The sequence below is a fragment of the Chiloscyllium punctatum genome, chromosome 30, assembly GCF_047496795.1.
Source record: "Chiloscyllium punctatum isolate Juve2018m chromosome 30, sChiPun1.3, whole genome shotgun sequence".
NCBI lineage: Eukaryota > Metazoa > Chordata > Chondrichthyes > Orectolobiformes > Hemiscylliidae > Chiloscyllium > Chiloscyllium punctatum.
In genome coordinates this window covers 35,267,093-35,339,181 of record NC_092768.1, presented here as the reverse complement: position 1 = coordinate 35,339,181, position 72,089 = coordinate 35,267,093, and the positions used below count along the sequence as shown (strand labels likewise).

Here is a 72,089-nt window from a genome sequence, read left to right as displayed (position 1 = left end):
TACGCATGGCAACACCTCCCACCATGTGTCTGGCAGGTACTCATGCGACTCAGCCAATTTTGTCTATCTCATACACTGCAGTCAATGATGTTCTGAGGCATGGTATATTTGTGAAACCAAACAGAGGCTATGGAAATGGATGAATGGGCACTGCACAACAATCAACAGACAGAAGTGTTTCTCCCAGTTGAAGAAGACTTCAATGGTCCAGGACATTTGACCTCGGACCTTCGGGTGACCTTCCTCCAAGGTGGAGTTTGGGGCAGGGAGCAGAAAAAAGTGGCCGAGCAGAGGCTGATAACTAAGTTCAGTACCCATAGGGGGTTCCTCAACCGGTGCCTTTGGATCATGTCACACTACAGGTGACCACCATTGCACTAGACACACACAGACACTCCTGCACATGCAAACGCACACACACACAGCCCTAAACACAGGCACGCACATAGACACACACACACTCCTACAGACACACACTCCCAGACTCACACATGCATCCTCTCACAGATTTAGACCACTTTACACTCACACACAGATACTCACACACACTCTTACATACACACATTGCCACACTCACACATGCACCCTCTCACAGACTTAGACCACTTTACACTCACGCACACACATACACTCTCACATGGGCAATCGCAACCCTCACCCAGATGCGTACACACACACTCCTACAGACACACACACTCTCACACTCACACATGCACCCTCTCACAGACTTCGACCACTTTACACTCACACACGCACATACACTCTCACACGGACAATCGCAACCCCCACCCCAGATGCATACACACACACTCCTACAGACACACACACTCTCACACTCACACATGCACCCTCTCACAGACTTCGACCACTTTACACTCACACACACACATACACTCTCACACGGACAATCGCAACCCCCACCCCAGATGCGTACACACACACTCCTACAGACACACACACTCTCACACTCACACATGCACCCTCCCACAGACTTATACCCCTTTACACTTACATACGCGCACATATACAGTCGCAACCTCCCCACCAGAGACACACACACATTCTTACAGACGCACATACACCTACACTCACACATACATCCTCTCACAGACTTAGACACTTTACACTCATACACACATATACATTATCTCTCACAGACACTCATAACTCCCCATCCCAGACACACACATACATACCCACATGCACAATACATTTAAACTGAGTTTTGAGAAGATTTGTAGCTCAGGTTGAGGTTTTGGATATAGGTTTGCTCACTGAGCTGAAAGGTTCATTTCCAGATGTTTCGTTACCTTACTAGGTAAAATCTTCAGTCGACCCCAGGCGAAGCAATGCTGAAAATTCCTGCTATCCATTTATATGCTTGGGTTTCTTTGGGTTGGTGAGTCATTTCCTGTGGTGATGTTATTTCCTGTGGTGAAGTCACTTTCTGTTCCACTATTCAGGGAGTGGTAGATGGGGTCTAATTCGATGTGTTTGTTGATACAGTTCCGGTTGGAATACCATGATTCTCGGAATTTGTATGGCTTGTCCTAGGATGCATGTATTGTCCCAGTCGAACAGGTGTCCTCCCTCATCTCTATGTGAGCATACTCACGAGAGAGGATCATGTCTTCTTGTGGCTAGTTGGTGTTCGTGCATCCTGGTGGCTAGTTTTCTGCCTGTTTATCCAATGTAGTGTTTGTTACAGTCCTTGCACGGTATTTTGTAAATGACGTTAGTATTGCTCATTGTCTTTATAGGGTCTTTCAATTTCATTCGCTGCTGTTTAGCATGTTGGTGGTTTTGTGGGCTACCATGGTGCCAAGCGGTCTGAATAGTCAGGCAGTCATTTCCGAGATGTCTTTAATGTAGGGGAGAGTGTCTAGGGTTTCTGTACATGTTTTGTCTGCTTGTTTGCGTTTGTTGCTGAGACATTGGTGGACTGTGTTCATTGGGTACCCATTCTTTTTGAATACGCAGTATAGGTGACTTTCCTCTGCTCTGCGTCGTTCCTCTGTGCTGCAGTGTGTGTTGGCTCGTTGAAAATAATATTCTGATGCAGTTTCATTTGTGGGTGTTGGGATGATTGCTTCTGTAGTATAATATTTGGTCTGTACGTGTTGTTTTTCTGTAGACACTGATTTGAATTTCCACATTAGCTGTTCGCTCTACTGTGACATCTAGGAATGGTAGTTTGTTGTTGTTTTCCTCCTCTTTAGTGAAATTATGCTAGTAATGTATTATTGATGGTCTTGAAGGTTTCCTCTAACTTATTTCGTTTAGTGATGACCGTAGTGTCATCCAGGTGGCGGACCCAGAGTTTTGGTTGGATGGTTGGCAGATCTGTTTGCTCAAGTCTCTGCAAAACATCACCTCATGAAATGACATCACCAACCCAAGGAAACCCAAACATCTAATTAAAAAGCCATTTCCAAGAAGATGTTACCGAGTAAGGGAACGAAATGTCTGGAAATGAAAATTGCAGCTCAGCGAGCAACCCTACAGCCAATACACAAACGTTTGTGGGGTGAATTTGTACTTGTAGAGTTACATTGTACTTTGCTCAAAAACTGCATGAATCCATGTAAGACTCTGTTAACTCACTTTTTATATTATAATCCGCCTAAACATTATGGCACAGAAAGGGAACACATGGATGCTAACATCTTCAACATCCTGATATCTTATCTGGTCTGACAACAATTGTTACAGTTAACCTGAGAACGTATTTTTTTAAAATGCTTTGAGATTTAGATATGAAAGAAGTGAAACTATCATAGTCATTCTAACACATGAGAGACTTAACAAACAATCAAGGTATTTTTTCAATGTATAACTTCAGTTACATCACACTGTAAACATTTGCGAGAAATTCTTTGTCTTCCAATTGTGTACTCCACAGCACCTGATGAAGGAGCAGCGTTCCGAAAACTCGTGCTTCCATTTAAACCTGTTGGAAAATAACTTGGTGTTGCGTGATTTTTACTTTGTACAACTCAGTCCAATACAGGCATCTCCAAATCACAATATTAAAGGTAAGCTCCTGGCTGATTAAATATTATGAACAAAAATAAAACGCGTTTATGTTATTTGTAAGAATAGAGGGAGACATTCCAGACCAGACTAAACACATAAGAGACATTAAGCAACATTTACATTAGTTATAAATTTCATTTCTTTCACTGGGTTCAGTGCTGGGATCCCTCCTGTTTGCGATCAACGCATGAATCGTTTCGATTAGAATGTCTGTCGTCTGATTAGGAAGTTTGTAGAATACACAAAATGAGGGAGCTACAAATACTGAGGACGATTGCAGAGAATACAGATATTTAGGAGACTTGGGCAAAGAAAAATCAGATAGATTTACTCTGACGAAATGCGACCTGAATGCATGTTAGAATGTCTAAAGTTGGGCGGTAGTATACGGTAAATTAAGAACTCTTAGAAACATCAACATTCAGAGGGTTCTCGGCATACACGTCCAAAGTTCCCTGGATGTGGCAGCATAAGTGGATAAGTTTCCAGAAGGCATATGGCATACTTTCCTTCATCACTCAAGGCGGAGCTTGTAAAATTTTGCAAGTCATGTTCCAGCTGTAAAGAAATTTAATCGGCCACGATTGGAAAATTTCACATAGCTTTGGTTATTATAAGACCAGAAGAACGTAGAATCTTTGGCGGAGGTGCAGAATAGGTTCATCAGGATGTGTTAAGGATTATATAAGGGTCATTACTAAAGGAGTATTACACTGTCAGAGGAGAGGTATTGGATGTATAATGCACTGTCGTTGGATCTTCAATGACGAACTATTCCACCGTCTGATTATCTGTAAAAATGGAGTACTGCACTGCTGGAGAGTCAGTACGACATTCCCAGATGATCAGAACTGAAATACTGAACTGTTCTTTTTGGTGGGATTAATCAACTGCGATCTGGCTGCAGGCTAACAATGATGCAAACGCTCCCTTGCAATTTTGTTGTTGACGAACAGGGGAGGTACACATTGTACCATGGTCAGTAATTTTCTTTCCATCAGCATCACACAACCTGATAATACGAATATTAACACAATGTTGAGTGAACAATTTTGTTGTGGGCAAATCAGCCATATATGTCCGATATATGGAACAGTGACTGCATTATACAAGTACTTTCCAGGCTAATGTTTGCACGAATAGAAGAATAACTATGAGGTTTGTCAGCAGAAGAACCTTCCAAAAGGGACAGCGAAAGGAGAGTTGAAGAGCAGAATTAAACGCAGAGGGAAAAACAATCGATGCAAAGAAAAAATAGATTGAGAATAAAATGAACAGACTCGATTGTACAAATAAAGTTCGAGAAAATATGAAACACGGGTGAAATGCAAAGTCAAAAGACTCCTCAAAACAGTTAACGGTTTTGATTTTCAAGATCATTTTACATGTCAAAACGATCATGACGATGCAAAAAATACAAGGCAGTGACATTGTTTGAGAGAAAACTCGGGATGTTAATTGATCGCACAGCAGTTAGAACATGAAGCTCCTTATGATGCAGACGGATGGACATGTCTACAATTAATGTACAGGACAGGTAATGAACAGGAAACTAGATTAAATATGTCCGAGAGAAGGGCATCTGCTGGTATGCGGAGTGGTCTATGAATGTGGGCTGAAAATGTGTTCCTGGAAAAGCGCAGCAGGTCAGGCAGTATCCAAAGAACAGGAGAATCGACGTTTCGGGCATGAGCCCTTCTTCAGGAATGAATCTTTCCTGAAGAAGGGCTCAGCCCGAAATGTCGATTCTCCTGCTCTTTGGATGCTGACTGACCTGCTGCGTTTTTCCAGCAACACATGTTCAGCTATGATCTCCAGCATCTGCAGTCCTCACTTTCCCCTGGGCTATGAATGTGCTCGACACGGTCTAAATCCTTCAAAAAAAAGAATGGTTTCCTGGAAGCTATGAAGAGCTTACAGACGAAAGTGATCTTATAGAAGCATTCCCTTTATGGTACAATGCCACCAACAGTCAAGCCCAAACGCACAATGTATTTCTCCCTTAAATTGCTTCTCATGTTTGCAATCTGGTTGGGGGAATGAATGAACTGAAGAAAGCACCTCACAAAAAATTGGTCAATATATTGTGACTTTACCTTCCGTTTACTGGACACCAGTTTGTGCATTGCAAAGAATCAAAGGAATCTTGTGACGTCATCAAGCAGATAAGACAGGCAGTTGCTTGGTTGTTTTCTGACAAAATTAAAGTAGGAAATTAGAAAAAAAAATGCTTTAAAGTTAAATTGTTCTGCAGAAGAAAAGCTAGCCACTAATATCGTGGATTAAAAAAAACTCAAGCATGCATTGATTTGTTATCATAATAACACAAGGTTTCATTCTAAATCATTAATATATCTTTCACTGCAAATGAGGCTTTTATTTTCTACATCCATTCCGAACTTGGTGAAGCGTTAAAAAAAATGAGATAACAGTGCGTTGAGTTTTCAAACAGTGCATATCCATAATTCTCGGTATTTACTTTCTTAAATGGAACCCACTGTCGAATGGAAAATTTGCGCTGAATAGTGTTTATTCAAAAACAAGACTAAAAGAATAAATGAGCAGGAAACGAGCATCACCAGGGACACGATTTTGTAGTTACAGTTTGGCAATTTCATACTGAAGTTTATTGACGATTTAAGTAACGAGCAGAAACCATAGAATGATGCAGCACAACCCAAGATGATTTGCTCTATCATGTCTCTTTTGTCTACTTGAAAAACAGAAGTCCGTTTGGCTCCATTCCCCATGTTTTTGTACATGGTTCAATATGTTCCCCTGGTCTCATGTATAAACATCGATTTAAATACAATGCCCAGCTTTGGCCGAATTTCATTCTTGGCACTAAATTTGAGGACCCTTTTCTGCCGCAAACCTCAGGACATTTAACACTCTGGAACGTCAACTTCAAACTAGCAGACATGTGCTTCTTCCTTTCTCAAGAAAGCTGACTGGTCCGGAAATGTTAACTGATATCTCTCTACAGATGTTGAATTTCTCCAGCAATTTCTGTTTTTGTTTCCATTTGTTCCTTATGTGAATTTTAATCGATGTAATATTATTTATTTAGATATTCACATGTAGTGATTGGGATATTAGGTACTTTTGCAGCACCAGCTTCAGTAAAGAATAGTTACATCATGCCATGCTATTTCAATTCAACTCAGCAATGAGGAAATCCATGAGAAGCAATCATCATCGCCTGTTTATAGCGCTGTCCTCATAAAACATGGCAGCTATGTGATCAGAGAAACGAGGAATTGTCGTTGGTGATAAGCCATCATCATTCTGTCGTTTTTCGTTCATTCATGCAAACCTTTAAATCTCACCTCGGAGCTGCTTAATGGACGTATGGTCCATGTTTTGAGGATCTTTGCAGCATTGCTCTGCGAGCGGAATTGTTGCAGAAGCATCATTTTTACAGGAAAGCACCGGGACAATCCATCATTCTGCGTTTCCAATATGTAATGTTCATTGCTGCCAGTCGCATGCCCGACAAGCGTGCTCAGTGGGACTTTCCCTCTTTGACTGAGATCTCAGGAAAAGTGATCAAAAGGATAACTATAGTATGAATTGACTCAAACTCAGGTTTCTCCCTCCCTCTAGGGTTTAGAGCTCAGAACATGAGCCTCTCTTCTGCCGTGATCTGAGAGCGAATTAGATTGTATCGTACGTGTTTTTTTGTGTGTGTGTGCATGTGAGGACGGGTTATTACGGGTCATCTGTTCTCCAGTAACTCTCCGCTACTCGCTTGAATTGAATATGTTTAAATGATTATTTGCTGCTGATACATAAATTCTAACAACTTAAAATTATTAAATGTTGACGACTCAAAACGTAAGGAAAACATTCGTCATTCGGGCATATTGGACCAATGTAAATAAGCTAACACGCGTGATTAATGTCAAATTGTAATCAATTTAGATTTAATGCCCCGTGAGGTCGCTTTGAATTAAACCCGGGCATTGAGAAGGATCTTCACATTTATAAGAGCCGAATGCTTTGTTTATTCTTTCCTGTAAGCATTCAATGAACGATCTGGAATCAAAATGCTTTATTGATCTTTTTATTTAACTTCAACATTTATGTTTTATCAGCACAAACTACGCATCAGAATCGTATAGCGGAAAATGGAACAGAAGCGAATGAATCTCTCAGTAACCCAGCTGGCTGGCTCGATAGTGGAAAAGGGACTTCTTACAAAACGCTTAAATTGGTCTTCCTTGTGATTGTAACAGGATCATTAAGCTTAGTGACCATAATAGGAAACATTCTGGTCATATGTTCTATTAAAGTCAACAAACAATTACAAACTATTAATAACTGCTTTATTTTCAGCTTAGCCTGCGTTGATCTGATTGTAGGTGTATTCTCCATGAATCTGTACACAATTTACATTGTAATAGGTCACTGGTCCATGGGCCCAATGATGTGTGATTTATGGCTTGCTGTAGATTATCTGGTCAGTAATGCCTCCGGTATGAACCTCCTAGTGATCAGCCTTGACCGCTACTTCTGTGTGACCAAACCGCATAGCTACCCTTTGAGGAGAACAACTAAGAGGGCAATGATAATGATTGCGACTTCTTGGATGTTACCATTTATTATCTTCACTCCTCCCATTCTCGTCTGGCAGCTTATCACAGGGGAACGGAATGTTAGTGATGGCGAGTGCTATGTTCAATTCCTCTCAAATCCTGTTGTTACTTTTGATACTGCGATAGTCGCGTTTATTCTCCCTGTTAATATCATGGTGATCTTGTATGCGCATATATCTCGAGCCAGCAAATGTCGAATAAAAGAGAATAAGAAGGTGTCAGAGTCAAGCAAGGACAGTGTTTGTCACAGTCAAATGAAAAAATTGGATGGCAACAGCATAACCAATGTAGATGACGGTACTCCCCCCTTCCAAGAGCAAAATGATGAAATAACGAATTCTAATTGTGCCCAAGAAAAGGAGCCAGAGTTCTTCAATGAGCCCACTTTTTTCAGTAGGTTCCCATCAAGCCAGATGAAACAAGGAATGATGCAACAGAGAACAAATCTTCCAAGTGAGCAAAGCTGGCTCAGTAAGGAATTTTGCAAACTATTTTGTTTAAAGATAGCCCGCAAATCACAAAACTACAATATCAGTTCAACTAATTCAGGAATAGTACCAACCATCATAAGCGAGAATGGGACAGGCAGAGAAATCAGAGCTGATGATAAAATCAATACCGTGACCAAGACTACTGCTAAGAAGAAGGTCATTACAACCCGAGAAATGAGGGTGACTCAAACTGTCTTCGCAATTCTCCTGGCATTTATTATAACATGGACCCCATGCCATGTTATCATGTTCATTAAATCCTTTTGTTCAGTCTGTGTCCCCAGTCCAGTTTGGATAATTGGATACTGGCTCTGTTACATTAACAGTACTGTCAACCCAGCCTGCTATGCACTCTGTAATAACAATTTCAAGAAAACATTCAAGTATCTTCTCTTGTGTCAGTACAGAAATGTTGGTGCAACAAGATGAATACTTCAAACATGCACTGCTTTGCGAACATAATGGTGACTCTCCTAATATCCATCCACGACTGGCAATGAAGGATGTGTTTTCTTCTGCCAGATTATGGATAAATTAAGCAGTTGTCATGATTAATGTTGGAGGAGCGTTTGATTATGCCCCACTCATATGCGATGCACATTAAAAGAAAAAAAAGTTTGATTATTCACACGAGTTTATGAAGGAACTGAAAGATAAAGTTCTCAGCTTCATTAAACGTGGTATAATAATATCTAGCGAGAAATGCTCATTTCATTTTTAAATCATATCACTCAACGTAAAATACACTATATAGGTTACAGTGTGCAATTTAATAAGGCCAAAGGGCTGAATCAACTCGCATGTTAGCAAATTAATGCGAACAGCAAGAGATTTGATCCCAGCCATTATTGAGGAAGTCTTGGTCTAATCCTCCGCATATAATCTGGTCGTGAACTCAACGCTTTTCAAGCAATAGATACATACCTGTCTTCACGTGGAGAACTGAAGAGGAGGAAAGGGTCGTGTGAGGGAGCCGTGGTTTAATAATGAATTGGAATCCCTTGTTAAAGGGAAGAGGATGGCCTATGTAAAGATGAGGCGTGAAGGTTCATTTGGGGCGATTGAGAGTTATAAGGTAGCCAGGAAGGATCTGAAGAGAGAGCTAAGAGCAGCAAGGAGGGGACGTGAAAAGTCCTTAGTTGTTTGGATTAGGGAAAACCCAAAGGCTTTCTATAGGTGTGTCAGGAATAAAAGAATGACTAGGGTAGGAATAGGTCCAGTCAAGGATAGCAGTGGGAAGTTGTGTGTGGAGGCTGAAGAGATTGGGGAGACACTGAATGATTACTTTTCGTCAGTATTCACTCAGGAACAGGACATTGTTGCCGATGTGAATACTGAGTCACGATTAATTAGAATGGATGGCTTTGAGGTATGCAGGGAAGAGTTGTTGAAAATTCTTGAAAGGGTGAAAATAGGTAAGTCCGCTGGGCCTGATGGCATTTATCCTAGGTTCTCTGGGAAGCAAGGGAGGAGATTGCAGAGCCATTGGCCTTGATTTTTATGTCGTCGTTGTCAACAGGAATAGTGCCAGAAGACTGAAGGATACCAAATGTGGTTCCCTTGTTCAAGAAGTGGAGTAGGGATAACCCTAGTAACTATAGGCCGGGGAGGCTCACTTCTGTTGTGAGCAAAGTCTTAAAGAGAATTGGAAGGGATATGATTTATGAACATCTGGATAGGAATAATGTGATCAAGGATTGTCAGCATGGTTTTGTGAAGGGCAGATCGTGCCTCACAAACCTTATTGAATTCTTTGAGAAGGTGACTAAGGAGGTGGACGAGGGTAAAGCAGTAGATGTGGTGTATATGGATTTTAGTAAGGCGTTTGATAAGGTCCCCCATGGTAGGCTACTGCAAAAAATACGGAGGTATGGCATTGAGGGTGAGTTGGAGGTTTGGATTAGGAATTGGCTGGCTGGAAGAAGACGGAGGGTAGTAGTTGATGGTATAGGTTCATCTTGGAGTGCAGTTACTAGCGGTATTCCACAATGATCTGTTTTGGGACCATTGTTGTTTGTCATTTTTATAAATGACCTGGAGGAGGGGCTAGAAGGTTGGGTGAGCAAGTTTACGGATGACACGAAAGTCGGTGGAGTTGTTGACAGTGAGGAAGGATGTGTCAGGTTACAGCGGGATATAGATAAGCTGCAGAGCTGGGCAGAAAGTTGGCAAATGGAGTTCCATGTGGGTAAGTGTGAGGTGACTCACTTTGGAATGAGTAACAAAAAGATGGGGTACTGGGCTAATGGTCAGATACTTGGTAGTGTGGATGAGCAGAGGGAGCTTGGTGTCCATGTACACAGATCTCTGAAAGTTGCCACCCAGGTAAATAATGCAGTGAAGAAGGCATATGGCGTACTGGCTTTTATTGGTAGAGGAATTGAGTTCCGGAGTCCAGAGGTCATGTTGCAGTTGTATAAGACTCTGGTGCGGCCGCATCTGGAGTATTGTGTGCAGTTTTGGTCGCCATACTATAGGAAGGATCTGGAGGCACTGGAACGGGTCCAGAAGAGGTTTACCAGGATGTTGCCTGGTATGGTAAGAAGATCGTCTGAGGAAAGGCTGAGGCACTTGGGGCTGTTTTCATTGGAGGAAAGAAGGTTTAGGGGTGACTTGATAGAGGTGTACAAGATGATTAGGGGTTTAGATAGGGTTGACCATGATAACCTTTTTCCATGTATGGAGTCAGCTATTACGAGGGGGAATAGCTTTAAATTAAGGGGTGGTAGGTATAGGACAGATATTAGCGGTAGATTCATTACTCAGCGAGTCGTGAGTTCGTGGAATGCCCTGCCAGTAGCAGTGGTGGACTCTCCCTCTTTATGGGCATTTAAACGGGCATTGGATAGGCATATGGAGGATAGTGGACTAGTGTCGGTTAGGTGGGCTTGGATCGGCACTACATCGAGGGCCAAAGGGCCTGTACTGCGCTGTATTTTTCTATGATCTACGTTCTATGTTCTATATGAGGAAAAGAGCTTCACGCAGAGGACTGTGGGTATCTGGAACTTATTGCCTGTAAGGAATGGTAGAGACAGAAACCCTTACAATATTGAAGTTGTGACGATGCTGTTGCATTAACATGTGGATTTTACCGGTTTTTTCTCGAGACAGATTTGAGAAGAGATGAAGAACAATCTATGAGAAGATAAACAAGGTATGAAGCCTTGTTTTTGTTTTTTAACTTCGAACAGTAGAATAAAGTATGTCTTCCTATAAATCTGGCATTATGACTAACTCAATTGCATCTGGAACTGAAAATGTACACGACACCTTACATTTACGTTTAAAATAAGAAAGAATAATGTTTGGACAATCTTTTTAATGTGTTCTCAGGGTGTTTGAGCTGGTCCACAACAAAGAATTTAGATATGCACTTACCATGCCAAGGCATACAAATTTCGGGGTAAGTGCTGGAAATAGGATTGGAATAATAAGGTAGTTCTATTTTATTGGCATGGATCCGATGGGCTGAAGGGCCGTTTTTTTGTGCTGTGGAATTCTATGCTTTCGCTGTGTTCTTCCTTCGTCAGATGAAGTTTGTCAAGTGATTGTGGGCACTTCAACTAACGAAGGGCCACCACTCAGAAAGCTTGTGATTTAAAATAAACTTATTGGATTATAACTGGTGTCATATGTTTTTATGTGTCCAATTTTCTGGCATTGAAAACACCATTTCCAATGTGATCCCTTTTCTCCGCTTCGAATCACAATCTGGAAATGCGGCAATGATCCATTTTCTCATTGTACAATTTTCTGTCTTTTAGCCAGTTCTTAATAAATTACACTATATTACTTTCTATGCCAGGGAGATTAGCATGTAATGTACTATCGTAGATAAAGGATTAGCGAACAGAAGGAAAACTGCGAATGTTGCTGAAGGTTGGTCTACGGAGCGCCGTTAGAGCAACTATAGCAGCTGGCCATTGTTTTCCACTGGATAGCTGCTGCTCGTCCAGAAGGCCATCAACAGCAAGAAGTTGGTTTGAAGTGTGTCAACTTCAACACCAGAAGTATCCAGAATAACGTGGGTGAACTTGCAGTAAGGGTTGGTAATGGGATTTCAATGTTGTGACAATTTCAGAGACATTGATAGAGCAGGGATCGGGATACTTATTGCAGATTCCAGGATTTTGATGTTTCAGTAGGAACAGAGAAAATGGTAAAAGAAGGGGTGGAGAAAAACTGTTAGTCAAGGACATTACGGTAACAGAAAGGACATTTGAGGACTCGTCTACTAAGGATGTATGGACTGAAATTAGAAACAGGAAAGAAGTTACCATGTTGGGTGTTTTCTATAGGCCGCCAAATAGTTCAAGAGATATTGAGGATAAGATAGTAAAGATGATCATCGATAGGAGCGAGTGACAGGGTAGTTTTTTATGGAGAATTTTAATTTTCCAAATATTAACAGGAAATACTATAGCTCAAGTACATTAAAAGGATCAGTTTTTATCCAATGTGTTTCCTGACATTGGAGGGTTTCCTGACACAGAATGTTGACAGGCCCACAAGGGGCGAGGCCACATTAGATTTGTTACACATTAGATTAGAATGAGCCAGATCAGGTGATCAGTTTGAAGCTAGGTGAATACTTTGGTGATAGTGGCCATAATTCAGTTATGTTTACTTTCGTGATGAAGAGGAATAAGTATATACCGCAGTGCAAAAGTTATAGCTGCGGTAAAGGCAATTACGATGTGATTAGACAAGATTTATTATGCATAGGATGGGAAAGAAACTGCAGGGATGAGCACATGTGGAGTTTATTCAAGTACCAGATACTACGGGTCCTTGATAGATATGTACCGGTCAGGCAGAGAGCTAGTTGTCCAGCACAGTAGCCATAATTTACTCAGGACTTTAATTCTTTTGACAAGACAAAGAAGAAGGCTTATGTCAGGATGAGATGTGGTGGGACAGTTAGGGCACTTGAGAGTTACAAGTCAGCCAGGAAAGACTTAAAGAGAGAGATAAGAAGAGACAGGAGGGGACATAAGAAGTTTTTTTTGGCAGATAAGTTTAAGGAAAACCCTAAGGATTTCTATAGGTATATCAGGAATAAGTGAATGACAAGTGTAAGATTAGGGACAAGCAGGCACAGTAGTGGGATACTGTGCATGGAGTCAGAGAAGATAGAGCAAGTGCTAAATGAATACTTTTCATCAGTATTCACAACCGAAAAGGACAATATGGTCGAGGCAAAGATAACGACACAGGCTCATAGACTAGATAAAATGGAGGTGCATAAGGATGAGGTGGTAGCAATTCTGGAAAGCGTAAAGTACCATCCTGAGCACGACGGTATTTACCCTAGCATTCTCTGGGAAGCCAGGGAGCAGATTGCCAAAACTTTGACTTTGACCTTTATCTCGTCATTACCTACAGGAATAGTGCCAGAAGATTGGAGGAAAACAAATGTTGTCCCCTTGTTCAAGAAAGGGAGTAGAGACAATCTTGGAAATTATCGACCTGTGATCCTTACTTCTGTTGTGGGTAAAGTGTTGAAAAGTACTGTAGGAGATAGCATTTATAGTCAAGTGGAAAGGAATATGTTGTTTCGGGATAGTCAACACGGTTCTGTGAAGTGTAGGTCGTGCCTCACAAACCTTATTGAGTTCTTTGAGAAGGTGACCAAACAGGTGAATGATTGTGAAGCAGTTGATGTGGTGTATATGGATTTCAGTAAGGCGTTTGTTTAGGTTCTCTATGGTAGGCAATTGCACAAAATAGGGAGGCACTAGATTATGGGTGATTTAGCGGTTTTGATCAGAACTTGTCTCGCTGAAATAAGACAGAGTGTGGTGGTTGATGCGAAATATTCATCCTGGATATTGGATACTAGTGTAGTTCCCCAAGGATCTGTTTTGGGGCACTTTTGTTTGTCATTTTTATCAATGATCTGGATGAGGGCACAGAAGCACGGGTTAGTAAATTTGTGAATGACACTAATGTCGGTAGAGTGTGGATAGAGAAGAACGATGTTGTAGCTTACAGAGAAACAAAGAAAAACTGCAGAGCTGGGCTGAGAGGTGGCAAATGGAGTTTAATGCTTAAAAGTGTGAAGCAGTAACAGGAATGTAGATTACTAGGCTAGTGGTAAGATTCTTGGTAATTTAGATGTTCTGAGAGATGTCAATGACCATACACATAGATCCTTGGAAGTTGTCACCCAGATTGATCGGGTTGGAAAGAAAGTTCGTCAGTTTTTATTGGTAGATAGATGGAGTTTCAGAATCATGAAATCATGCTGCAGCTGTCCCAACATCTGGCGCAGCCACATTTAGAGTATTGCATACAGTTCTGGTCACCACATTATAGGAAGCATGTGGAAGCTTTGGAAAGGCTTCAGAGGAGATTTGCTGGGATATTGCCTGATATGGAGGGAAGGTCTTATGAGGAAAGGCTGAGGGATTTGAGGCTGTTTTCGTTAGAGAGACGAAGGTTGATAGGTGACCTAATTGAGGCATAGATAAGATAATCAGAGTATTAGATAGGTTGGGCAATGAGAACCTTTTCCTTCGGATGGCAATGGTTAGCATTGGACACATAGCTTTAAATTGGGTGTGATAAGTATAGGACAGATGTCAGAGGAAGTTTCTTTACTCAGAGAGTAGTTGGGGCATGGAATGCACTGCTTTCAACAGTATTGGACTCGTCAGCTTTAAGGACATTAAAATAGTCATTAGATAGGCATATGGATGAGAATGGAATTGTGTAATTTAGATGGGCTTCAGATTGGTTCCACAGGTCGGCGCAACATCGTGGGTTGAATGGCCTGAAGTGCGCTGTAATGTTCTATTTTCTATGCTCTACATTTATCGACGGATTTACAGGCTGAGAATCAAATGGTTTAGTTATAGTTACAGTTTAACATGAATCACCAACATAGTTTTATGCTGGCCTAGAAAATGTATTCTGTAGCATTAGAGAGAGGAAGACTGTGACTGCAGACTTACTAGTTATATTTTTGTCTTTGTTCCCAAATATTCTTTGTCATCGCCAATCGCCAATCGCTACTGATTTAAACGTACATGATTGTTGCAAATGTAATATTGGTCTCAGTGAGCAACTTGTCACCTATGAGAGCTGATGGAAATGTTACCTCAGAAATGTGGGGAGGTTCCATGAAATCAATCCTTGTACATATGTTGGTGGTTCAACAAGAGAATGTGGAAAGCGAAAAACTTCACAAAATGTCGTGAGAGAATTTATTCCTCGCTGTTGCTGAAAGATGAAATCTCGTGCCCCTTATTTTCCAAGACTTGTAGTGTCCTTTGAGCCTCTGAACTACCATATGGGTGACAGCTTTGCACTTAGCGTCTCTCTTTGTGTTAATCTTCAGTCACGATTTCCGTCTTGTTATTGACTTTGAAATCTCAGGTTCCTTTGATAGCATACTCGTAATAGAGGTTTGGCTTCCCACCTATCTCCTTGCAAGGTACATGATGATACTTTGAGCTCAAGGGGTATATTTTACACTTTATGTGTGAACAGAGGTTGAAGCAGATGTGAAGAACGTTGTGTTCCAAGCCAACAAAGTAAACTGCTTGTTAGACATTACTTTTTGTTATAACAACGCAAGCAGCGTCGAAATGTTTTACGAAGTTCCCAGTAAACCAGGATTTTAGTTTATCTTTTAGTACTGAAGGATTTGGACAATGCTCGACATCTCTGACTGCAAAATAAATCCGCCTAAGTTATCTCTCTCTGCTCTTTCTTTCACTCCCAGACTGTTGCAGCATTTGCTGATTTGTCTAAAGAATATCACGTGCTATTTGTGTTAACTAATGGCTATCTGCTGTTGCACACACCTTTGTTTCATTCAAAACTGTGAAACAACCAGTCAGAAGACTGGCTGTCAGTCATGCTTCTTCATTACATTCTCAGTCTGGCGCTTCTATTTGTTGCCATTCTACTGCTTCGTGCTCTCAGTATTAGTCGTGTACTGTTATCCAGCTCAACCTGTAAGAGACTAAGGGGAAATAGAAATGGTGAGACTCCTCGTGAAGTCCTCAGGGAGGTACAAAGTCCCTCATTATGCTTTCTGTTTTCTTGGGGGATTTTCATTCTCTTATGGTCGATCCATGCAGTGGATTCTGCATGGGTTCGAATGCTGTTTTTAGAATCTGAACCTGCATTGGTGCCTTTGATAAGACGATAATTCGGATTCATGCTACAGTTCCTAAGATGCTGCACGTGTATTTGCATTTATGTCATGCCTCAGTCTAAGTTCAGAGAGCAATTTTAAAATGTGGTTCAGTAATCGATTTATTTAAATAAGTCTATTCATTCAATAATGAGAGCTGAAAAATTCCCAGCATTATTAATAACTCACTGAATTCGTTCTCTGAAGTTCGAGATCTAGCTTTGTCTGTGTGACTAGGACACGAAACACAGTTGAATAATTACTACTAGGGAAGTCTTCAAAATATCAGTGAAGCATATTAACAAATTTGAAGAAAGAGAAAACTATTCAAAACTGAAATGGAAAAAAAAAATGATGTGGAACACTTTGTTGGGGAAAACCCCGCATGTAGAAGTAGAATAGCAGCTACAAGTGGTGTTTGGAAAGATATTAAAATAATACTTGAACTAATGACACATCAATCAATATGTGCTCTCATATTAGCAAACCAATCACGCAGTTTTTATGAAGTCAGCAGGTTGTGCAAAGCATACATCATACCCTTTCTTGAAGCACAGTTACACTTTTGGTTGCCATAGCGTATGAGAGTTGAATCCCTATGTGTGGAAACAGGCTTTTCGGCCCAACACGTCCATACCAATCCTCCGAAGAGTAACCCAACCAGACCCAATCCCCTTGACTAACGCACCCATCAATGGGCCAATGCACGTAACCTGTTTTGTGGGGGGAAACGCAGACAGACACAGGGAAACTCCAAACAGAAAGTCGGCTGAGGCTGGCATCAAAGCCAGGTCCCTGGCACTGCGAAACAGTAATGCTAACCACTGTACGACTGTACTGCTCGAAGAGCTATTTGGACAAACACTGTAAAGGGTTAGGAGAGGATTAACAGGTAATTGAACAAAAAAAATGTTGGCATGAACAAAACAGGAAGATATTAAAATAATTGGTCACACATCTCATCAAACAAAAATTTTAAGGTATCCTAACTGGCTATTTAAAGTATGATAAATGTAAATGGATTAGGTATAGTGTTTGTTTTCTTTTTGTGGGGAAAATTACATTTAGAAAGAATCAAAATCAGACAATGCAAGTAATCGACTGTGAAGTCAAAACATTTCTGAATCAAATAGTTCATGATTGAAATCAGGATAAGCTTGCAAAGGGGACAATGGATAATAGAGTTGAAGAGCTGAATGAAATACAGAAAAGGAAACAACGATGGAATGAATAAGTTAAGAAAATACAAGATAAGAGAACAGAGAAAACGTTAGTATACTCTGATGAAATTCTTTAAAACATAATGCTCAGAGGTAAGCTGAAGATTCGTACAAGTCGTAAAACTAATAAAGGTATTGGTGTACAAAATAATTTAACTGGCAAGGGTGATCATAACTGTGTGATAAAAATATCAAGTTGATAAAAAAAACAAGTGATTAAACTTTCTGAAAGCAAATTCAAGATGTTAATTTCTCAATATTTCTCAGTTAGAATGTGAAATTTGTTTATCATGCAGAGTGATGGATATTTGCAGAATTGATACAACAAACAGGAAATTAGATTAAACAGGGAGAATAGAAGAGACTGACATGCTGACGGAGATATGCAAGTGCTAATATAGCTCTGAATACTTCATAAAAATGAATCTTTGCTGTGAGCTAATCAGAAGTTCCTGGCAAATGTGAGCTGGCAAAAAAATTCTCTCTGGAGTCAATAATACCGCCGATAACTGTTCCCAACTCCCTCTTATCTTTTTGTGTTAAAATAACTCGTATGTTTTGATTCTGCCATCTCACAATGTATCAGTCAATGTTATGGCATCCCCTTCCCTTTTTTCAGCGCCAATGTGATCTTGGTAAAGAATCAAAGGTGTCTTTTGATGCCAGCAAGCAGGTGAGACAGCGAGTTTATTTGTTGTATTTTAACGACATGAATGCAGGATAATAAAACAAAACACTTAATCACTTCACTTTGAAGTTGTTTAAAAATTACTGCTAGCAATGTTGTAGAAACAAAACTTAAAGAAAACATGTTGTTTTGTTATCATAATGGAGGTATGTTTCATTTTACGTTTGTTAATTTAGTCTTTCAGTGCCAATGAGGCCTATTTCTTCATGAATTCTGAACTTGCAACAACATCAAGGAATGTGTCGGACAACAGTCAACGTTTCAACACTGAAGGACAAAATTACTGCAGATGCTGGAATCTGCACTGAAAACAAAACAAAATGCTGCAAATCACAATGGGTCAGGCAGTATCCGTGAAGAGAGAGCAAACTAATGTTTTCAGTCTAGCTGACTCTTCATTGGAGCTAACATGCAGTGAGGAGGGGTAGCATTTAACCAATAATGGTCAGGGTCTGGAATGCTAGGGGAGAAAGGGTGCAGTTAATGCAGAGAAAGTGATGAAACTCTGAGAATGGCAGAACAGTGGAGTGTCTAACCGTAAAACTGAAAAAAAACAGCTGGTCCCACTGCAGTAGAGGAGAGAGGAGAGCAGACATGTTAACAGAAAACGCAACCACTAAAGCTAAAATGGAGGAACTTGGAGTGAATTCACCTCACTTGGAGTGAGGTGAAGGCGATGAACTCAATATTAATTCCAGAAAGTTGTATAGTGCCTACTTGGAAGATGAGATATTGGATCTTCAGTGTGCACTCTAATTTACAGAAGCGTTTCAGCATACCACTGACAGCGCAGTAGGCATTCAAGCAGGATGCTGTGTTGAAAAGGTCAGCTATGTGAAGATCGGTGTCATGTTTACACACGGTCTGGAGGTGTCCTGTAACGTGGTCACTAAGTCTGTGTATGGTTTCGCCAATGTACAGTAGGCTACAAGTGATGCAATGGGTGTATTAGACAAGATTGAAAGATCCTGGTGAACTGTTGCTTCACGTGGAAAGAGTTCTTAGGCCCTTGATAGGTGACGGTGGAACAGAAGAAGGGGCAGGTGTTGCAACTACTGTGTTTACATTGGAAGATGTCATAGGAACAGGGAAGGTTAGCGTGGGCGGTCATTGAGTAATGGACTATGGTGTCCTGTAGGGAATGGTCCCTACTACGTGTAGACAGGGTGAGGACAGAGATTTATTTCGTTCTCGCGTTCTGTGGGAGTTGTCTGAAATGGCAGAAGATGATCCTTTGAAAGCGAAGGCTGGTGGAATGAAAAGTGATGAGATGGGTGACTGATCACATTATTGTGAGTGATGCGAAGGGGAAAGGCTGTAAGTGCGGTCATAGGTCGGATTTGATGTGAACCACGTGGGCTAGAAACCACATTTATGGAAAAAGGAAGCCATGTAAGTAGTGTTGTTTTGGTAAATAACATCATCTGAAACGATATAAAATGGATGAAGGAACTGTGGGAGAGGGATGAAATCCTTACAGGACGTGAGATATAAAGACATGTGGTTGAAGTATTTAAGGGTGTCACTGCCTTTACAGTGGATGGCAGTGAACAATTTAATTCTCGAAATGGAGACAGACAGGTCAAGAATGGAAAAGAAGTGTCGGAGATATACCTTGAAAAAAAATTGCAAGAGTGGTGGAAAGTGGGTACAAAATTAAGATTTTTTTCAAGTTCCAGGTGGGAGCATGCATCAGTACCGAAACAGTCGTCCATGTTTTGAAAAGTAATTCTCGGAAGAGGCCAGTATCGATCTGGAACAGGGATTGTTCCACATGCCCCATAAACAAGCTGACGTAACCTGATCCCATGTGGGTGTTTATAAGTCACTCTTTTGACTTTGCAGAAATAAGATGAATTAAAAGAGAAACGAAGCAGTGGTGAGTGATGCTGGATGGTGTAACTTTCGGTCTCTGGTTGACGAAGAAGCTGACAGTGCTCAGACCCTCCTGGTGGGGATTGGAGGAATTGCACAGGTTTTATGAAGAACCAGCAGTTAGATTTATGGAACGAGAATATTACAGAGGACATCCGAGGAATCGAGGATGTAGAGGAGCATTGTCTAGACAAGTGGAGGGAGGGGGCAGTCACAATAGGGGGAAATGCGCTCAGTGGGCAAAGAAAAGGCTGATGAAATAGGTCTGTCGGGTCAGTCTGAATTGTAGATTTTATGAAGCAGATAGAAGCAGGCTGTGCATGGTTAAGTGGTTATAAGGTTGGAGCCAATGGAATGAAGGTCTCTGGACGTAATTATTTCAGTGACAAACCTGACGATAATGGTGTAATGTTAGGAAGTGATATCATGGTCCAGTGGGACGTAGGCAAAAGTGTCCAAGAGTTGGTTTTGGGCCTCTTCAATATAAAGATTAGTGAATCAGAGAAAAATGTAACTAATCTTGCCTGTGGGTTTGATAACTATGTTAAGATTGTCCCCGAAGGTGTGCTGTTTAACAACATCAGAACGGGACAGATTATAATACGTAAGACAAGCAGAGAATTTGAGATGGCTGATGTCACGCAGACAGTTGTTAATGAAAGGATCAAGGGCAGGGAAGCAGCCAGATGAAGACATCAAATCGGTGGATGAATACTAGATGCAGGTGAAGTGATTAGTGTGATGGGGGTTGTTGGACTTACTACTTGGAGAACTGAGTTTGGAGACGGAGGTAATGGAAAAACAATTCCATGTCTTGGCGAGTTCGGAATTCAATAATGTAGGGGTTATAAGGAATATAAACTGATCCATTTGCTGAGGACGGTTCAGCTTCAGAGAGGGAGATGTCAGGAGACACGGTGAAGCAAAGGCAAGGGAATACAATTAGGATGAGAGACATCTGAGGGACAGAAAGAGATGGCAACTGAGGATTCGGAAGGGGAGGGTGTAAAGCAACAGTAAGGAAATGGCTCTCGGTGATGGAGGTGGTGGGGTCTGAGTGACGAAAAGGAGAAGGCAGCACAGGATGGGTGTAGGAGTCCATAAGTTGCAGCAGCGTCCGTGCCTTGGTATCTGAAAAAAAAAGTGAGGAATATATTGCGAGGCGACAGATGACAGGAAAGTTGGAGTGAAACTTTGTCAGGATTTTGAGAGAGAGTGAGTTGATATTGCTCCAGTTTGAAATTGTGTGTGCGCATATGTTGGAGTATATTCTCTGCTGACAGGGAATGTGATGCTAAAAGACAGGGAAAAAATGGAACTGAGTTCACAATCTGAATATTAATTCGAGAAGGTTGTAAGGTTAACCACTCTGAATTTGAGCCGTTCTTCCTTCAGTTGGCCAGAGCATTATTGTAAGTGAAGGATAAAGAAGTGGGCAAACGATCATGATGCAGGACTTTAGCTTTACTCTGTGAATTTTCTGCCACCATTTCCTCTATCCCCTCCCCGCACTCCAGTTGCACAATCTTTTCTCTCCAGTTTGGCAGTTAAACACGCTAATTTACTGTCATTCTGACAATGCAGTCACTTTATCCGCATTATTAGCACCCTTTCCCCACCAGAACTCAAACCCCAACCCCAACCCATAATATTGTATAAATGCTGCCCCTCCACACTTCACATCAGCTCTAATGTAGTGCCATCTGGATTCGAAGCGTAAGCTTGTTCTCTCCCCACAGCTACTGCCTGCCCCGCTTTAATTCTCAATTTTTTTTCTGTGCAAAACCACTTACTAATATAAATTCTGGGGATTTGTTTTTAAATGGAAGTTACTGTTGAATGGAATATTTTTGCCAAATAGTGTTTCCTCAGAAATCAAAATGACTAAATCAAATGTAGAACAGGAATTGAGCACCTGTAGTTCCTCTCATCAATCCGAGTACATAATCTGGTATTTAAGAACATTGGCAATATTTGTTTCAGTCTCGTTGCATCTGTTGAAATCTCTGTGCATGTACCATTGACAACAGACTACAATCATACAGTTCCAATTTACTTGCTCCTATGCTGCAGAATGTCCATTTTCCTTTGAATTTACTGAACTAGCAAGATGTAATTTAGTTTCACTAAGCAGTGGTGAAGTGTTGGAAATGGTCGCTTCAAAAATATGTATAGGCAGCCTTTTAAATTAATGTCTGCATTCAGCTGAACGTTGTCTCTTGAATGGCTAAATGTCAAAAGGGAACGCAATATTGACACTGTGTGGCAAGTTCACACTGACGTCTATTCACGTTTTACAAAGCTGAGAACAGAAATCAAAGAGCGATGTGGTACAAACTAAGGTGATTTACGTTATCATGCCACTGTTGTCTCCTTGAAAAAAACAATGTCAATTTGGACCCATTCACTTTGTTAATGCGTTATTGGAAAAGTTAGCACATTTATAGTACCAGTTCAGTAAAGTCATGCCCAAATAATTTCAATTCTACTCAGGTAATACAATATCAGAGAAATACTTCATTCTTGGCTAGTTTACAGTGGTGTCCTCATAAAACATGATATGGAGGTGCAGGTGTTGGATTGAAGTGGACAAGTTCAGAAATCACATGAGACTAGATTAGAGTTCAACAAGTTTATTTGAAACCACAAGATGAAGTGGATACTTATGACCTCATAAAACATGAAGGGTATATGATCGAAGAAATTACGAAATTGAAACTGGTGATAAAATGTTTTTAATATTACTCTCCCTTTGTGTTCACTTTGTAAAGAAAATAATCTCAATTCAGTCTAGTTAATAATTGGATGGACGATCCTTTTGAAGTTAAGTTGAACACTTGATAAGCAGACACAATTGCTGCAGAAGGGATCACTGTTGCAAGGAAGCACTGAGACAATGCATAATTTTACATATTGCAAGGTGGACTAGCAATGTCTGCTAGTGGTATTGCCTGTATCCGTGCTTATTGGGATATTACCTCATGAACTAAGATGACAACAACAGTGAAGTCATGGATAATACCAACATGAAATGACGTAGTCTTAGATTTCACCCGTCCTCCTAAGACCCAAATTTGGAACATGTGCTTAACATTTGCAAAGGACTGAAATCTTATTGGATTGATGCTGTTTTCTTTTTGTTATTGCTGTGATGAAAGGTTAACACTAGTGCACCGATTCTTCATTTCCATTCCAAAACTCACCTCAAGTTTAAGGGAGTTTTTGTTGTGTTTGATACATGAACTGTAATAACTCAAAGCAATAAAAGAATGCCACGTTTAACAACTGAATATTTGTGGAAAATATATGTAATGCAGGTAGGGAATTTCGAGGAGAAAGTGAGGACTGCAGATGCTGGAGATCACAGCTGAAAATGTGTTGCTGGAAAAGCGCAGCAGGTCAGGCAGCATCCAATGAGCAGGAAAATCGACGTTTCGGGCATGAGCCCTTCTTCAGGGCAATTCGAACCAACGAAAATAAACTAACATATGTATGAAACCATCAATCTATAATCAAGTTACAGGAAATGAATAATGAGGTCATGCATAATTAAACACTCATGCAGAGAAATATGTTAATATTTCGAAGTCTTGAATTATTTGCTTGCTTTCCTCTGTAAAATGCCATTTATTGATCTGAGCTTACAGCCTTTCTTGATTTTTGTTGGCATATTTTCGACATTTATGTCTTGTCAGCGTTAACCCCATACAAAAATCGAGTATTGGAAAACAGAACAGAGACGAACCAATCTCTCAGACACCCCCCAGGCTTGTCGGATACTGGAAGAGTGGGGTATTCTAATACGCTTGAAGTGGTTTTCATTGAGACTGTAACGAAATTATTTCGCCTGGTGAGCATAATTGGAAACATTTTGATCATACTTTCTATAAAAGCAATTACAGACTAATAAAAAGGATTATGTTTTCAGTTCAGCCTGTGCTGATCTGATTGTAGATGTATTCTCCACTAATCTATACACTATTTACGCTGTATTTGGCTATTAGCCTCTGGATTGTACGAGATTTATGGCTTCCTGTTGATTGCATTGTCAATTATACCTCGGCCACAAACCTACTTATGATCCACCTTGACTACTACTTCTGTGTGACCAAACTCCTTAGCTAGTCCTTAAGGAGAACAACAAAGAGGGTGACAATGATGATTGTAACTGCACGGATGTTACCATTTATTGTGTCCCGTCTTCCCATTCTCATCCAGCAGTTCATCACAGGGAAGTAGAACGTTACTGAGGGAGAGTGCGACGTGCAGTTCCTCTCAAAGTCTGTTGTTACTTTTGGCACTGCAATGGTTATCTTCTATCTCCCTTTTCCCTCACGCTAATTTTGTACATGCACATATTTTGTGCCGGCAAGAGAATGAAAAGAGGATAAAAAGACATCAGATTCGAGCAAGGACAACGTTTGCCCATGTCTAGCGGTGGAAAAAAATGATGAAATTGAATAGTAACAGGAGAACTAAAGTTACTGACAGTAATTCTCCCATCAAAAAGCAAAATACTGAAATTACAAATTCTACTTCAGAAAAAGGAAGAAGCAACATTTTTCCAATGCAACAAATTAATTCAGTGGGTTCCCAGTGAAGCAGAAGAAACAAGGAACTATGGGAAGGAGCACCAAACCTCCTAATGAATTAACCAATCTCAGATTGGAAATATGCAAGCACTTTTACTTAACGTCAGTTCACAAAGCTGGATACTACAACAAAGCCATCAAACTAGGAATAGTTCCAAAGATCAGCAGCGAAAATGGGTTTGGTAAACAGTTCAGACCTGCAGATAATATCGATACCAGCCCTACTAAGAAGAAGGTAGCTAATCTCTGGAAGTGAGGGTTATTCAAACCATTTTCAGGATTCTCCTTGCATTTATAATAATGTGTACACATACAGTGTTATTGTGCTCCTTAGATGCTTTAGATCACGATATGGCCCTGAGACAGTTTGGACTATTGGATACTGGCTCTGTTACATTAACTGAATTGTCAATCCAGCCTGTTATATACTCTTTAACAGCAATTTCAAGAAAACTTTCAAGCATGTTCTGTTGTGCCAGTGCAGAAATATCCATGTAACAAGATGAATGTAACAAAAAAAATTACTTTGCGAATATATAGTGATTTTCATACTGTGCACTCACAAATAGCTATAAGGGACATGTCTTTGTGTTCCAGGTACTGGGTCAATTAGGAAAGTATCATATGTAATGTTAAAGGCCAGTTTTATTGCATCCAATTCAAATTAGAAGTACAAAGAAATTTACTGATTATTATGAAGGAACAGGAAGATAAATTTATCAGCTTCATTAATATTATTATAAGAATATTTAGCGTAAAATATTCACTTTTTGTAATATTGCTCGATGGAAATATGCTACCAAGACTGCAGTATGCTGTTTAATGAGGCCGATTGACTGCATCTACTAAACCTCTAGAAGCTTCAAGGCAACAGCAAGGGTTTTGATCCACACAATGGCTTTGCCAGACTCGAATTATACCTTCAAACATCACTCTGATATTGAGTCAAAGCTCATCAAGTAATTGCGAATATCTACTTTTAGGTGGAGAATTGAAAAAGAACAACTTAATAATATAAGATAAGGAATAGCAATTTTAGTTCCTATCTGAAGAAAAAACGTTTCACTCAAGCCATGGTCGGCCTTTGGAAATCAGTGCGTGTAAGGATAGTGGAGGCACAAATTCTGATAGCATTGAGGAAACATCTCGAAGTGTATTGACGATGCCAATGCATACAAGGCTCTGGACCAATTGCTGAAAATTTGATTTAAAGTAACGAGGTGTTTTTATTTAATTACTGCCAGAGATGAGAACTATCAAAGTTTTTTCTCTCTCTGATGTAGATCTCTATAACTCTCTAACTCAAAATGCTGTTTAATGTTTCCAGTTTCCACAAACTGAACAATGTATATGTAGATGGTGTGTACTCTGATATATTGAGTGACAGTTCCTCACGAGCAGTTGAGTTCCTGGTTCATTTTGCTTTTATTTGACAAGATACATTCAAAGAAAGAAAGAACACGTAAATTATTTTAAACTACAGTCTGTTGTCCTGGTCATTTTAAAACCACTTGCTCATCTCGCCAAGGCTGATGTACGTGCAACAAGCTTGTTTATCTAAGAAGTTATGGATCTATATCAGCATTGAAAATATCGCCTGAATCATAGACAAACCTCATTCAGGATTCAGTATTCAGAATGAAAATAAAGTAAGTATTGTACCCATAGCTAAATTATCAAACAATAATAGTTTTGCACCTGGATATGCAGGTATCTGTGAATAGCATTTGATTATTATTTGCATCAATAAAACATTTTACTGGTAATACTCTAGAGATATGAACATGCCTTTCATATTTTTATAGTTGGAAGCAGGACACTAAAAATGAACTATTTTGGTGGATTTTTGTCTCCTTCCTCAAGTAGCTATCATAGCATCAAAGAAAAGAAGAAAAAAAGAACACTGTTGAATGGAGTTCATCTTTCATTGAGTGCTTTCATTCTTGACATGTGCTTCACACTATAATGGAAAACAATTCAACTGTCCAGCACTTCAGTCACCATCATCCCCTCCCTGCTGTGGGTTGGCACCTTAAATAGCAAAAAGCAGCACTTTCCATGTCTGTTACAAAGCTGAAGCCTCACCACACGAACTGCACCAGAAATGGAAGGACAGGGACAGATGAAGCACAAGTTTTCTTCTGCACAGTCACAAGTCCTTACACAACGAAGAGAAGATGTACATTGAGGAGTGGGGCAAGCAACAAATGGGGTTTACGCAGAAAATGTGCTCCTGCAAATCCGTGATCAACCGTGTTTCATTTTTGTGATTCAGTCCCATCATCTTCCTGGGGCATTTGGGAGCTTAGCCAAGACACAGCATCCTGTAACATCCAAAAGAATGACTAAAATTACCTCAGTATGTGAAATGAAACTGTCGAGTCTGGGGTTACCTTTGAAAGGAATAAAGTATGTTCCTAAGTTTCTGCATTCAGATTCCCATCCTTAACTCAAGGGAACTGACAGACAGAGTTAGGTTTCTGCAGGACTATGCTTGTTGGGTTTTGGGCAGCATCCGAGGAGCAGGGAAATCAGCGTTTCAGAAAAAAAACCTCTATTCCTGATGAAGGACTTTTGCCCAAAACATCTATTTCCCTGCTCTTCGAATGATGCCTGAACTGTTGTGCTTTTCCAGCATCAGTCTAATCTAGAATCTGGTTTCCAGCATCAGCTGTCTTTGTTTTCACCTTGTTAGGTTTTGTAAAAAGGATGAAATATTTCTGATCTTGCGGGGCCATGGCTATCATGCCAGTGGGCAGATTCACATCTACTTAAGGAGTATGAGGGTTGGTTTTGATTGAGCGGCTTCTTTGTCAGTTTTGGGCCTGACAGTTTGTCGAATTGCATCCCACACCAAACCTGCTCTATTGAAAGTAACTGACTTTCAGACAGAGGTAGTTGCTTTATCCTTAGGAAGCATTTACAAATAAAAGCTTCCTAAAACTTTAATATCTGTTCCAATAATTTGTCATGAAGTCAGATGAGTAGATGAGGAAACATGATGATGTGAATTGGAATATTTAATAAACAAGTGATATTTGGGATGAAATCCTATTTAAATGGGATGTTTGATTACAACTTTAGCAATATATTCGATTTACATGACATCACCAAAATGCAAAATTAATCTGCATCGTAGAGAAAAGGTAACGTGAAAGACCCCTGAGATGTTGAGCAATGTAACTATAACCATCTAAGATTCCTCAATGATAGACACATTAACCTTTGAAATGCATTTTTGCTTAATTTGTGCTGGTGTTTTGGATTGAAAGTTTCCACTTACCTCCACGTACAAGTGTAATGACGGACTTCAGATCAGGCTGTCTCAAAAATCGAAGCTCGGCACTTTGCTCTAAAGGCAACTTCATATCAATATGTGTCAAATGACCCCAGTGAGAGCCTGAATAGCTACCTCAGCCCAGCGAGGGTCCAGCAGTTCGTGCTCACCGTGGGGATGCAGACAGCTACCCCAGAGACAGGACAGTCAAATGGACAACAGTAACCCCAAAACTGGTGTTAAAGAAGGTTCATTTGCTATCGTATAAAAGGGCACCCACTCAGTAGGTGGGTTCTACTGAAGCCACAGCTAAATAATAAGAGACTGGATGGTTAATAAAGGGAACTGTAAATAGGATAACTGTAAATTCGATTAATTCAATCTGTTCTTTGTAATGTTAAGACATGCAATGTATATACCTATGAACGACATGACAAATTGTACAAGTACCAAAGATTTATTTCTATGAATAAAGTATATTTTTAAATTTTAAAAAATGTTTCATTTATATTTCACTTTCTTCAGGAGCAATTTAGGACTCACGACAGTAACAGCTGAGAGCCTAATGTCACGTGGATTGAATTGAATTGACTGAAAACAAGGACCTGTGATGCTAGGGACAGCAGGAGGAGGCCGGGATAGATAGTCGACACTGCACTTCTGGCTGAAGTTTGCAGCAAGTGTTCTAGGATAATCTTTGTGCTCTCCTCTTCCATCTTTGACGTTATTTGTGGAGATTTCTTCTCGAAGGTAGGTTATTCATTTGTCCACGATATTTTAACGCCTCGAGCTGGCATTCATGAAGACAGAATCAGAGTTAAGATTTTGAATAGGGTATGACCCTTCTTCAGAACTGAAGGAGTGACTTTATGGTAGATTTTATTCTTATACTATGCAGTCGAGTGACATCACAACCTCCTTACTGACTGAAGTCACAAACGTCAAGTGAAGTACCATTTTACTTGTCCTTACTTCCATTCAGTCTGCAGTGCACACATCTCACAATGTGTCTACGTGTACATCAGCAAGACTAAATGGAGAAGAGGGCCTGTGTTGCTTGAAACTTCTGCGTCGTTTTTAGGAATGTTCCTGACATGCCAGCAGCATATAATTTCAATTGGCTGTCTTGCAGGACAGACACAGCAGAAGCGGCAGCACGATAGCCCATATTCAGAGTTCAGTTGTGCTGGGTGACCTCAACATTGGCTCCAGACCCCACGCAGTCGCATGGCTTCAGGTTAAGCATGGGCAAGGAAATTTCTTGATTACGATCTACCATCCTCCCTCAGCTGATGAATCGGTATTCTATCATTTTAAACAACACTTCGAGGAAGTGTGACAGATGATAAGGCAAAAAATATAGTCTGGGTTGGGGATTTCAATGTCCACCACCAAGAGTGGTTCAGCAGAAGTACTCCTAAGCATGCTGGTCAAGTCTGAAAAAACATAGCTGCTAGACTCTCTGTATGGAAGATGGTGAGGGAACCAACTAGAAGGAATAACGTATTTGAACTCGTCCTTATCAATGTACCCGCTGCAGGTGCATCTGTCCTACAGTATTCGTAAGAACGACCACTGCACAGTCCTGTGGAGACCACGTTCTGCATTCTCATTGAGATTAAACCATATCACGCTGTGTAACACGATCACCTTGATGAAGGGGATAGACTGAGAACGGGTCTAGCAACTCAAAACTTGGTATCTAAGAGACGCTATGGCTCATGTAGCAGAAGAATTGTACTCCAGCGCAATCTGCACCCGAACAATGTGGCATAGCTTCCACTGAAACATTGCCATGAGCCAAGGGATCAACCCCTGTTCAATGGAAGTGCAGGAGGGCCAGGTAGCAGCAGGACCAGGTTTACCGAAAGATCAGATGTCAATCTCGTGAAACCAACAAGGAGGACTATGTGCACACCAAACAGCACAAGCAGCAAGTGGTAGACAGGACAAAACGATCCCACAAACAATGGATCGGATCTAACTTGTGTACACCTAGCACATACAGTCGACAATGGTTTTGGAAAATTAAACTCACTGAAGGAGGAGGGTCCACAAATAACCCAGCACTCAATGATGAAAGAGCCCAGCATATCACTGCAAAAGATAAGGCTCCAGCTTTTGAAGCAATCTTCAGCCAGAAATGCTGAGTAAATGATCCACCTCGGCATCTTCCCGGAGCCAGCAGTATTACAGAAACAAGTTTTCAGCCAATTTCATTCACTCCAGGTGATATCAAGAAATAGTTGGAGACATTGGATAGTGCAAAGCCTACGGATGCTTGCAATATTCCAGCAACAGAACTGAAGATGTGTCCTTCAGAACTTGCCGTTCCCCTGACAAGCTGTGCTGAACCATGCATAACATTGCCAATTACCAATTATGTGGAAAATTACTTACGTATGTCTTGAACAAAAAAAGGTGATAGATGCAATTCGGTCAATTACGACTCCATTAGTCTACTCTCGTTCATCAGTAAAATGATGCAAGGTGTCATTAACCGTAGTATTAATCAGTAAATTGCAAGCAATAACTCACTTAATAACGCCCAATTACGTTCTGCCATGGCCAATCAGCTCCTAGCATCATTACAGCCTTAGGTCAAACATGGACAAAGATTTGAATTCCAGAGATGAGGTGAGAGTGACAGCATTTCACATCAAGGCTGCATTCAACTGAGTGTGGCATCGAGGAGATCTAGCAAAACTGGAATCAATGGGTATGAGGAGTAAACGTTCTATTGTTTGGAGTCACACTATACACGTAGGTAGACGGTTATGGTTGTTGCAGATCCGTTATGTCATCTCCAAGGCTTTGCAGGAATTTTGAAGGTTCGTATTCCAAGCCCAACAATCTTCAGTTGCTTCATCGATTACCCTCCGTCCATTACATAGTCAGAATTGACGATGTTTGCCGATGATTGCACATTATTTCAACACCTTTCACAGCTTCTCAGATACTGAACAGACCACTTTCAAATGGGACATAATACGGACAATATCTAGGCTTAGGCTGATAATTGGTAAGTAGCATTCGCAACACACAATGGTAGGCTGTGATCATTACCTATAAGGGACACGCAAACCACTCTCCCTTGACATGAGGAGATGACCAAGCATGTGGATGAGGGTAGAGCAGTGGATGTAGTGTACATGGATTTTAGTAAGGCATTTGATAAGGTTCCCCATGGTAGGCTTATGCGGAAAGTCAGGAGGCATGGGATAGTGGGAAATTTGGCCAGTTGGATAGAGAACTGGCTAACCGGATGAAATCAGAGAGAGGGGTGGTGAATGGTAACTATTCAGTTCGGAGCCCAGTTACAAGTGGAATTCTGCAGGGATCAGTTCTGGGTCCTCTGCTGTTTGTAATTTTTATTAATGATTTGGAAGAGGGAGTCGAAGGGTGGGTCAGTAAATTTGCAGACGATACAAAGATTGGTGGAGTTGTGGATAGTGAGGAGGGCTGTTGGAGGCTGCAAAGGGACTTAGACATGATGCAGAGCTGGGATGAGGAGTGGCAGATGGAGTTCAACCCTATCAATTGTGAGGTTGTCCATTTTGGAAGGACATATAAGAATGCAGAATATAGGGTTAACGGTAGGGCTCTTAGTAAGTGGAGGAGCAGAGGGATCTTTGAAAGTTGCCACTCAGGTGGTTAGAGCTTGTAAGAAAGCCTATGGTGCATTAGCATTCATTAGCAGAGGGATTGAATTCAAGAGTCGTGAGGTGATGTTGCATCTGTACAGGACCTTGGTAAGGCCACATTTGGAGTACTGTGTACAGTTCTGGTCGCCTCATTTTAGGAAAGATGTGGAGGCTTTAGAGAGGGTGCACAGAAGATGTACCAGGATGTTACCTGGAATGGAGAATAGGTCGTATGAGGATAGGTTGAGAGTGCTAGGCCTTTCCTCATTGGAACGGCGAAGGATGAGGGGTGACTTGATAGAGGTTTATAAGATGATCAGGGGACTAGATAGAGTAGACAGTCAGAGACTTTTTCCCGGGTACAACAGAGTGTTACAAGGGTGAAGGGTGAAAGGTATAGGGGGATGTCCGGGGTAGGCTCTTTACCCAGAGAATGGTGAGGGCATGGAATGCACTGTCTGTGGGAGTGGGAGAGTCAGAATCATTGGTGACCTTTAAGCGGCAATTGGATAGGTACTAAGCTAGCAGAAATGTTCGGCACAACATCATGGGCCGAAGGGCCTGTTCTGTGCTGTATTGTTCTATGTTCTATGTTCTATGTTCTATGTCATAATGTTATGGAATGTTCCCCACTTGCCTGAATGAGTGTAGACCCACCCTCACCAAAACGCAAGAAGATTGACACCATCCAAGGCAAAGCAGTCTGCTTGATTGGCACCACATTCACAGACATCCACTCCCTCCACTATCGACACTCACGAGCAGCAGTGAGTACTATTTAAATGATACACTGTGGAAATTCACCAAAGAGTTACAGACTGCACCTTCCAAATAATCCTATTCTTTCTCTTTCCTATCAACAGCAATCTGATTGACGGACTTAAATTTTCATCGCAAAGTTGAGTTGGTGTGCAGAGGGCTTGTGTTTTATTTAGAAAAGTAGAAGTCAACTTCTGCATTCTAAACCGTTGCGCCATTTTTTTAGAACAAAGAACAAAGAAAGAAGAACAAAGAATAAAGAAAATGACAACACAGGAACAGGCTCTTTGGCCCTCAAACCCTGCGCTGATCCAGACCTTCTATCTAAACCTGCGGCCCATTTCGGCTCTCTACCCATTCATGTGTCTGTCTAGATACATCTTAAATGAAGCTCTCATGCCTGCCTTTACCACTTCCGCTGGAAACGCATTCCAGGTACCTACCGCTCTATGTGTAAGGAGCTTTCCACGCATATCTCCCTTAGACGTTTCCCCTCTTACCTTGAACTCCTGACCTCTAGCAATTGAGTCCCTCACTCCAGGAAAAATCATCTTGCTATCCACCTTGTCTATACCTCTTATGATTTTGTAGACCTCAATCCGTTCCCCCCCCACCCCCACCCCCATCTCCACCTTTCGAATGAAAATAATCCTAATGTACTCAACATCTCTTCAAAGGTCGTGCCGACATCCTGGAGAACCTCCTCCTCACCATCTTCAAAACATCCACATCCTTTTGGTCATGTAGTGATCAGAACTGTATTCAGTATTCTAATTGTGACCGAATCAAAGTCTCATACAACCGTAACATAACACGTCAAATATTATTCTCAGGGCCCCATCCAAGGAAGGAAAGCATGCTGCATGCCTTGCTGACCACACTACCGACTTGTGTTGCCACCCTCAGGGTACAATGAACCTGAACAGCCAGATGTATCTGTGCATCAATTTTCCACAGAGCAGTTCAGTTTATCATGTAATTTGCTCTTGTATTGGTTCTTCAAAATACATCAGCTCGCATTTGCCCGGATTGACCACCACCTGACCTTTGCCTGCCCAACTCTGCAACGTATTCTATAATCTATTGCATTTTCTGACAGTCTCCTTCACTATCTGCTGCTCCACCAATTTTATTGTTATTTGCAAACTCGCTAATCAGACCATCTGTACCTTTCTTCAGATCATTTATGTATATCACAAACAACAGTGGTCCCAACATAGATCAATGTGGACACGACTTGCCACAGTTCTCCATTTTTAGAACTCCATTCTACCACTACTGTCTGTCTCCTGCTGTCCATCCAATTCTCTATCTATCTAGCTGAAACGTTTATGGCTTCATAGAACATATAACATAGAAAGGTACAGCCCAGAACGGGCCCCTTGGCCCGTGATGTGGTGCCGAGCATTAATCCTAATATAAAATAAAATAACTTATCCTACACACATCTCAATTCACTGCTATCCATATTCATGTCCAGCAGGCACATAAATATCCCTCGTGATTCTGCTTCCTCCACCACCGCTGGCAACGCATTCACAACTCTGTGTAAAGAACCTTCCTCTGACATTCCTCTAAACGTTTCTCCTTACATCTCAAAACTTTGCCCTCTTGTGCCAATCAATCCTGCCCTAGGGATAAATCTCTGGCTATTGACTCTATCCGTTCCTCTTATTATCTTGTATACCTCGATCAGGTTACTTCTCTTTCTCCTTATCTCCGGAGAGACAAAGGTCCAAGCTTAGTCAGCCTTTCTTCATAAGACAAGCCCTCCAGTCCAGGAAGCATCCTGGTAAACCTTATTCGCACCGTTTCCAAAGCCTCTGCATCTCTCCTATAATAGGGAGACCAGAACTGGACATAATTTTCCAAGTGCAGTCTCACCAGGGACTTTTATAGCTGTAGCAAAACTCGCAACTCTTAAACTCGATCCCACTGTTAATGAAAGCCAAAATACCACATGCTTATAAAAATGACTTATTAAAATAAAACCTTCACTTTCTCCATCAGCGTTTGAAGAACCTTATCAAATGCTGTACTGAAATCGATGCATATGACATCTACAGCTCTTCCGTCAGCAATCAACTTTGCCACGAACTCATAGAATTCTATTAAGTTAGAAAGACATGACCTTCCATACACAAAATCATGTTGACTACCACTGATAAGTCTATTTTCTTCCAAACGTAAATAGATCCTATCCCTCACTATCTTCTCCAGCAGCTTCCTTACCACTGACAACAGGGTCACTTGTCTATAATTACCTGGAATATCCCTGCTACTTATCTGAAACAAAGGGACAATATAAGCAATTTGAAAGTCCTCCGGGACAACATCTAACTTCTGGGATGTTGAAAAGATATCTATTAAGGTCTATTTCCACTCTCACTTCCCTCAATTAGCTGGGAAAGATCCCACCTGGCAATGGGTATCTGTCCATCTTCATGCCTTTTATATACCTAACACTTGCTCCCTCCTTATGCCGACCCAACCTGGAGCAATTAAATATCTACCCCTAACCTCAACATCCATTGTGTCCCTCTCGTCAGTTAAATCTGATGCAAAATACTCATTAAGAATCTCACCCACTTTATATGACTCCATGCATAACTTTCCTCCTTTGTCCTTGAGTGTGTTAACCCTTTATCTCATTATCCTCTTGCTCCTTATATATGAATAAAAGGTTTTGGGATTTTCCTTAACCCTGTTTGCTCAAGATATTTCATGAGTGCAATTAGCCCTCTTAATTCCTCATTTCAAACTGGTCCTATTTTCCTGATATTCCTCAAAAGCTTTGTCTGTTTTCAGTCGCCTAGAACTTAAATGCTTTCTTTTTCCTCTTAGCCAGTCTCACAATTTCACCTGTCATCCATGATTCCCTAATCTTGCCATTTCTACCCGTCACTTTCACAGGAAGATATCTGCCCTGCACTCTAATAAAACTCTCTTTAAAAGCTTCTCACATACCAAATGTGGATTTACCTCCCACTCAACATCTCCAACTCCTGCCGAATTTTGCTCTGGTTGGCCTTACCCCATATTTCGCACTCTTACTTTTGGACCACTCTTCTCTTTGTCCATGGGTGTTCTATAACTTACAGAATTGTGATCAATATTCCTAAAGTAATCCCCTACTGAAATTTCAACTACCTGGCTGGACGCATTCCCCAACACTTGATCCAGTACGCCCCCTTCTCGAGTTAGACCATTTAGATACTGCTCTACAAAACCCCTCTGGCTGTTTCTTACATATTCTGCCCCCTCTTGACCTCTAACACGAAGTGAACCCCAGTCAATGTTGGTAAAATTGAAATTTCCAATCACCACCACCACCCTGTTCGTCCTGCATTTTTTCCATATTCTGTTTACACGTTTGTACCTCTAACTCAGGCTCACTGTTAGGATGACTGTCATATAGCCCTAACATTTTTACCACACCCTTCCTATTTCTGAGCTCTGCCTATATTGCCTCACTAAGGTAAAATACTGGATTAGTGGTGCTGGAAGAGCACAGCAGTTCAGGCAGCATCCAACGAGCAGCGAAATCGACGTTTCGGGCAAAAGCCCTTCATCAGGAATAAAGGCAGTGAGCCTGAAGCGTGGAGAGATAAGCTAGAGGAGGGTGGGGGTGGGGAGAGAGTAGCATAGAGTACAATGGGTGAGTGGGGGAGGAGATAAAGGTGATAGGTCAAGGAGGAGAGGGTGGAGTGGATAGGTGGAAAAGAAGATAGGCAGGTCGGACAAGTCCGGAAAAGTCAAGGAGACAGTTACTGAGCTGGAAGTTTGAAACTAGGATGAGGTGGGGGAAAGGAAAATGAGGAAGCTGTTGAAGTCCACATTGATGCCCTGGGGTTGAAGTGTTCTGAGGTGGAAAATGAGGCATTCTTCCTCCAGGTGTCTGGTGGTGAGGGAGCGGCGGTGAAGGAGGCCCAGGACCTCGATGTCCTTGGCAGAGTGGGAGGGGGAGTTGAAATGTTGGGCCACGGGGCGGTTTGGTTGATTGGTGCGGGTGTCTCGGAGATGTTCCCTAAAGCGCTCTGCTAGGAGGCGCCCAGTCTCCCCAATGTGGAGGAGACCACATCGGGAGCAACGGATACAATAAATGATATTAGTGGATGTGCAGGTGAAACTTTGATGGATTTGGAAGGCTCCTTTAGGGCCTTGGATAGAGGTGAGGGAGGAGGTGCGGGCACAGGTTTTACAGTTCCTGCGGTGGCAGAGGAAAGTGCCAGAATGGGAGGGTGGGTCGTCGGGGGGTGTGGACCTGACCAGGTAGTCACGGAGGGAACGGTCTTTGCAGAAGGTGGAAAGGGGTGGGGAGGGAAATATATCCCTGGTGGTGGGTTCTTTTTGGAGGTGGCGGAAATGTCGGCGGATGATTTGGTTGATGCGAAGGTTTGTAGGGTGGAAGGTGAGCACCAGGGGCGTTCTGTCCTTGTTACGGTTGGAGGGGTGGGGTCTGAGGGCGGAGGTGCGGGATGTGGATGAGATGCGTTGGAGGGCATCTTTCACCACGTGGGAAGGGAAACTATTGCCTCACTGTTCGAGTCTTCCTTAATGCTCTTCTTCAGCACAGCTGTAATATCCTCTCTGACCAGCAATGCAACTCCTTCACTCCTTCTATGTTCCTGTCTATACCGCCTGAACCGTCTATATACTGCGATATTTCATTGCCCATCACACCTTTGTCTGAACATAGTCTCAGTAATAGCAAGAGCATCATACTAGCAGGTACAAAACCAAGCTGTAACTTCATCCGTTTTTGTTAGTAGTCTTATTGCATTAAAATAAATGCATCTCAAATCTCCCTCAGTGTTCATCATCTGCTCCCTGCCGACTCGTCTCCTTAGTCATGTTGACTTCCTCATCTGGTTGCTCACATTCGTTACTTACTAACAACCTCCTCATTTGGTTCTCATCATCCTGCCACATTAGTTTAAACCCTCCCCAACAGAGTTTACAAAAACACCCCATAGACATTGGTTCCACTCCTGCACAAATGAACACCATCCAATAATGGTTACCCTCCTCCAGAACTGGTCCTAATATCCCAAAAATCGGAACCCCGCCTTCCTGCGTGATCTCTCAAGCCACGCATTCATCCTATCTGTTCTTTCATTTCTGAACTGACGAGCAAGTGGCACTGGTAACAATCCTGAGATTACTATCTCTGAGGTCTTTCTTTTTAACTTGGCTCCAACACCCTAAATTTTGCTTGTGGGACCGCAGCCCGGTTTTTACGTTGGTGTCCAAATGCACAATGAAGTATGGCTGGTAACCCTCCCCCTTCAGAATCTCCTGAAGCCAATCTCATAGGTCCCTGACCCGTGACCTGGAAAGCAACATACCATTCGCAAGTCTCGTTTCCTACCACTGAACTGCCTATCTTCTCCCTTATAATTGGATCCCCATATGAGTATAGCACTTCCAATCGTTTTCCCAACCTTCTGTCCAGGTGAGCCGGTCAACCTGGCTACTGCTGCCTTCCCAGGGTGAGCCATCTCCCTTAACAGTATCCAAAACAGTATACCTGTTTTGGAGGAAGATTATAGCAGGGGATACCTGCACTGCCTTCCTGATCTTTCTCTGCCTTTTGTAACCCATTTCCTTTCTCCCTCACCAGTCTTAATCTCAACGTGTTATCTACGACCTCTACAGCATCGCGGATTCTCTAAAACGAGTCTATCTGCAGATTCAGAGCTGTCTTGCTGTCGAACAAGAACTGCAGCTGGCCCCACTTTCTGCACGTGAAGGAGTCAGGGGCATCAAATGGTCCCTGAGCTTCCAAAGTGAGTAAGAGGAACATAACATAGGAAGGAGATCTGCGCAATTATGAAATCAAACAATAGATATGTAAAAAAAGATTTTTTTTACCAATAACACGAGAAATAAGAAATAGATTATCCACACTTTATCAACACGCATAAAGTCTTTTTATTTGCTAGATAGGTCGGGTGGGAGACGCTGCACGTGTAATGTCTCGGGTTCGGCTGCTGCCCAAATATATTAGTTCACTCAATATCTCAGAGCGCAATTCTACCGCTCCCACTTAGCTGTGCTGCCCAAACGAAAAGTACTTTACCTTCCTGACAGCGGCCTGGTCCTAGATCTTACATCTCCCCCTGCTGCTGAAAATGGAGGCCATTGTCTCTCAAGGTAAGTCCCTTTCAATGGAATGTTACCTTCCGGGCAGCCTCCTGGTCCACGCAGTCACCATTTCCCGCCACTGCTAAAAATTGAGGCGATGTTTAGTGTGCATTTTTTTTTAAAGCTGGGACGTCCTTGTATTCAAAACTCTAACGCGGTTCTTCTGAGATCTTAACCCTTATTCTCAAGACTGCATGCCCTCCAACCACCCTTTTGTTTTCATTTGTTGCGCATTTTAAAAACCCTAAAACAAATGTACCCCGAAAGAAGCCTTGAATATTTTAGGACGCCACTTGAGCAATTGTTCACTGTTATGTGTTTCTCTTTTTATCCATTTCCCTGGGGAGTGATGAGATTCTACTCAATTGATTGAACACAACATTTTTGTATCGTGAAGCAAAGTTGATCCGGATGTTGATCAGCATTCTGTATTGTTGTCACATGTTAAAGCATTTTTGTTTTCAATTCTCTATACTATGATAGTGAATTTAAAATGTTCTTAAAATCTGTCAGCGTCCACTGTCTTATTTTCTGCTCTGTTTTAAGTAAACTGTTTCGTCGGCCCATTGATGAAAACAACGATTTTGAAAGTACATGTGAAAACACTGTACAATTTCCCTTCCATTTATTGACAGAGGCTCCGTTTAACTGGAAACAGAACACTACTTTGTTTTCCTTCTTTCAAACTATGCAGCTGCACGCTTTTGATATGACAGACGTAGTCAAAATGAATACTTGACAATGTTTCAGTTACTGTTACATGCTTCACTTGAAGTTTCGATCAATTTATCCAAACATATTTGAATACATTAAAGAGTTAAAATGGCATGATTTGACTTCTATCTGCTTTGTTATACTTTGCTATCTTATGTTAAGAACATCGACACAGTCTTTTATGTTATATTTCTGTTTTCTTTTTCGTACCATTGATCCCATCACATTCTTACAGTTTCAATTTTCCAGTGATATCATAGTACATAGCTTCCGATCCCTATAAATACTGATTATTTGCAGATTGACTAAAGAAAGAAATTGGTGTTGCTGTCAGTGGCATTGAATGACATAGAAATTGGTGAGGTTCCATCGGAACATTTCGTCGTATCTGAGCTTTGAGACATTGAAATTATGACTTAACACATGTTGAGATGAACGAGCTGAAGGATGGTGGGGGTAGATTAGCATCCATGAACTTCGAGCATTGAACGTTCGAAGCATTTATCAGTTGGCTGTTGGGCTGTGGTGTGAGAGAATCGAAGCAGATTCGTTTCATCCAATTTTCATTACATCCACGAGCATGAATCGCAAAATTGCACTTTCGATTGCACAAAAAAGCAAACTCGGTTCCAACCCACAAAATTCCCAGGAATAAATCTCACATAATTTAGGTGAGCATTTTGGATGCCACTAAAATCTGAAAGACACCTTCTCACCAATTGCAAGTTAAATCATGCGTAGATAATGGACCCTATGTGACAATAGAGAATAGACAATGTCATAAATCATATTCACTCATAGAAAACGTCGTTTTTCCTACTTCAAATTAAATTCAAATAAGCTTGTTCATGATTTATCATTTCAAAACTGTTTTTTTTTCTTTTCTTTGACATCATCTGATGAGATTGTACGTGCTCTCGCTGAACCTCAAGAGCAAAACCAGTCCATTCCAGCCCTCAGAGTTTGAACCAACATTCAGAATGGATCCTAGGTGATTCATGTTAGCATTATTGAATTGCACAGCACCGTAGTGACATTAGAATATCAGCTGCTGATTCTTGAATGGACTGAATTATAAATATTCACAGCTTTGTTATTGCTGGTCAGTCTGAGACTGAAGCTGCAAACTGAGTTTTGAAATGTTTCTCAATGAAGGTTCTGCTTTGTTATTAAGTTATCAGTTGAGTGAGCAAAGAGGCGTATTCCGTTCTCCCAATTTTTCTATATTATCATTCCAGACGAAGCACGTTTACATATTAACACTTACGAAGTGCCTTATTTCTCCTCGACTAAATATTGCAATTTCCACACTCCCAATCACCAAGCGTTCCTTCATGGTGAACAGCTAACATTGCAATATAACTTCATCATGGCGTTCCATTCATGGCAAATAGCCAACACTGTCATGCGCATCTTACTTAACTTATTACAAGTGGCCACACAGTACTTGAAAACCTACTCCTCATCTCTGTTATTTCCAAAATCCGGTATCATTTTTCTAAAGTTTCTTTTGTTAAAGACACATGAAATGTAAGATCAGCTTTGTTTTCTACTCCGTTCTCTGAAACCAAAGCCATATCCCAATAATACAGATAGTATAGATTTACATGTGCATTTTTAAATTTGGTATAATCTGTTCTTGCTCATAATGCTGCCTCATGCATATTGAGGAATCTAATTACAGACTGAGTGACCATTCGCAATATACTTCCACTGTTTGCAAGTGTGGCCCCAACTTTAGAAATACTAGGTTGGTTAATTCCCAATGTTGCTCTCAATCTGGCCTTCCTGGCCTTGGCTTGTCCTCGTCTGCCAATCAAGCGAAATGAAAGTTGAAAGAAGAGTAGCAGAGTTTCTGAGTTTGCTACAGTCTGGTCAACTGAATGAATTGCATTCCATTACTTTAGATAAAACCTCTGCATAAATTCTGTCGCCTATATGTTTTTATTTGGTTCATTAATCTTTCTTCTTCCTTCATCCAATGTGTTAATTACTACAGGGATCGATTGTTCTCATCAATGTTTGCATTTTTTGTTGCTTTTCTGAAGTCAACAAGAGATTTGGCATTTGTAATATAAAAAAATTGCCATTTCATCAAACCTGCTTTAGCACCCTTTATAATTAATGTATTTTGTTCTTCAGGGCACCCTTTTGTCTCTTCCACTGCCTTAAAATGATTACATTCTAATCTTTATTCAGTTCTGATTAACGTCATCCTCCTGCAATATTTATTATGTTTCTCTCCACAGAACAAAACGGACCTGCAGACTAATTGCAGCTTGCTCTGCTTTTCACCCTCCTAGACCATTTACCAAAGAATGCATTCTCTAAAGTATCTTAACATTACGCCTCCCTCATGCCTTTCCAGTTAGACAAAGGGCATGGAGACAGCAGGGAAGGAAAATGTTCTTTGCAGGATTTTCACCATTTATGCACAGACAGTAATGCAGTTGAGGTGTGTTACAGGTGTACAGCAGGTGACACCTGGTGGAGGGCAATTAGTATTGTAGTTTTGGAAAACAAGAACCTGTCTCTGTCAGAGATATTTTCTGCTTGTAATAGAAACGTGGCGTGAGATGGGGCTAATAACCGTAACAAAATAGAGTATGCTTAACAGATCACTGAAGTTAGACAAGTCATGCTATGGGACCATCAAGAGTGAATTGATGTTGGTTGCATGGCGTGTTTATACTGGAAATATCAAGGAATTTGCTTTGTGAAGGGTGCACCTGTGTCCAAATGTATGCACTGATCCCAAAACGTGTTGAATCTGAAATGAATTAACTGAACGTATTTGCTCACTGACTGCAATTAATGACTGCCTCCCTGGAATCAATTTGTACTGCTTATTTTTGTCGAAGAAACACTTTTCAATCGGTTATTTAGTTTATATATTTAGTGTCAGCAGATGCATCACTTATTCTCATCAGTGGCTCTACTGAAATGACCAATGGATGATATACAATTTCATCATCAACTTAGGAAACATGTAATATCCTCTCCTCGCTGTCTTTGGTGTTCCTGGTAAATCTACACATCCAGTTATAAAGTTTTATAAACTTTCATTGTTTTAAGCCAGCAAAGCCATTTATTGAATGAACTTTATTCATTCCACCCATCAAGTTATATTAATGTACTTTTATTTTTAATGCTATTGGATTCATTTAGAATGCTGTAGCCCATTTACTTTTCCAATTGCACCCAATTGATATTTTCTCCTTCAGATTCAAAGATTTCAAATTTCCAGCGCACGAATTCTAATTCTGTCTCACATGCATCATGATACAGATGCATATCAACACGTGGAGATACATAGACCTTAGATAATTAGTGATTGATTTCACAGTCATGACTTGGAATGCAGCTCCGGTCATCCATCTCACTTTATGTTATCCCTAACTTCACATCATTGTTTCTTTTCGAGATGGCTTCATTTTATAACAAGCACGAATCACCTCCTAATCGTAATTTCATGTAATCAATAGACTTGCAGTGGACCCCTTTCAAATTGTTGATATGAAATAATTGAACCTAATGGGGTCTGTGGCACGTGAGAGAGTGTCTCACTCAGTCCCACAAACAACTTGCTGTGAAGTCCCCAACTCCACTAATGTTTTCTTGGTCTCTTCACTACTTTTTGACAGGTATAGCTCTTTTTACCCGAAAATTAGGAAAATTTCTGAATCCACTGACTATGACATCATCTTCGACAAACTGCTACCATTCAAGTTTGTGCATCTGCCTTTCCCGCTTGTTTAGGAACATAGGAACATATGAAAACAAGTAGACCATTCAGCCCGACAATTCTGACCTGCCAATAATTAGCCATTTCTGATTGAATGTATCAAGATATTTTTCACTCTAGGCATATAACCCTTTGCAGCATTGCAAAGCAAAACACCATCACACTTTATTCAGTTTGTTCAACACGTATTTAAACTGACGCACTTCCTCAGTGCTCGAGGCAGCAGTTCTCTAAGGTTTCCAATCTCTGAGCAAAAACAAAATTCTCCAGACTTTGGTCATGAAAGACATCGTTATTGTTATGTTATGACACGTAGTTCCCGACTCCTAAGCCAGTGGAACAACCTTGTTTGCATTTTTGATCTCTTTATATGTTTTGCAGTTTTCAATGCCATGACGACACATTCGTCAAAACTCCTATGTCTACAGAACAATTTTGTTGAATCTCTCTGCAGAGGCATGTCCTGATATCCAGACAACATGTCTGGTGAATCTTCATCACATTCCTTCAATGTTAAATATATATTTGAGTAAAGTCGCCAAAACTGCACAGAGTAATCCAGCTGCAGGCTAAACAAGCTCCCGAATAATGAGAGCAACACTTCAGCACATCTGTACTCAGATCCCCTTGTGAGAAAGGCCAACATTCCGTTCACCATTCTAATATGTCAAGACACTTGAATGCATGCCTTCAGAGATTTATTGACAAGCACACAAAGGTTCCTTTGTTAATTTAGAAATGTCTACTTCTCACCATTTATGGAGTACTCTGGACATATGTTCTTCTTGTGAAATTGCATAATCCCAAATATATATGCATGTCAATTGCCGACTTTTTCCGAATCATTATTCCTGTCCACATTTTCTGGAGTGTGTTTTATATGTTCCTCCTTGGATACATCACTGAGTTCCTTAGTGACGTCTGCAATTTAGAAAATTATATTTGGTTTGCACGGCCAAAGAATTGATATATGTTGTGAACAAACATATGTACTGATCCGACTGTGCTTCCAGTAATCACAGTCTGGAAATGTGCAAATGATCCATTTATACTGAGTACTTTTTTTCTCCTGTCTGATAGCCAAAGCTTAATCAATGTCAATACATGTTTCCTAGACCATGACGTTTAACAATTAATTACTGCCATGGATTATGAATCAGCAGAAAACAGAAAGCAGAGAGGGTTTTTGGACATTGGACCATAAACTCGCATTGGAATGACTATAATGGGTTGCTATTCCATTCCACGGGATTGCTGATCAGGAGATGTTGCCGCTCATACTGAAAAGCCATCAGGTGTGTGAATGGACTTACTCACTTATTATCAATTGGTTTGATCACAGTACCACTTTAACATCCAGCACGAAAACATTTTGATGCTGGACTCGAGACTGGATTCTAAGGCAGAGAGAAAGGAACCCTGTCACAATAAGACTTCCATTTTTTTCTTTATCTCAAATATTCATTTTCATTAAGTGATGGTGTTCGTTGGGGAGTTGTCACTGACACCAACAGATTGTATTGTCACACGTGTATTCCAAAATTAATCTCAGTTTAGCAACGAACCACCTGCAAGAGATAATGTAAATGCAGCCTCAGAAAAATGGGGAGTATCGGTGAAATGATTTGCTTCACTTGTGATAAAGTTTGTGCAAGCGATGTGGAATGAGAGAGACTGATCCAAGTATCACGAAGGGAATTCACCCCATCCGTCATTGTGGATGGAATCTATTGTGACCAAGTTTTGCATCTCTAAAATTTGAAGGCATTCTGGTTGCACTTTACAGAAGTTGTCTTTATTTATATCAATTTTCAGGAAGAATTCTAGACTTGTGATTGCCGTTGACGTCTGAAGTGTTGTTTGACAATTTTCTTGAAGTTGAGCTCCCTTACACACTCATCTCCTTGCAAAGAATTTGTTTGTAGACGTGGAACTACCAAAACTACTGAGATATCCACAGTTTAGGTGCCAAAACCGTTCTTGGCATATTTGCTTCAGTCGGTTAGATTAGACTAGATTCTATTGTCATATACCAAGTACAGGAACACGGTGAAAAGAGTAAACAGTCTACAATCTCCTCGCCATCTTAGAGAAACAATGCAACAAGTACACATCCAAGGAAAAGGAACAAAACGAAATGGAATACCACAAGCTGTCTAGGCGACTTCTGGCTCTCCCTCCAATGGTAGAAATTGGTCGGACCATGGAATCTCCACCACCGATAAGAGTCCCGGTTTAGTTGTTACAAATGACTCCCCTCCAATATTGGAGTTGCCACTCTCTACCAATATTTTTCCACCGCCGCCACCATGAATCCTGCATTGGGCCGAGCAATGCTGCCACAGCCTCAGCCACCACATTGGCGCTTCCTGCACCAGACCAAACAAAGTTACCCCCACTGGAACTAAAGTCACCACTCCCTAGCGTCATCTCCCTACAACCGCTTTGTGCCCTACACTGCCACCATTACTCATCCAACCCCCAACCCCCAATGTCTCCTCATTTGAGCTCCCCAAATGAAAGCAAACGGCATCAAGATTAAAAAAGACTAAAGATAAAAAAAGAAAAAGAAGTAAAAACAGAGTTAAAAAGCAGAGAGAGAAAGGAGCACGTGAGCCTCGGGCTCAGTCGCTTTAACGCCGCTACCCTGACATTGTCATTTTGATTATTCAGGCTTCACGATCAATAAGCAATTGGCTGAATGTATTCAACCACTAAAGGTTGCGTACATCAGATTTTTTCAGTTGTTTGTTTTTTTCTCTTCCTATCAGTTCTGACAACGGATCAAACGTGGACACTGGCTTTTTCTGAGTTTGTCAGTCGGAGGCAGTTTCGCTCTCAACGTAGACTAGGTGGCAGAAATTATTGATTGCTTCCAGTGTTGTTTTTCTTTTTCAGGCAAATTATGTGAGTAGAAACGCCATATTGTCCCAAAGCAGAGTTTTCTTCAACTTCAGTGTGTGGAAGAGAAGATTACACACGTCAATCCATGACATCTTGAGGTTTGGTAACTTGTCTTCAGGCTATGCAATTAGTGCAGCATCATCAGCGTGCAGAATATCGCTGACATAAATATGAAAAACTTCTGTTGGCTCTGAAATAAGTTCGTGGAGGAGTTTCCCACCTAATTATCTGTAAATGCACACACCAACTATTTTGATAGTCCTGTGTACTGGTGTAGATCTGAAAATATATCAAAATGGGAACATATGGATATATTGTACTTTTCACAATTAATGAATAGTGACGTTGTTCTTTTTACAAGTGTGAACTATTTTTTCTCATTTATTTCTCTTCCTCACAATTAACATAGTGACTGCTCTGATTCTATCTCGGGGGAATTGTGGTCTCACCAAATGTGTTATCCATTACTTGCTGTCTATGGCTGCTGCGGATACCTTGCTTCTTATTATTGAACTGGTGGACAGATACTTTCCTATTCACTTTCAGAAAATTTTTGTCCCTGAGTACTTCACCGAAATAATTAAAATCCATGACATCATGCTGCATTCAGCCACAGACTGTTGTGTCTGGTTCACTGTCGTGTTCACTTTTGATCAGTTTGTAGCCATTTGTTGCCAAAAGTTTAAACGTAAATATTCCACTGAGAAAATTGCGGCTTTTACCCTGGGATCGGTGGTTTTACTGAACTCTATAAAGAACATCACGTGGTATGTTATGTTAACGGATGATTACCTGCTCGGGTGCAGAGCTTGGTTTTGCTGTGTATCAACAAATGTCGCGGAAACACAGGATAGGTTGACAACCATGCGTCTTCACTGTACTCTTACTCTGGTGTTTCCGTTTGTCGTCATTCTACTGCTTCATGCTCTCATCATTAGACATACATTATTATCCAGAACAGTCTGTCAGAGACCACAGGGAAGCAGCAATAGCGAGTGTCCTTCCCATCCGATAATGGAGAGACACACAAATCCATCACTTTACTTTTTGTTCTATCTGGAAATTTCATTCTCTTATGGTCGACCCATGTGGTGGATTCTGCAAGTGTTGGAATGCTGTTCTTCGAGTCTGAGTCTATATTGGTGCCTTATTTATGGCAAGAATTAGGAGTCATGCTCCAGCTCCTAAGTTGCTGCACACGTACTTAGATTTATGCCATGACTCTCATTAAGTTCAGAAAGAAGTTGAAAAATGTGTTCAATAATCCGTTTACTTAAATTGGTTAATTAATTAAACGATGTGAGCGAGATACTTCCCACCATTAACAGTAATTCTCACTGAATTCATAATCTGAGAACTCTCGATTTTTTTTTTGTGAGTGGCAACAATACAGGTGTCAGAGTGCAATAATTGGAAATAAGGAGGATTTTAAAATATTATAGGGGAATACTTAGAAACTCTAGGAATTGTAAGCTACAATTCAAGAGGAATAAATGTGTTATAAAACTAACTTTTGTTTGAAGGACTAGAACTAACAATAATGCAGCTGCAAATCATGTTAAGCTACAGGAAAAAAACGATTGTGCATTACCATTATACCAATCCAACAAGTGGCCGCAAGTTGACAAACAAAAACAAATGAAACAGCAGTTTTGTTTCTAAGTTGATAATCTTTAACAGTCAGAAGGTTATGATAAACATAAATAGAAAACCTTTTCGAGTATGATTTCAAAAAATGTCTGCAGGCCTGATCGCCAAGTGATCGCTATCAATGTGGTGGAAGCAGTGAAAAGCGTTAGGAGAGGATTAGCAATCCAAAACATGCTAGCGGGCATATTTTAAATTAGAGTAGATACAGTGCTTAAATTTTTGGCAGTGTAAATTACACTTCGGCCCCTTCAAAACCAGCAATGAATTCCAAAACAGCAATCAGAGATTGATAGGAAAACTGATTTCACTGCAAAAGTGGTTGAAGTGAGTATTAGTGTTGTGATTGTAAAGATGAAATAAACATTAAAGGGAGAATGATTAGAAGGGAAGGTCGCTTGAATGTTGAATGAGCGTAACGATGGGTGGATTAATACTGACTGGCCTAGCTAGTGATGCCCACAATCCATAAATCAAATTAGATTTTTTGCATAATGATCTATAATTAGATAAAATGATTCCAGTAGCTATACTACTGATAATCAAGTGCATACACTTTCAAAACAAAACGCACAATAACAAAGGGAAACAATTTCACACAAACAGTGCTCAGGATTTGAAACCCAGAACTTGATATGTTGATTGACTCAAATGCAACTGTCGCCTTCAAACAGGAATATAATAAATAACTGAAGGAAGAACAATTGCCAGAATACTGTAAAACTGTGAGAAAAAGTGAAGGTCGTTCAGCAGATCTTTAAAATATCCAGGATAGAACGGTTGAACCAAAAATCATGCTGCTGTGCTGGATCTTTTTCTTTAATCATTCTGAAGCAAAAAAAAATTCCTTGTTAAACTCATTGTTAATCCGAAATTAGATTAGGAAACAAAATGACAGTTAACCTCCCTAGCATTGAAAGGGATATTGGTGATAACAAATTGGCTAACAGAAATAACTACAAAAACAGTAGTAAGTGGAGTATGTTAGGTCTGACCCACGGGTAAACAGTGATATCCAAATACATGTGGATGCTATGAATTGCGCCTTTTTAATATGTTAATGGCATGCAGTCAGTTGACAGTTTCAACATTCATGACAACAAGCAAAATTAGCCTTCAGGGCAGAGGGGCAGTAACAGTAACTGATAATCAAGGTTAAAAATCACACAACACCAGGTTATAGTCCAACAGGTTTAATTGGAAGCACTAGCTTTCGGAGCGTTGCTCCTTCATCAGGAGCTTGTGGAGTACACAATTGTACGTCACAGAATTTATAGCAAATGTTTACAGTGTGATGAAACTGAGATTATACATTGAAAAATACCGTGATCATTGTTAAGCCTCTCATCTGTTAGAATGACCATGATAGTTTCACTTCTTTCATATGTAAATCACAAAACTTGTTTTTTAAATGTTACATTCTCAGGTTAACTGTAACAATTGGTGTCAGCCCAGATAAGATGTTAAGGTGTTGAAAGTGTTCGACTCCCTGTGTTCCCTGTCTGTGCGATAATGTTTAGACTGATTCTAATCTAAAAAGTGAGTTAACAGAATCTTAAATGGATTCATGCAGTTTTTGAGCAAAGTACAATATAACTCTGCAAGTACAAATTCACCCCACAAACATATGTTTAACGCATATGTTAACGTGTGTGTGTACGCGTGCCTGGGCTGAGGGGTTGTGAGAGTCTGTGAGAGAGTGTATACATGTGTGTGCGTGAGTGTAAAGTGGTCTAAGTCTGTGAGAGGGTGCATGTGTGAGTGCGGGAGTGTGAGAGAGAGAGAGTGTGTGTGTGTGTGTGCGTGTGTATAGTGCATTGGTGGGACATGAACTCAGGATCCCGGTTGAGGCCCTTCCTCTGGGTACTGAAATTAGCTATCAGCCTCTGATCGACCACTTTTCGCTGTTGCCTGTCCCAAAGTCCATGTTGGAGGAAGATCACCTGAACGTCCGAAGTCGAATGGCCTGAATGGCTGAAGTGTTCTCCAACTGGGAGGACACACTCCTGTCTGTTGATTGTTGTGCAGTGCCCATTCATTTGCTGCCGTAGCCTCTGCTCAGTTTCACCAATATGCCATGGCTCAGGGCATCCTTTCCTGCAGAGTATGAGATAGACAACATTGGCTGAATTGCATGATTACCTGCCACGCACATGGTGGGACGTGTTGCCATGTGTAATGTTGGTATCCATGTCCACACTCTGACACGTCTTGCAGTGCCTACTGCGACAGAGTTGTATGGAGTTGGCGAAACAGACAAGGCAACAACACTACACCATTTACATGCACACCAAGAACAGAAAAACTGGAGAAACTTGGCATTCTCGCCAATTATAACGAAGCCCACCCTGGCACCACAGTGGGTAGCATTATCACCGCGGGGAAGTCAGTTATCAACTTATTGAACCATACTTTTCGACTGGAAGAAATTGAAACCCTGAGCAGGGGTCTCAATTTCTGCCCCACCACCAAAATTAACCACTTGGTTCTTGCAGCAGACACAGAGGAATTCAACAGATGAATGAGGCTCCAAGAATTCTTTCAGGCTGCCAGCAGTGATCGCAACGAGGCCACTGACGAACCAGAACAATCATTATAGGGATCTATAGAGGGGCTACCAAAGAAGGAGTCAACTTGAACCCCACCGGAGGGCAGCTGCCCTGTGTTTGACATGTATGCACAAGCCATCAGGAAATATACAATTGCCAGGTTCATCAGCCATACCGTCAAGGTAGAACAAAACATCACAGTTCACAATGCAACGCCATCCATGCTCTCAAAACCAATCACAACATTGTCATCAAACCAGCAGATAAAGGAGGATCCATCATCATTCCGAATAGAACAGATTACTGCAAGGAAGTGTACAGACAACTGAACAATCAGGAACACTACAGACAACTACCAGCTGATCCGACCTGTGAACTAAATACATTGATCAGAACTTTGGATCCAGTCCTTCATAGTTCCCTACGTGCTCTCATCCAACGGACTTCTACTGTAGTTGACTTCTACTACCTTCCAAGGATACACTAAGCCAATGCACCAGGACGTCCCATCGTATCAGGCAATCGGACCCTGTGTGAGAATCTCTCCAGCTATATTGAAGGCATCTTGAAACCCTTGTACAGGGGATCCCCAGCTTCTGTCACGACACTATGACTTTCATACAGAAACTCAGCACCCATAGACCAGTCGAACCGGGAACATTCCTCATCACAATGGACGTTTCAGCACTGTACACTAGCATCCCCCACAATAATGGCATCGTGACAACAGCCACAGTACTCAACACAGACAACTGCCAATCTCAGAACACCATCCTACAAATCATCCGCTTTATCCTCGCTAAATTTGACAACCAGTTCTTCATCCATACACATGGAACAGCCATGGGGACCGAATTTGCACCCCAATATGCCAATATCGTCATGCACAGATTCGAACAAGACTTCTTCTCTTCGCAGGACCTCCAACCAACATTATACACCAGGTACATTGACGGCATCTTCATCCTCTGGGCCCATGGCGAGAAATCACAGATAAAACTACACAGTGATATCAACAAGTTTCATCCCACTGTCAAACTCACCATGGACTGCTCTCTACTATCTGTCTCACTCTTGGACACACGTATCTCCATCAAGGTTTGATACCTCAGCATTACACTCTACCGCAAACCCACAGACAACCTCACAATGCGGCTCTTCTCCAGCTTCCACAAAAATTTATTAAAACAGCCATCCCCTATGGACAAGCCCCACGTTAACACAGTATCTGTTCACATGAGGAGGAATGTGACAGACACCTGAATGCACTCAGGAATGTCCTCATAAGAACGGGGTATGATGTTCCACTCACTGACTGCCAGTTCCAATGTGCCACAGCAAGGAACCGTAATGACCTCCTCAGGATTTGACATTTGCTGCAACCGACAGGATACCCTTTGTTGTCCAGTACTTCCCAGAAGCTGAAAACCTAAGCTATGATCTTCGCCTCCTGCAAAACATTATCAATGAGGATGAGCACCTCGCCAAGACCTACCGCACATCTCCACTGCTTGCCTTTAAACAATCACCAAGCCTCAAACAGATCATTGTTCCTAGCAAAATGCCCGGTATTCAGGACAGCTCCATACAATCCTGTAACAGTAGGCGCTGCAAGACGTGTCAGAGTGTTGACATAGATACCACCATTACGAATGGGGACACCTCCCACCTGGCAGGTACTCATGCGACTCAGCCAATGTGTCTATCTCATACACTGCAGGCAACGATGTTCTGAAGCATGGTGTATTTGTGAAACCGAGAAGAGGCAATGGAAACGGATGAATGAGCACTGCACAACAATCAACAGACAGAAGTGTTCCCTTCCAGTTGGAGAACACTTCAGCGGTCCAGGACATTCGACCTCGGACTTTCGGGTGATCTTTTTCCAAGTTAGACTTTGGGACAGGCAGCAGTGAATAGTGGCCGAGCAGAGGCTGATAGCTAAGTTCTGTACCCATAGGGAGGGCCTCAACAGGGACCTTGAGTTCATGTCACACTGCAGGTGACCACCATTGCCCTATATATACACACACAGGCACTCCGATACACACACACACACACACACACACGAACACAGAGGCACACACACACACACACACACACATACACACACACAGACACGCACACACAGACTCCTGTAGACACACACACTGCCACGCTCACACATGCACTCTCTCACAGACTTTGACTACTTTACACTCACACACACACATATACACTACACTCTGATAAGTTCTTACAACCTCCCCACGCCAGACACGCACACATACTCCTATAGACGCACATACACCCACACTCACACATGCATCCTCTCACAGACTTAGAGACTTTACACTCACACACACATATACACTCTCTCTCACAGGCACTCACAACCACCCACCGCAAACACACACGCACACACACACAAACCCACATGCACACATACATATATACAGAGTTTTGAGAAGATTTGTAGCTCAGGTTGAGGTTTTGGACGAAGGTTTGCTCGCTGAGCTGAAAGGTTTATTTCCAGACGTTTCATTATCTTACTAGGTAACATCTTCAGTGGACCTGATGCGAAGCAATACTGAAAATCCCTGTTTTCCATTTACATGTTTGGGTTTCTTTGTGTTAGTGATGTCATTTCCTGGGGTGATGTTATTTCCTGTGGTGAAATCACTTCCTGTTCCTTTTTTCAGGAGGTGGTAGATGGGGTCTAACTCGATGTGTTTGTTGATAGAGCTCCTGTTGGATTGCTATGCTTCTCGGAATTCTCGTGCATGTCTTTGTTTGGCTTGTCCTAGGATGAATGTATTGCCCGAGTCGAAGTGGTGTCCTTCCTCATCCGGACGTGAGGATGCTAGTGCGAGAGGGTCATGTCTTTTTGTTGCAAGTTGGTGTTCAGGCATCTTGGTGGCTAGTTTTCTGACTGTTTGTCCAATGCAGTGTTTGTTACAGTCCTTGCGCAGTAAATTGTAAATGATGTTAGTTTTGCTCATTGTCTGTATACTGTCTTTCATTTTCATTTGCTGCTGTTTTAGTGTGTTGGTGGGTTTGTGGGCTACCATGATGCCAAGGGGTCTGACTAATCTGGCAGTCATTTCAGAGATGTCTTTGATGTAGGGGAGAGGGGCTTGGGTTTCTGGACGTGTTTTGTCTGCTTGTTTGGGTTTTTTGCTGAGAGATCGATGGACTGTGTTCATTGGATACCCATTCTTTTGAATACATGGTATAGGTGATTTTCCTCTGCTCTGCATCGTTCTTCCGTGCTGCAATGTGTGCGGGCTCTTTGAAATAATGTTCTGAGGCAGCTTCATTTGTTGGTGTTGGGTTGATTGCTTCTGACGTTCAATATTTGGTGTGTATGTGTTGTTTTTCAGTAGAAGCTGGTTTGAAGTTCCCCATTGGCTGTTCGCTCTACTGTGACAGCTAGGAATGGAAGTTTGTTGTTGTTTTCCTCCTCTTTAGTGAATATATGTCAGTGAGGGTATTATTAATGGTCTTGAACGTTTCCTCTAACTTATTTCGTTTAGTGATGACAAAGGTGTCATCCACGTAGCAAACGCAGAGTTTGGGTTGGATGGTTGGCAAAGCTGTTTGCTCAAGTCTCCACATAACATCACCACACGAAACGACATCACCAACCCAAAGAAACCCAAACATCTAAATAGAATGCAGTTACCTGGAAGATGTTACCTAGTAAGGTAACGAAACATCTGGAAATGAACCTTTCAGCTCAGTGAGCAAACCTACATCCAATACATATATGCGTTTGTGGGGTGAATTTGTACTTGCAGTTCCATTGTACTTTGCTCAAAAACTGCATGAATCCATGTCAGACTCTGTTTACTCACTTTTTAGAGTAAAATCCGTCTAAACATTATGGCACAGAAAGGGAACACAGGCAGGCTAACACGTTCAACATCCTAACATCTTATCTCGACTGACACCAGCTGTTACAGTTAATCTGAGAATGTAACTTCTAAAAAATGTTTTGTGGTTTAAATATGAAAGAAGTGAAACTATCATGGTCATTCTAACAGATGAGAGACTTTACAAACAATCAAGGTATTTTTCAATATATAATTTCAATTCCATCACATTGTAAACTTTTGCTATAAATTCTGTCTAACAATTGTGTACTCCACAGCAACTGATGAAGGGGCAGTACTCAGAAAGCTAGTGGTTCCAATTAAACCTGTTGGACGATAACCTGGTGTTGTGTGGTTTTTACTTTGTACAACTCAGTCCAACGCTGGCATGTCCAAATCATGATATTCAAGGTAGCCTCTTTCCTGATTAAATGTTATGAACAAAAATCAAACTCATTTTTTCTTATTTGTAAGAATGGAGGGAGACAGTACAGACCAGTCTAAACTCATAAGAGACATTAAGCAACATTTCCATGAGCTATAAATTTCATTTTTTTTTCACAGGGTTCAGTGTTAGGATCCCTATTGTTTGCGATCAATGCATAAATAGTTTGCATTAGAATGTCTGTCGTCTGAATACACAAAATCAGGGAGCTACAAATACTGAGGACGTTTGCCAGAGGATACAGCTGAATACAGATAGGCAGGAGACTTGGGCAAAGAAAGATAGATTAAGTCTGACCAAATGTGAACTGATGTATTTTAGAATGTCTAGTATTGGACGGTAATACATAGTAAAAAATAATAAAACTCTTTGAAACAATAACATTCAGACGGTTCTTGGCACATACATCCAAAGTTCACTGAATGTGGCAACACAAGTGGATAAGTTTCCAGAAGGCATATGGCATACTTTCCTTCATCACTCAAGGCGTAGACTATAAAATTTTGCAAGACATGTTCCAGCTGTAAAGAAATTTAATCGACCACATTTGGAATATTGCATATAGTTTTGGCCATTCCAATACCAGAAGAAGGTAGAATCTTTGGCGGGGGGGGGGGGTGCAGAAAAGCTTTACCAGGATGTGTTAAGAGTTATGGAAGGGTCATTGCTAAAGGAGTATTACACTGTCAGAAGAGATGTATTGGATGTACTGTCGTAGGATCGGTACTGAGGAACAACTGCACCGTCTGATTATCTGTATAAGTGGAGTACTGAACTGCTGGAGAGTCAGAATGACATTCCCAGATGATCAGAACTGAAAAACTGAAATGTCTTTTTTTGGAGGGATTAATCAACTGCGATCTGGCTGCAGGCACGCAATGATGAAAGCTCTCCCTTGTAATTTTGTTGTTGACGAATAGGAGAGGTACTTATTGTACCACGGTCAATAATTCTCTCTCCATAAACATCATACAACCTGATTATTCGAATATTAACACAACGCTGAGTGCACAATTTTGTTGTGGTGAAATCAGCCATATATGTCCGATATATGTAACAGTGAGTACATTATAAAAGTACTTTCCAGGCTATAAAGTGATGGGACTGAAACCATAAGGGTCGTCAGTAAATTCCATGTTGCTCCCCTTCCCAGCCCCATGCCAGTTTCTCAAATCTCATTAATTGATACCCTTCCTCCACAGGGTAAGGATGTCTTGTGGCCCAAAAAAGGTATGCAAATGGAAGTTGTTTTGTTTCCCATGGCATTTCCTTGAAGTAAGTCAGCGCTATTTCGTGTCTCATATTTTCTCCCGAACTAATGATTGCCAAGTTTATTAAATCTCCTTCGTGGTGCTTCCCTGTTTTGCTGTATTATTTATTCTACCTCGTGGTCTCTACTTTCCTCTAAACTGGCGCATGAGAACGTTTGCGTTCTAGCAGATGTTAGACACATTTCAGTGTGAACGTATTTTTTCTTTCAGAGATGTGCTGAGCATTTGAGTTTTTTTTTAACATACACCACTGAGAAGATTTGCTATCCACTTTTCAGTTACAGCTGATGCTTCTCAAACCATTTTGCTGCGCATGTGTAATCAATTTTTTAAGAGCACTATCAATATTATGGATGCCTCTCCTGCCTTGTAGCTTCCCTCAGCATTGGACAAAACATAATTGTAATAATATAGTTGACTTTGAACTGTCTTCTGGGCAATTATTAATGAACAATAGATGTTGGCCAAGCCAGCAATGCCGTCATCCTGTGAATGAATAAACAAGAAAAAAAAAGCACATGTTTCACAGTTGACCTGTAAATCCTTTGGGGAAGAGTAGCTGCTAGCATTTCTGTCTATTGCTGCTTCGTTTCCCTGATTTTTTTCTGAAAACACAACTAATGTCTGCACGAATAGAGGAATAACTATGAGGTTTGTCAGCAGCAAAAGCTTCCAAAAGGGAGAGTGGGAAGGAGAGTTGAAGAGCAGAATCAAACGCAGAGGGAAAAACAATCGATGCAGAGAAAAATTAGATTGAGAATAAAAGGGAACAGACTCGATTGTTCAAATAAAGTTCGAAAAAAATATGAAACACGGGTGAAATGCAAAGTCATAAGACTCTTCAAAACTGTTAACGGTTTTGATTTTCAGAATCATTTCACATGTCAAAATGATCATGACGATGCAAAAAATACAACGCAGTGACATTGTTTGAGAGAAAACTCGGGATGTTAATTGCCCACACAGCAGTTAGAATATGAACCTCCTTATGATGCAGAATGATGGACGTGTCTACACTTAATGTACAGGACAGGTAATGAACAGGAAACTAGATTAAATATGTGCGAGAGAAGGGCATAGACTACTGATGTGCTGAGTGCGCTATGGAAGTGCTAGGCCCGGTCTAAATCCTTCAAAATAAAAAGGAATGGTTTCCTGGGAGCTATGAAGAGCTTAGAGACGACAGTGATCTTGATAGAAGCATTCCCTGGATGGTACAATATCACCAACAGTCAAGCCCAAACGCACAATGTATTTCTATTTTAAATTGTTTCATATGTTTGCAATGTGGTTGGGGGAATGAATGAACTGAAAGAAAGCACCTCACAAAAAATCGGTCAATATATTGTGACATTACCTTCCCCTTACTCGACACCAGTTTGTGAATTGCAAAGAATCAAAGAAATCTTGCGGTGTCATCACGCAGGTAAGAGAGGCAATTGCTTGGTTGTTTTCTGACAAAATTAAAGCAGGAAATTAGAAAAAAAACAAGACGTTTTCAAGTTAAATTGTGCTAATGAAGAAAAGCCAGCTACTAATTTCGTGGATTTTTTAAAAAATTCAAGCACGCATTGATTTATTATCTTAATAACACAATGTTTCATTCGAAATTATCAATGTAGTCTTTTACTACTAAAGAAGCCTTATTTTTCCATATCCATTTCGAATGTGGTGCAGCGTTTAAAAAAAATTAGACAGCAGTGTTTTGAGTTTTCAAACAGTGCATACCCATGTCAATTCTCGGCATTCACTTTCTTAAATGTCGATTGGAATATGTGAGCTGGATAGTGTTTATTCAAAAAGAGGACACAAAGAATAAATGAGCAGAAAACGAGCATCATCGGGGACACTATTTTGTAACAACAATTTGGCAATTTCTTACTGAAGTCTATTGACGATTTAAGTAACGAGCAAAAAACATAGAATGATGCAGCACAACCCAAGATGATTTGCTCTATCATGTCTCTTTTATCTACTTGGGAAAAAAATCAGTTTGGCTCCATTCCTCTTGTTTTTGTACATGGTTCAATGTGTTCCTCTGGTCTCATGTATAGTCTTCGATTGAAATGCAATGCCCAGCTTTGACTGAATTTCATTCTTGGCACTAACTTTGAAAACTTTTTTCTGCAGCAAACCTCAGAACACTTAACACTCTGGAACGTCAATTTTAAACTAGCAGACATGTGCTTCTTCCTTTCTCAAGAAAGCTGACTGGCCCGGAAACGTTAACTGCTATCTCTCTACCGATGTTATGTTTCTCTAGCAATTTCTGTTTTCGTTTCCATTTGCTCCTTATGGGAATTTTAATCGGTGCAATATTATTTATTTAGATATTCACATGCAGTGATTGGGATATTTGGTACTTTTGCAGCACCAGCTTCAGTAAAGATTTGTTACATAATGCCATGCTATTTCAATTCTACTCAGCAATGACAAAATCCATGAGAAGTAATCATCCTTGCCTGTTTACAGCGCTGTCCTCATAAATCATGGCAGTATGTGATTAGAAAAATGAGGAATTGTTGATGGTGATAAGCCATCATCGTTCTGTGGCTTTCCGTTCATTTATGCAAACCGATAAATCTCACCTCGGAGATGCTTAATGGACGTATGCTCCATATTTTTTGAAGATCTTCGCAGCATTGCTCTGTGGGCGAAATTGTTGCAGAAGCATCATTTTTACAGGAAAGCACCGGGACAATCCATCATTCTGCATCTTGCAATATGTAATGTTCGTTGCTGCCAGTCACATGTCCTACAACCCTCCTCACTGGGATGTTCCCTCTTGAACTGAGATCATATGCAAGATGAACAAATGGAAAACGACTGCATGAGTTGACTCAAATTCAGCTTTGTCGCTTCCTCCAGGGTTTGGAGCTCAGACCATGAGCCTCTCTTCAGCCGTGATCTGAGAGCTAATTAGATTGTATCCCACGTGTTTTTTTTTGTGTGTGTATGTGAGGACGGGGTATTACTGGTTCATCTGTTCTCTATTAACTCTCTGCTTCTCCCTTGAATTGAATGAGTTTAAACGATTATTTGCTGCTGATGCATAAAATCTAACAACTCAAAAAAAAATGTTAGCAACTAAAAACGTAAGGAAAACATTCGTGATTCGGGCATATTGGACCAATGTAAATAAGCTAACACGCGTGATTAATATCAAATTGTAATCAGTTTAGATTTAATGCCCCGTGAGGTCATTTCGAATTAAACCCGGGCACTGAGAAGGATCTTCACGTTTATAAGAGCCGCTTGCTTTGTTTGTTCTTTCCTGAAAGAATTCAATGAACGATCTGGAATCAAAATGCTTTATTGATCTTTTTATTTAACTTCAACATTTATGTTTTATCAGCACAAACTACGCATCAAAATCGGATAGCAGAAAATGGAACAGAAGCAAACGAAACTCTCAGTAATCCAGCTGGCTGGCTCGACAGTGGAAATGGGACTTCTTACAAAACGCTTAAATTGGTCTTTGTTGTGATTGTAACAGAATCATTAAGCTTAGTGACCGTAATAGGAAACATTCTGGTCATATGTTCTATTAAAGTGAACAAACAATTACAAACTATTAATAACTGCTTTATTTTCAGCTTAGCCAGTGCTGACATGATTGTAGCTGCATTCTCCATGAATCTATACACTATTTACATTGTAACAAGTTACTGGTCTATGGGCCCAGTGATATGTGATTTATGGCTTGCTGTAGATTATGTTGTCAGTAATGCCTCCGCCATGAACCTCCTTGTGATCAGCCTTGACCGTTACTTCTATGTGACCAAACCGCATAGCTACCCTTTTTGAGAACAACTAAGAGAGCAATGATAATGATTGCGACTTCTTGGATGTTACCATTTATTATGTTCACTCCTCCCATTCTCATCTGGCAGCTTATCACAGGGGAACGGAATGTTAGTGATGGCGAGTGCTATGTTCAGTTCCTCTCAAATCCTGTTGTTACTTTTGGTACTACGATAGTCGCGTTTTATCTCCCTGTCACTATCCTGGTGATCTTGTATGCGCACATATCTCGAGCCAGCAAGCGTCGAATAAAAGAGAATAAGAAGATGTCAGAGTCAAGCAAGGACAGTGTTTGTCCCAGTCTAATGAATGATTTAAATGATAAAACTGGATGGCAACAGTATAACCAATGTGGATGACGGCACTTACCCCGTCCAAAAGCAAAATGGTGAAATAACAAATTCTAATTATGCCCAAGAAAAGGAGCCAGAGTTCTTCAATGAGCCCACTTTTTTCAGTGGGTTCCCAACAAACCAGATGAAAAAAGGAATGATGCAACAGAGAACAAATCTTCCAAGTGAGCAAAGCTGTCTCAGTAAGGAAATATGCAAACTATTTTGTTTAAAGATAGCTCGCAAATCTCAAAACTACAATAACAGTTCAACTAATTCAGGAATAGCACCAACCATCAGTAGCGAGAATGGGACAGGCAGAGAGATCAGAGTTGACAAAATCAATACCGTGACCAAGACTCCTGCTAAGAAGAAGGTCATTACATCCCGAGAAATAAGGGTGACTCAAACCATCTTCGCAATTCTCCTGGCATTTATTGTAACCTGGACCCCATACAATGTTATCGTGTTCATTAAAACCTTTTGTTCAATCTGTGTCCCCAATCCATTTTGGACTATTGGATACTGGCTCTGTTACATTAACAGTACTGTCAACCCAGCCTGTTATAACAAGTTATAACACTCTGTAATAACAAGTTCAAGAAAACTTTCAAGTATCTTCTCTTGTGTCAGTACAGAAATGTTGGTGCAACAAGATGAATACTTCAAACAAGCACTGCTTTGCGAACATAATGGTGACTCTCCTAATATCCATCCACGACTGGCAATGAAGGATGTGTTTTCTTGTGTCTAATTATGGATCAATTAAGCAGTTATTATGTGTAATTTTGAAGGCCCATTTAGTTAGGCCCCACTAATGTTCGATGTACATTAAAAGTAAAAATGTGTTGATTATTCACACGAGTTTATGAAGGAACTAAAATATAAAGTTCTCAGCATCATTAAACGTGGTCTAATAAAGTCTAGCGAGAAATGCTCAGTTCATTTTTAAATCATATCACTCAACGTAAAATATGCTACCTAGGTTACAGCGTGCAAATTAATAAGACCAAAGGGCTGAATTAACTCGCCTGTTAGCAAATTAATGCCAGCAGCACAGAATTTGATCCCACCCATTACTGAGGAAGTCTTGGTCTAAACCTTTGCATATTATCTGGTCGTGAAATCAACGCTTATCAAGCAATAGGCAGATACATACCTTCAAGTGGAGAACTGAAGAGGAAAGAGCTAACTATTTAAGATCTAGAAGAAACATTGTTGTGAATTTATGATGAAGAGTTTCACGCAAAGGACTGTGGGTATCTGTAACTTACTGTCAGTAAGGAATATTGAGTTAAAAATCACACAACACCAGGTTGTAGTCCAACAGGTTTAATTGGAACCTGTTGGACTATAACCTGGTTTTGTGTGATTTTTAACTTTGTACACCCCAGTCCAACACTGGTATTTCCACATCATTACAATCTTGAAGTTGTGACGATGCTGTGGTATTAAGATGCGCATTTTACCGTTTTGATATTTTTCGAGACAAATTTGAGAAGAGATGAAGAACAATCTATGAGAAGAGAAACAACTTGTGAAGCTTTTTTTTAAACTTCGAACAGTAGAATAAAGTATGTTTTCCTACAAACCTGGTATTATGACTAACTGAATTGCATCTGGAACTGAAAATGTAAGCGACACCTTACATTTACGTTTAAAATAAGAAAAACTAGTGTTTGGACGATCGTTTAATGTATTTTCAGGGGGTTTGGCTGGTCCATAACAAAGAATTTAGATATGCACTTACCATGCCAAGGCATACAAATTTCTGAGCTAAGTACTGGAAATAGGATTGGAATAATAAGGTAGTTGTATTTTATTGGCATGGGTCCGATGGGCTAGAACAAAGAAAAAGAACAAAGATAATTTACAGCCCAGGAACAAGCCCTTCGGCCCTTCATGCCCGAGACGATCCAAATGTGCTGTCCAAACCTTTTCGTCAATTCCTCAGCATTTGTAGCCCTCTGCTCTTAAATTGATCTACTGTGCCTGCCTCCACCGCCGCTGCTGGCAATGCATTCCAAATGCCCACCACCCTTTGTGTGAAGTACTTGCCCCTTAAACTTTCCACCTCTCAACTTGAAAGCATGACCTCTGGTTATTTAATCCTTCACCCCTGGGGAAAAGCTTGGTCTCTATCCACCCTGTCTTTACCCTTCATGATTTTGTAAACCTCAATCACGTCCCCCCTCAATCTCCTGTTTTCTACTGAAAGTAAATCTAACCTACTCAACCTCCCTTCATAGCTAGTACCTTCCATTCCAGGTAACATCCTCGTAAACGTTCTCTGCACCCTCTCCAAAGTGTCCACATTATTTTGGTAATGTGGCAACCCGAACTGTACACAATATTCGAAATGCAGCTGAACCACTGAAGGGCCTTTTTCTGTACTGTGGAATTCTATGCTTTTAGCGTATTGTTCCTTCGTCAGATGAAGTGTGCCAAGTGATTGTGGCCGCTTCAACTGACGAATGGTCAGCACTTAGAAAGTTGTGATTTCAAATAAACTTGTTGGACTTGTGTCATGAGGCTTCTGACTTCGTCCACTCCAGTCCAACGCTGACATCTCCACATCATAGATTTCTATCAGTAGTGTAAGTATTGCTTAGCTTTTTCCAATTTCTACAAACACGCATTGCATTCTTCTTCTAAGCTGTCCAATCTAACGTACGTTTATTAACAATTCCTTATACGCAAGTCAGCTCCTGGCTCATTTTGCTTTAATTTGCAAGATGCAATTGTTGAAAGGAAGACGATATATTTTATTTTAAATTGCTAACACTTCTCTCGACCTTTTGTTAATAATTCTTGCTCATCTCAAGCAGGCCAATGTGCATGTAAGAATCTGGCTTCTCTAAGGAGTTATGGATCCATACCAGAGTCATTATTGTGATGCTGGTAAGGCACAGCGCGTCAGACAGCATTAGAGGAGCAGTCCTCACTTTCACCGACGGATCTATACCAGCGTTGTATAAATCAGCTCAATCATAAATAAACCTCATTGAGGATTAAGCAGTCAGAACGAAAAAAAACTAAGTATTTTATCCCAAGACTGCATTATCATCAATAGTGGTTTCTCATCCAGGTTTGCAGGAATCTGAGGATAGTATTTGAATACTTTTGGCACAAACAATATATTTGAATGATAGTTTTCCAGAGAAATGATCATATTTTCATGCATTTATAGTTAGGAATTAGACTTATGATTGACTGTTGTGCATCGATCTTTAGCTTCTCCGCCTCAAAATCTCCATTTAGGCATTTCAGCAAACAAAGACGTAACACTGTTCAGAGCAGTTCACCTCCCTTTGAGTGATTTCATTCTTAACAAGTGCTTGCCACTATCTTGGAAGACATGTCAAGTGCTCGGCACTTCACTCACCAACATCTTTCCCTCCCAGCTCTGGACCTTCACCTCAAAATGCAAATAAGTAGCACATCCCAGCTCTGCTGGAAAGCAGAAATCTCAACACACCAACTGCACCAGACATAGAAGGAGTAAAGACAGAAGAAACAGTAGGTTCCTTCTCATTGCTGCATGACCCTCCTTTACGTAAAAAAAGGACGTACAGTGAGAACGAAGGAGGCCGGAAACAAATGGTGTACGTGGGATTTGGCTCCAAAAAGCATTATCCCCTGAACTGCCCTCCTGTCAGCTTAGACGCTTTTGGTGCATTCTATGACACTTCCATTCACAACTGATTGGATGGATAGTCATATCCCCTTTGTCTTCTAGAATTCAACTCGGACCGGCTCTTCAGGTCATGTAATACACCCTCCAAGTAAGAGATTAATCTTCAGACCTTTCCAAGCATGTGTTCCATTTCTGTCATTGAAACTGCCTGAGGCGTAACTCTTGTCATCCGCTCCTTTGATGTTTCTTCTCATTGGGAACTCCCTTCTTCTGTCCGATATCTAACACAATCAAATTTGAGATCCAGAATTCCTTCAACGTAAAATGCAATTGCGACAAATAACCTCATTGGCAAAAATTTGAAGCATTTTCCAATGGCACGAGGGTCGATAACCAAAGCTCATAAATTGGATATCATTGTTTATAAAAACAAACAAAAGAAATGAGTATTTTTACTTTTATACAGTTGGTTGTTAACGTCTGGAATGCCTTTCCTCAATGACAGTGGAAAACATTGATTCGTCATTTCAGAAAGAAATACAATGCATATTTAAATACATATTTATGGAAAGTGGAGAGAGCAGAGGTGGTGGAGTTCATAAAAAGCCAATTCAAACAGTCGCCTCTGATGTGTTAAAAAGTCTTTTTGTTGTAACCTTACGGAAATCTGCAAATATTGAAGTGTGATTGGATGCGCTGGAGTTATTTTCCTTGCAGCAAAGGTTAATGAGTGCGGGATGCGTGGCAATAACGTGGGATCAAAGACCATGGGCCATGAATTGAAGATAACCAGCTAAACCCTAAGAAAATTGACAAAAAAAATGTTTTCACCTGAAGGTATATGGGAGTCCGTAACTCACTGCCTACAAAGATGGTTGAAGCGCTCCTGCGTATTAAAATTAACAAGAACTTAGATGTATACTTGCCAAGATGTGCAAGGCTCTGGGTTAAGTGTTTTTGGCTAGTGCAGACGCAATGGGCTTATAGATCGACATCAATGCCTCTGTGAAGAGTACAAATTTCACATCGCTCTTGTTAAACATGCTGCACCCTCATGAGCAGTTTGTATTGAATTTGAAGCATTCCCTTACTTTAAATTTAGTCAATATATATTTTCCCATGTGCAGGCTAATAAAAGTTTTGGTTCCCGAATGGTGCCTTCGCGTCCTGAGCATTTTCGTCATTTTGACTCCCGCACCTCACACCCCTACCCACATCCCCACCCACCACTCCAACGCCCCACCGTCTCTGTGGGACGTTTGGAAGCTCCGACTGTCTACAGCAGCTCTGTGAATCCGAGAAGAATGACTCAAATTCATTTTGTACATAGAATAATACCATCGAGTCTTGGTTTACTTTTAAAACCGGTAAAGAATTGTTTCCATGTTTCCCACCTTGAGATTCCCAGCCGCGAATAAACAGAGCTGACAGTCACTTTCCAACGGGAATGTGCTTATCTCAGCTTGGCGGAGAGGATGGGATGCCTCTGCTCTCTCAAGGCCATTACCCTAATTCCATTGTGCAGATTTACATTCAGTTAACGTGCCTGAGGTATAGGTTCTGGTTGAGCGGCAAACTTTGTCATTTGCCTTTCTCAAAGATTGTCGGATTGAATCTCACACTGAAGTAATTTCGTTAAAACTAACTGCCGATCAGACAGAAATAGATGCTTAGCCATCTTGAAACACTTACAAATAAGACATTATTTTTTCCTCCAAGAAATTACCATAAATTCAGGTGATTAGATGTTTCAAGCACTGCATAGAATCATAGAGACACAAATGTACAGGACGGAAACAGACTTTTCGGTCCAACTCGCCCATGCCGACAAAATACCTTAAATCAATTTAGTCCCATCTGCCAGCACTTGGCCCATATCCCTTCAAACCCTTCCTATTCCGATACCCATCTAGATGTCCTTTAAATGTTGTAATTATACCAGCCTCCCCCACTTAGCTTATTTTATACACGCACAAACCTCTGTGTGAAAAAACTGCCCCTGCGGTCCATTTTAAACATTTTCCTTCTCACCCTAAACTTTTGCCCTCTCGTTCCGGGGACCCCATTCCTGCGAAAACATCTTGTCTATTTTCCCTCTCCATGCTCCTCATGATTTTATAAACATTACAAGTTCACCCCCAAGCCTCCGATGTTCCATGATAAACAGTCCCACCCTATTCAGCCTCTCCCGATAGCTCAAACCTTCCAACCATGGCACCATCCTTGTAAATCTTTTCTGAACCTTTTCACGTTTCACAACGTCGTTTCTATGGAAGGGAGACCATAATTGAACACAATTATCCGAAAATAGCCTAACCAATGTCTTGTACAACCGCAAGTTAACCTCTCAACTCTCATCCGCAATGTTCTAATCAATAAAGGAAAGAGCACCAAACGAATTATTCATGATGCGTATTTTGCAGGAAAGAGGGAAATCATGTTTTTTTTCTTTATTGTCACCTGTTTATTAAATATCTTAGAACGTTCGATTAAAATGTTAGCAATACTTTTGATTTATGTTCAGATGCAAATAGAAAATTAATCAATGTCACAAATCAAAAGCTATGTGGAACAACTGAGGTGGAACAACCAATGTGTATGAAGCTAACCAGAGTCATAGATTGTCTGCAGTGTAGATAGAAGTCTTTGAGCGGATTACCTTGTACCAATCCTCCAAATGACTTTGCACCCATACCCAAACTATCACTGTAACTTAGTTAAACTGCCTAACCTGCACATGTCTGGGCACGTTAGCACAGCCAATCATTTAATCTGCATATTTTTGAACTATGGGAGAAACATCACGCAGACAGAGGGAGAATATGCAAACTCCATGCAAACAGTCACCCAAAGCTGAGACAGAACCAGAGTACCTGATGCTGTGAGGGAGTAGCGCTAATCACGATGCAATCACACCCTTCTGTGACTCATCAATATCAGACATATATCAGGAGAAAACTCACTTCCTCAATATTTGAAAATCATCTTCACTCTGAATAATTGTTTGTCATTGTCTGAAATTTAATCTTACTGGTTACCAAAATTGCTGTGTTGAAGTACTTCCAGTATAAAAACATTTTCAACACAAAGAATATTTTTAAAAATTGATCAAATGGGTCAATGCGCTAAAAATGGCAGATAGGGTACAAGTTGGATAAATACGAAGCTATGCATTTTGGTACAACAAACTGGGGCAACACTTATGCAATTAATGCTAGGTCGTTCGTTGGTGTTGTAGAACAGAGGTACCTGTGGGTTCAGGTGCATAATTCATTGAAGTTTGCATCACATATGGTTAGGGGTAGTTAAGTGCATTTAGATGCTTGCCTTCAGTGTTCAGTCCTTTGATAAAGTTACAACTCTCCTACTTAATTTAAAACCAGCAACACACAATAATTTATCCATGTAGTAATCTGTAAAAATTCGAGTGGCCAAGAACTATGTAAAGTAAAATTAACAACTTTATTTCTTAAGGTATAACAGAGAATAACTAACTAACCACATTTTACAATTTCTTTCTGTAATCTATCTTTTACCTTCCCTTCTGTAATACTAGTCCAATAAAACTCCCAATTAAGATTTACAAAACAACACTTTTTTTTTCAACACCAGACAGCTTTTTTTTAGATTAGATTAGATTACTTACAGTGTGGAAACAGGCCCTTAGGCCCAACAAGTCTACACCAACCCGCCGAAGCGCAACCCACCCATTTCCCTACATTTACCCCCTTACCTAACACTACGGGCAATTTAGCATGGCCAATTCACAGCTCGAGGTTCTTGCCTTCGAATGTTCTGGTGTCTTCTTTTCTCCTTGTTAGGAATTTCTGTGTCACAGGCTACTGGTCAAAAAGGTTCTTTTCAGAGAGGTATTTTTTCAAGCAGTCTGTTACATGCTAAGACTTGACAGTTCTCCTCTCAAATGTTCAGGTTTCCCTGGTCTTATATCCCCAAGCACTGGATTGTGTCATAAGCTTTTAGGATTGTCATCATACTCGATTCAAACTTGATTGGAAAGTGGCAATCCTCGGGGTATACTTTAAACTGATTAGCCGAATTCAAATTTGGTTTTGTCTCCAGGCAATGACCTAATTGAGTTGTTCGACTCAGTGTTACATTGTTGCCTTATTGAGAACACTTGGTGCTATACCCGCTAATTCTGCTGACTTTTGCTCTCTTAAAGGTACGCCCAAAAGTTCATAACATGTAAAGGAGTTGAGAAATCATGTTGCGTTTGAGTATGAATGGGTATAGTCTCTTCTGGAGTATTGTGTCCAGTTCTGGTCGCCCTGATGCATACTTTTAAGCTCGACGGTGTTCAGAAGAGATTTACAAGGATGTTGTCCGGCATGGAAGGCTTGAGTTATAAAGTAAAGCTGGATAGCCTGGAATGTTTTTCACTGGAGTGTAGGTGGATTCGGGTGACGTTGTAGAGATTTATAAAATCATGAGAAGTACAGATTGGGTTAATAGTAGGTTTCTATTCCCTAAAATGGGTAATTTCAAAATTAGGAGGCATATTTTTAAAGTGAGAGGAGAGAGATATAAAAAAGACATTAGGGTTATTTTTTTCTTTCCACAGAGGTTAGTTAGCATGTGGAATGACTGTCCTGAGAAGGTGATAGTTACAAGCACAGTAACAACATTTAAAAGTATAAGTACATGAATACAAAAAGTCTGGAGTGATATGGGCCAGGAGCAGGCAGGTGTGATTATGATAGTTTGGAATTGTGTTTGGCATCGACTAATTGCACTGAAGGGTCTGTGCCCATGTTGTATGCATTTCTGACTCTATGAAGCAATTCCTTAGAAATTAAACCTCAATAATGGATTTAGTCAGAATGATGCTAAACTTTGCTCTTTCCATTCCTAGTCGGAAAAAAATGATACTGGGATACGTGTTTGCTTAACCTTTGCTGGTATTTCGGGTTGAACGATTCCATTACTCTCACTTCCACCCTCACCGTACTAATGTAATGCTGAAGTTAAGGTCAGACGGCCTCAAAAGTCTAAACTGGGCAAAATACCCCAACAGCAACTTTAGATCAAAGATGTGCTTTTCTCACGTTCTTCAGAATCAACTCCAAAATAAAGCTGATCCACTAAGTTTTCACGTTTCACCCTGTATCTTGTAAATCGCAACCTCCCTCTGACCAAGCTATACCATTAGGATAATGTCGCGTGGGTTTCTGTTAGTGATGGGAGCAGAAGTTGGGTTGCATAATTTTTATTTAAATGTAAATATATGTCAGATTCAAATCTCACATTCAGGATTCAGGATCATTGAAGGGAAATCACTGTTTGACTCAGGATCAAAACAGTAATGATCCCACTTCCAACCGCAAACTTAACATCCAAATAATCCTTGAAGAGAAGGTGTATTCAGGATGATGATTTCAGCATATGAATACAGTGCAAAGTGCTGAGGCACCCGCTCAACAAATCGCATCGGAGTAATACCTCACTGCCATCTTGCCATGTTTGACCTAAATGCAACGCCACACTCACGGTAAGGCAGTTTTCAGTTAAGTATCTTCTGGGATTGCCTTGTGTGCCTCTCAGAAAAATGGCACTGAGGATGGTGGAAGGTCAGAAATGTTTTATAAAAAGAATCACTGTGAACGTAATATACATGTTTTTACATTTTTCAGGATGCAGGATCAAACCCAATTTAGATTAAAAGACAGAAATTTCCAAACTCCGTTTGTCTTCAAGTTACTGGGAGTGAATAATGACATGAAATATATCAACACTTAATGATACGAGCAAAAATAAATAAGTAACTATGAAATAGAGGTGAAGTGTTTGAATGTTAAACAAGTTGAAAGTTAATCTTAAATATCTACGAATACCAACTTTTTTAAAAATAAGTGTATATATGAGAAGACAAGAGCTATATATTTTTAGGCAAAGATATATCAGACAATGAACCAACTTGTCGAGACACAATCAATGATCCAATGATCCTCTCTGACAAAAGCTGTCTTTGCTGATATTCTGAAGCTACTGGGATTTCTGAATGATTTTCCATAGTTTGACTTCAATCTCCTGATCATTGTTTACGTTTTAATGTTCTAAAGAGTTGCGCCAACGAATGACTTATTGCCTGGCTGGAAAGAGGTTGCAGCACCTCCAGTGTATGTCAGTCAAAATTTCAAATCCTTTTTTTTGTGATTTCAGGTTATTGGGTGAACCTGCAATCGTTCAGTACTGACTTGCATTTCCCAACAAAGAATCATGTATCCGCATGGGAAACTGGCCTAGATCCACCTATTATAAAGTCATGGAGGTGTACAGCATGGAAACAGGCCGTTCGGTCCAACCCGTCCATGCGGACTAGATATCCCAACCCGATCTAGTCCCACTTGCCAGCACCCGGCCCATATCCCTCCAAACCCTTCCTATTCATATACCCATCCAAATGCCTCTTAAATGCAGTAATTGTACCAGCCTCCACCATTTCCTCTGGCAGCCCATTCCAGACACGTACCAACCTCTGCGTGGAAACGTTGCCCCTTAGGTCTCTTTTATATCTTTCCACTCTCACCATAAACCTATGCCCTCTAGTTCTGGACTCCCCCACCCAAGGGAAAAGACTTTGTCTGTTTATCCTGTCCATACCCCACCTAATTTTGTAAACCTCTATAAGTTCACCCCTCAGCCTCCGACGCTCCAGGGAAAACAGCCCCAGCCTGTTCAGCCTCTCCCTGTAGATCAGATCCTCCAACCCTGTCAACCGTTCAAGAATCATCTGTTGAAGTATGGAACCTTTTTTGCATTGTAGCAGCTTCTGCTACAGCTATCAGCAGTTTCTCTGCTACAACTAAACCAAGCAAGAGTACACCTGAACTGGGAGAACTGGCGACTCTCCTGCCACTGTTAAAGTGGACTTTATGTGATCGCAAACTTCACGACTCTTCAGAAAAAAAAACAAGGTCTAAATAACGAAGATAAAGTGACAGCATCGTCACAAGCAAGTTTTCTACATTCGTGGATTTCAGAAGTTAAAATAAAAAGAAACAGATTCGATGCTAGTAACATTTTAATGTGACAAGATTGAGCAAAATAAAACTTGAGTCTTCAGGCTCCAAAGCGGGGGAGACTGAAAGAACAGAAGTATTAGAACTGGCCTTGTGTTTCTCAATCCTATTCGTCATTGATGTTGATCATAAACTGCTGTAAACTTAATTTAACACACGTAAAACAAAGCACTGTGTTAATGTAACAATCGCTATTAGCTAATTTGCATGAAAGAATATCTCATTGACAGCAATGTGATGGAGACCCAATCATTTGTGTTATCTTTTTGAGTATTTGATGCATATTATCACGTACACTGGTGTTTACGTCGCAGCTCTCCATGGCTCGCAATGAATGTTTCATTTTGCAGAAATTAAGCATCTTGTTACTAATGCCTATCAAATATTGTGTAAGCACTTGAGATTCGCTTTTCCTCTCAAAATTGAGAAGGGGTACAAAATACTTGTTTATTTTTGAAGGAAAAAGAACATACTTCCTTACCCTGCAACTTGTTTTTTGCTTTTCACTTTTGTGAGCTGAAAAGGCCTGATATGAAAAAAAAACACATCTCATTGTCGGTAGCATAAAATAATGCCCGTCTTCACTTTTTGTGAATCTCTGGAAGACCAAAATAAATGTCTCCGGTATATATCTTTACTGTTGTTGAAGTCTTATATAAAGAATTTAAAGTATTTTTGCTTGTTTGATTTTCCCTGCACGATGACAGATCTGTGTTGAATAGAATGATCTATCACAACATATATTGCGTACGTGTAGTTATCATTACGTTGACCAGCATTGTGTACTTATTGTCATGCATGAGAATACTTCCTTCAATTGTCAAGAATGTTATCGTACATTTGATTTTTTTTAAAATTATCTGTTAGTCTCTGAAGTCTTATTTTGCTTTGTGATAGAAAATCCCTCACGGATTGAAACTGATTTTGGAAGCCTAATTTTGATTTGTGGACCAACCCGTAATCATTAGTCATTTCCCCTTCTAATCTTGCCAATTTAATTCTCTAATCTTCCACATGAGGGTTCATTACTCCAGGAAGTGAATCTTTGAGCTCCTACAAAATAATTGTCTAAGAGCATCATAGTTTTTATCTGTTTTTAATGCCCTTATCCACTTATCAAAATTACTTTGCTTGATCCTTTCAAACCTATTGTAGGTTTTTTCAGGGTCCCTCTTTAGATTCCTGAAACGTTGTCTGTAGGCTTCTGGCACAATACAATTAAGGTTGCTTTCTTCACCTGCTCATACAGCCTTTATACCTCCAAATATAGGAAAACAGGATAAGCCATTGAAGTTTCTTGCAGGGGTATGGAAATTACAGTGGAGGCTATAAAGATCCACCAGGATGTATAACCTGAACAAAGGTTGGTTAAAGAAGATGTTACCGATCTTCTTAAACTATGTACCTGTGAAGGTAAGGTTTACTCTCATCGGCCAGGAGCAGCAGGTAAAGAGCAGAATCCTCTAAATATTTGATGTTTAAATATTAGGTGGTATGTACTTCTGAAGGACTCTTGGCAGAAAACGTGCAAGTAACGGGAATTCATGGTGAGACAAGAAGTGCTCGATTATGCAAAGTGAGATAAGAGTGTCCAGCCAACAGTGGAAAAGTTGTGGTAGGTCTACTGGACAAGCTCTCAACTACGGAATTTGTCCTTGCTAACAATGTAGT

The 72,089-nt window shown here is 40.7% G+C and overlaps 2 protein-coding genes and 1 pseudogene across 2 annotated transcripts in view; all 3 read left to right on the top strand.

The window, feature by feature from the left end:
- The window catches only part of LOC140455558 (muscarinic acetylcholine receptor M2-like), a 9,053-nt gene extending 499 nt beyond the window's left edge, over positions 1-8,554 (top strand). Inside the window, exon 2 of the mRNA XM_072550485.1 lies at positions 7,134-8,554. Coding sequence (XP_072406586.1) covers positions 7,134-8,554 — 1,421 coding nt within the window. The remainder of the gene's footprint in view (positions 1-7,133) is intronic.
- A 4,763-nt stretch (positions 8,555-13,317) lies between these two features.
- On the top strand, positions 13,318-24,448 carry LOC140455557 (muscarinic acetylcholine receptor M4-like; annotated as a pseudogene).
- Positions 24,449-24,677: 229 nt separating this feature from the next.
- LOC140455556 (muscarinic acetylcholine receptor M2-like) lies at positions 24,678-60,401 on the top strand. Its single transcript, XM_072550483.1, is given in 9 exon segments — positions 24,678-24,884; positions 26,925-27,058; positions 37,988-38,118; positions 38,383-38,485; positions 51,425-51,603; positions 58,961-59,407; positions 59,410-59,726; positions 59,728-60,318; positions 60,321-60,401. Coding segments are annotated over 9 exon segments (2,190 nt in total).
- The last annotated feature ends 11,688 nt before the right edge of the window (positions 60,402-72,089 follow it).